The sequence below is a fragment of the Tachypleus tridentatus genome, chromosome 13, assembly GCF_004210375.1.
Source record: "Tachypleus tridentatus isolate NWPU-2018 chromosome 13, ASM421037v1, whole genome shotgun sequence".
Classification (NCBI taxonomy): domain Eukaryota; kingdom Metazoa; phylum Arthropoda; class Merostomata; order Xiphosura; family Limulidae; genus Tachypleus; species Tachypleus tridentatus.
In genome coordinates, this window is record NC_134837.1 from 175,440,703 (window position 1) to 175,493,719 (window position 53,017).

Sequence of the window (53,017 nt, forward strand, 5' to 3'; positions counted from 1 at the left end):
TCAACATAAAAACACGCACATGTGAGAAGGAATGTGTAAGGAAGACAGTAGAAGAACTGTTGAAACGAGCAAAGTTTTATTATATCCATACTGATAAAATAGATATGCAATTATCGAAAATAAACCTTTCAAGTGTAGAAAGTGGCGTTCTGAGATTGTGTGCCAGGCTTAAAACAAAATGTGTTATCTCATTGTCAAAAAAAAGAAAAACTCTGACAATGGGCAAAACTTTGTGCTTTGGTAAAAGATAATCAGCAACTGAAGGAATGGGTATTATAAAACAGATTGGCAGTATTAGAAGATACCTAAAATGAATGTGTATGTGTGTTTATGTGTAGGAGGGTTTTTTTGTTTTTTGGAATTACGCTCAAAACTACACGAGGACTATCTACGCTAGCAGTCCCTAATTTTGCAGTGTAAGACTAGAGGGAAAGCAGCTAGTCATCACCACCCACCGCCAACTGTTGGGCTACTCTTTTACTAACGAAGAGTGGGATTGACTGTAACATTATAACGATCCCACGGCTGAAAGAACGAGCATGTTTGGTACGACGGGGATTCGAACCCGCGACCATCAGATTACGAGTCGAACGCCTTAACCACCTGGCCATACTGGGCCTTGTGGGAGGGGAAAGAAAAAACACTGAATGCATTATCCAGCCTTTACTGAGGCCTGACATGAGTGGTTAGGGCGCTCGACTCGCAATCTGATGGTCGAGCGTTCGACTCTCACTAACCGAATACTTTCCCTTTCAGCCGTGGGAGTGGTGTTGTAATGTTACAGCCACTCACACTATTCATTTGTAAAAGAGTATCTATAAAATTGGCGGTGGATTGTTTTGACCAGCTGCTTTTCCTCTAGTTTATTACTGCTAAATTAGAAACGATGAGAGCAGATAACCCTTGTGTAGCTTCGCGCGACATTAAAAAACCAGCCTTTTATATTTATGAAAACGAAAGCCACCTTACTCCAGAATTTTGAAAACCTCTGAATGCTTTCATATGACAAAATGTAAGTTGATTCACATATTGTATTTGATCTTACTTTAGTTACGGAGAGACGTTTCACTATGAACTGGAAGTTGTCTGCTTGGTTTTACTTTGATAGCACCAGCGGGAAGGACACTTTTTTTATGTGAGTCAAAGAAATGGAGAAAACAGGCTTTCCTGTTGTAGCTGTTGTATGTGGTTTATCTTGAACAGAAATCGCGGACTTCTACGTAAGACTGATATTTCTACAGACAATTCCAGCTTCTCTGATCCATCGAACATACACCTGTTGTTTGCTTTTTCTGACATTTCTCTTGTGACAAAGTTGTTACAAAGAAACTTATTGTTGATATTTTAAAACAGAATAAAGAAGAACTCAAATACAGCTCAAATTTCCTCGAAAGCATCTTGTTGTCGTGGGTGGCGGTAGACAAAATGCTGGTATGGCAAGTGAAATAGAGTCTATCAAGAAGGTTGACAATTTTATCATGCCGTAAACTTCAAAGAATGTTAATAAAACAAACCTGTTAAAAGTACGTATTGTATTCACCTAAAAATACGGAGTAAAACATCAAATGACGTGTACGAGATGGTCGAAAATAAGCGAGTAATAGGAAGAAAGGTAAGACTTTCTTTTGAGGATACTGTTTTAATATCAGTAGTTTCAAAAACCTATAATATCTGAAAAAATAGGGAATACGTTATATAATGACATCTAGAATTAACCAAGACTGTCTACAAAGAACTTTTTTTTCAGAAATTCTTGGATTTAAGCAACATCATGACCATCCACTTCCAACAGGCTAAAACTTCTCGTATAAAAATATTCAGAGACATTCTTCAGACGTATTTGTCCAGATGAAGTAGAACAGTGTTTAATGTCAGTGGAACTTTGTAACTAGGCTGCTATGAAAGAAGTACCATTTGAGTCTAATGCTGATTGTATCAAAGATGGTGACGTCTAAGCGCTATGGAAATTATTTTTAAAAGTATCACGCATGTTCCAAAACAAAATAATATACCATCCTTTTGATCAGTATAGATGGATTGTTAAATTGACAAAGGTGGGTTTCCTAATTCGACTCCTAAATGGATATAAACTGTGTATTCAAGAGGTTAAGACTTTATAGAATCATACATTGTTCTACAGAATAAAATTCAGTTTGTGGTCAAAATGACAGAGACATTATAGAAAAAGCATCCAGAATACCCATCAAAAGTAATAGGGTTTGTTCGTTTGTTTGGTTTTGAATTTCGCACAAAGCTACTCGAGGGCTATCTGCTCTAGCCGTTCCTAATTTTGCAGTGTAAGACTAGAGGGAAGGCAGCTAATAATCACCACCCACCGCCAATTCTTGGGCTACATTTTACCAACGAATAGTGAGATTGACCGTCACTTTATAACGCCCCCACGGCTGAAAGGGCGAGCATGTTTGGTGCGACGGCGATTCGAACGTGCGACCCTCGGATTACGAGTCGAACGCCTTAACTCACCTAGCCATGCCGGGCCAAAAGGTTTGTTCGTATTGGATGACTTGTACATATTCGACGTGTAAACAAAAACCTTAAAAAAAGTAAGAACAAAAAATGAAGAAATATGTTATTGAGTTTTGTTCTTGAAAGTCAACTTAAGAACATCCTAAAATACTTATTTGAATCAAATTTTCATTTTTATATGTTGCTTACAGCATCTAAAGCTTTATGAAACATGTAACTGCATAATAGCAACTGTAATTTCGTGGGTTATTTTCATCCGGTTTTACTTTTATTTCTGTAAAAGTATTAATATCAGCCTATCCACTTCAATGTTTGCGTGTCTTAATGGCTTTCAACACTTAGGACCAATGACATCAGGTACATTCTTAGAGACGATGTCACTGGTTTAACTAGTGACATCTTATTAAAGTGACTGACCTTACACGCAGCGCGAGTCTAAAGGTTTTAGTTAATACGTGTACTGTATATCATTAAGTAATAAGGGCAGGGACTTATTTATCTTACTTTTTTGATCCAAAAAATTCGACCCGTGCTTTATTATCCTGTATTAATTCACGGCTCGCATTTCTCCATTTGTCCTCAAACTTCTTATACACTTTTGGAGCTGGTGGACTAGGAATGGCTTGGGTGGTGCCCTTAACCACGTGACGTAGCCTCCAATCAAAGGGGACTAAAAAGGGCTCAGAAGGTCTTTCAGGCGTTATGGAGGCTAAGAAAAGGTTTTCAGGGTCGCTGAAGTCAAATGTAGCATCGAATTTTTTTAACTGTTGCTCCTCACTTGAAATTCCGGGGTCTTCATGTTTAAAAGCAGCACAAGCTCGCAGAATCAAACGTGATACACGTGTTCAGGTACTAGAGGTGGATGCCATAATGTGGTTTGTTTTCGAGTAACTGCATAAGTAACATGGGGGTCATTGATGCTCGATAAGTGCACTGAGATCTCTAAGTAAGGAGGGTGCCTTTGAATTCTACAGCGAATTGCGAGCATTTTATGCTAGGCACTGGGACGATCTGTTTTAACTTCTGTTATACCTGTGGTTTTAAGGCTGTTCAGTATTGTGAAATATGTGTTTAGTTTACAAATAAAAGATGAGGGAAACTATTAAAGAAGAACAATTTGTATAAAGGACGATGTTAGGTAATCTTCCTTCTTTCTTTTATTATTAAATCCCTAACAACCTCGTTAGATGCTAATTGCATACCCTGCTGTGTGAAAGGTAATAATTCTATACCCTGCTGTGTGAAAGGTAATAATTGCACACCCTGCTGTGTGAAATGTAATAATTGACTCATGTAACTGATTAAGTTCTTATGTCTTAAATATTAAGCCAGCAGTCTTACTTACAAGGCCCAGCATAGCCAGGTGGTTAGAACTCGACTCCTAATCTGAGGGTCGTGAGTTCGAATCCCCGTCACACCCCACATGTTCGCCCTTTCAGCAGTGGGGACATTATTATGTCATGTTCAATCCTTCTATCCGTTGGTGAAAGAGTATCCCACGAGTAGGCAGTGGGTGGTGATGACTAGCTGCCTTCCCTCTAGTCTTATACTGCTAAATTAGGGAGGGCTAGCCCGGATAACCCTCGTGTAACCTTGCGCGAAATTCAAAACAAACCAATCTTATTTATAAAATGTGGAAATGTACATATTTATTTAATCTCCATCTCAGGCAAAAATCCTGAAAAGAAATAGCTTCTGTTCATCGTCGAACAGTTTCCAGTTACCGTATGAAAAAATTACGGTAATCAAGACAACCAATACACATATTTTTATAATAAGATAATGTGTCTGTATAATCGGGGCGACTTCAATATTTAGATTTACTTAATACGCAATTAACATACGAGTATGTTACTTATGGAGCTCGCTGAGATCTCAAACTCAGAGAGTTTGTTTAAGTTTTTCAGGTGTTTGTTTTCGCATGAATGGATTAACGAGATTCCCACTGTCTCTATCTACTATTTAGCGAAACCACATCCAAGGGAACGGGCTTGGAGAAATCAGAATATTCTGATTTCATGTTCCCTGCATTCTGTTGCTTCTCACTTGAAATTCCGGGGTCTGCCCCGGACATTACTTAATGTCCAATTAAGTTTGCTTGGACAGTTTAACGGGTAAAAGATATACATTAGTAAGAAGTTCTATCATACGGCGTGAGTCAAAAAAAAAATAAAAATAAAAAAAATATCGTATGATATTGTCCTCTTTTTTTTTTTTCCACAAAATTTCCAGTAGATCCCAATGCAGTGAACACTAAACTTGCCTGGTTAAAGTTGTGGTCACTTTTGTTCTTTATTAAAATTATTGTTATGGTCACTTATATCTAGAAAACCGAGAACCTCATACTGTTTTATTTATAACAGTTTTGTGGGATGCTTCTATCGGGTCTTGTCAAAAACAAAGAGAAACAAGAGGGAAGCATTAGTAGCCGCGGTAGTTGAAGTTTTTTTTAAGCAGGATTAGAATAAATTAAGCTATGAAACGTTTTCTTCCTTTCATTAGCTATATTTTTGTGCGCAATCAGTACCAAGCGTGGAGCGTGCGTGTACGCAGTTGTAGTTTATTACTCGTCAGAATCACAACCAGCCTACCCTCAAATTGAAATTATCTTACGCAAAATTTGGGTAAATTAATCTATGAGACCTTGGCCGTGGTCAAATACATTAATCGAAATAATTTGATCCCCTGAGTCTAAAACTGTAATTAGATCTAAAATCAGTCAAGAGATGACGAAGCTACTAGCCAAAAGTTTTTACTCGAAAAAACAAACAAAGATATAAACACACAAAAAAACAAACTAACTCAGAGCTATTCTATGAGCCGATGTGCCACAGCTAAAAACAGGGATTTTACAGCACAGAAACATCAGTTGCGTGATGTTCGACCTTACAGCTTTGATTAAAAAAAAAGAAAAGTTCTAAGTTTACCCTGCTTTACCTCTTTTTGTTTTACTTTTCCAGCTGTGTATGAATATATATAACAGTAGAATACAGGGAACGTGAAATTGACCGAGTTGTTACCACTAAATTGTAGAGGTTTTGCAACACATGTTCCATGTAATACATCTGAACCAGTCACTTGTTGTTCTATTTCTTTTAACTCATTAGTAAAAACAAGCTTCCCTCGAGAACTTTTTATTTTGCTCACTCTAACACAGAAAAATACACGCTAGCAGGTTCATAAACTTATTTCTATATATCTATGAAGACTTCCAACACGTTTCGTATTGTAAACAGAAAACGTCACAGCTGCTTTTTTGTTTATTTTGTAACCCTAAAATGTTGTTTATTTTATAAAGGCATTTTTAAACATTAGTTACGACTTTGTTTCTTTCTCGATCCTCGTTAATTAACACGAATCACGTAATGCAATGTAAACACAAATATCACCGATGTCATAATTAATCCCAATATCTATTGCGCGTTTTCTATATATTTTATGTAGAAAATGAGTGATTTAACCCCATTTGTTTGGTCAGTTCCTTAAACTGAGTTGTGTAATAGCCGAAAACATAAACTTACTCAATATGACGCAATACGAGAATGGTGGTTAGAGCTCGTAATACAGGACAACAAAAAATTCTCTACTAGAGAAAACGTAAGTGATTCTGAGTAATTTGATGACGCTGATTTGAAAACTATTATCAGAATTTATCCACCAACTCTAGATTTTGTGTTATTATAATATCTTAATATTTTATCAGCACTATGTGAAATGTCATGTAATCAACTCAGTACAATAGATTTATGTTGTGAAATTAAGTTTGCTTGGACAGTTTAACGGGTAAAAGATATACATATTGTTGATAACTTCAAACGTTGACTGTAATGTTTTATTGTAAAAATCCAAATATTTCATAGCTTCACGTATACTGTTTGTTCTCGATATAGTTGTAACGAATTTCTCCACTTTTATTTCATTCCTATACTTACCTAATCTTCCCTGGAATCAAAAAATCGCACGTGCTCATTTTAATAGAGCAATAGAAAAGTTCATCGAGTGAACATAGAAAGAGAGGCCTCTTTCTCTTTCAGTTGCCTGTTACTCACTTAGTTGATCACTTCGTCTATCTCCTCTCACATTCCAAACATTGTCCAATCTTCTTCTTCGCGTCATACCCGCGATATAACCAAACTTTGTTTTTTATCTTTTAAACTCTAGTTTTGAAAGCATAAATTATTTTAAATTTCTTAGAAAATCGCCTCCAGTTCAAGTAAAATCCAAAAGTGCAAAAATCACCCAAACAGTTTTTGCTACATTTGTGGAAAATATATTTCAGTTTCATGAGGTAAAAGCATCACACATAAGGTAAAGGTCGCTTATTACCACCATTCTAAGTGTGAAAATTGTGACCAGAAAAATATTGGGCTCCTCAAGAGTGTTGTACTGTTTGCACGTCTGGCTTGACACGGTGGTTTAAAAAGAAGTTCTATCATACGGCGTGAGTCAAAAGATCATCTAACTTAATGTTATTTTTGCATAACTAATATTTCTGGATATTCAGGCTAAAATAAACAATATGTTAAATATCCAGATATTGCATCTGCAGTGAGACCAGTACCTCGTGTGTTTGGCTTTCCAGAGCCATATCCACCAACAAACTGGGAAATAGAAAAGTTACCTGAGAAAAGGTAATGAATCATCTTCATGCTCTTCATCAAGTAATTCTATTCACGTGACATCTCAACATAAACTGCTTCATCTGATCACATAGGAAAATATATTTGATCTGATTCATGACTTGTCTCTGTCAAATCAGCATGAGAAACTTATTGTATCTCTTTTACAGTAATGGAATTTATAAGTTCCAGGAACAAGAGTTCCAGTTTACCGAAGTGGCCGTCAAAGACTTGTTTCTCATACAGCACGCAAGATACATTGTGTTTCTATAGAAATGTTGCTACATTAATGGAACAATTAGGTGCTGAACAAGAATGGAGAATTTTATCAACTCATCTATAACTCGCCTGAAAGTTGTACTTTTGCACAATGGGAACATTAACCTGTTGATTCATGTTGCTCATGATCTGAACATGAAAGAAACTTATCAAAGCATGCAGGTTATACATTCTTAAATGAAATTTTTAATGAATAAATACTATTAAAGAAAATGTTATTTACACAATGCATAGGAATATTTTGAATAAATCTATCATAACTCGAAACCACACAGTGGCACAGCAGCATGTCTGCGGATTTACAATGCTTGAAACTGTTAGATACCCATGGTGGGCAGAGTTCAGATAGCCCTTTGTGTAGCTTTGTGTTTAATTACAACTAATCATAACTCGAAAAATAGAAGTGATCGGTAATTATCAAGATGATAGACTGAAAATTTATATATTTTAATACCTTGTATACTAGATATCCATCCAACAACCCACGAAGCCAAAATTTAGTGTTCAGTGATGTCGAGAAAACCCACTTGTAGAGAAATTTATATGCAAAAAACGGCTCGTTTGGGTTGAGAAAATATTTTACATAGAAGAGCGAACAACGTTTCGACCTTCTTCGGTCATCGCCAAAATTTAGTTTAAGCTCAAACATTACATTAATATAAATCTTAAATAAGATTTCTGGGAATCAGAAAAGTAGAATACGTGAATCCTCATCCTTGGTTTCTTATGATATAAATCAAATTTGGTTTTAATGTCTGTTCCTCTACTCACCACTAACCACTTACAATAATTTGGGTCTTCTACTCACTACTAATCATATATAATATTTTGGGTCTTCTACTCACTACTAATCATATATAATATTTTGGGTATTCTACTCACTACTAATCATATATAATATTTTGGGTATTCTACTCATCACTAACCACTACTCACATACAATATTTTGGGCGTTTTGATAATGTGTAACATACTATCACATCCAGTGGACTAATTTTTTTTTTCTCAAAGAAATAAGAATTTCAGCGAATTTACGTTTTGGTGAGGAACAGAAATGTATAAAGAATTAAAAATACTTGTTGACGTAAGTGGGGTAGGGAATGGCTTAATGGTTAACGTGCTAGACTATGCACGCAAAATCCATGGTTTGCGTCTCGTTTCCAAAAGTAAAGAAAAATGTGGTGAGTACTAGAAAGCGTTATCAAAATGATGACCAAATTTCACTATTATATTAGGGTATTATAAGAGCTTTTGGTGGGTTCTGTTGATTGGCTGCTTATCCTCTAATCTGTCAATTCAAAATTATGTAAACAGTCCTTATGAAACTAGGCGCTAATACTTAAACTATATCTTCAAGTAGGTAGTAAAAAGAAGGCTGTTTAGACTGTACTGATTTCCTAATGTAAGAAAAATGATTTTTACTTCTGTAAACTTTCCATACACAATCTACATCAGGGTTGGGGCTAGATACGCAGTTTATGGGTACACAATACTTTGTATTGGTATATATAAATAGAATGATGCAACTTGAATAGTACACAGGTGCTTTATTTTAGGTGCTTTATTTTGCTGTGTTTATATGATATCACATCAACCCAACATACACTGTAATTCTTATTGTTCAACTAGGCCTTTAAGAAGAAGCAACTCATACAGGGAAGTAAGAAGCATATCAGGATACTGCTAATAATACACACATTATCAAGTACGTTACACATGATTGGAAACTGTGTTACTTTTAAGAACAACAATGTATTAGAAAGAATTGGATGACACACTCGTTCAGAGCTCTGCTATGTGAAGTAAACTGGAGAAAGGATGTACCTGTATGAAGAGGAGAATAGTTTTCAGGTTATGTCTCATTCACCGTTGATCTGGCAAGCTTTAAAAAAAAAATAATTATCTGCAACTAAAGAATGAGATGGAAATTGCTTCAGCTAAATAGATATAAATTGAATTCATTTATTCATGCCTCTAACGTGAGAAAGAGTATATATAAATAGTTAAATTTAGGAAAGATGAAGAAAGGATTCTCTGGCCGTGGTCGCTAGGTGCTTGCGTTGCAAGCGTTTACTCCAGCGTTCGCTACTGCATTTGTCGTACTTATGTTTATGAATTTCTTTTCTTAAGGGCGGATAATGGCGAATCGGATCACTTTAAAAGCCATTTTAAAGGTACATTTGACATTTTTCACAATCAGAATTTGTAAATGCATGCACGTTAAACTTTATTCTTTACATTTATACTACTAACAAAAATAATGCTTATACCAATTGGTTTTTTATTGTTTAAAGTGATTTGTTTCTTTACATAAAAGCTCCCTAATGGTATAAGAGTATGTTTGTGGGCTCACACTGCTAGAAACTAGGTTTTGATACCCGTGGTGAGCAGAGCACAAATAGATCATTGTGTAGCTTTGTGTTTAATTACAAACAACCTTACATAACAGTTAACTTATTAATTAAAGTTACCAGAAGAGTTGTCAGGCAACATCAATTTTTTTCTTTTCATTTCATGTTTAAAAGGACCTCTGTACTGTTTGTTTTTTAATTTCACGCAAAGCTACTTGAGGGCTATCCGCGCTAACCATCTCTAATTTAACAGTGTAAGACTAGAGAGGAGGCAGCTAGTCATCACCACCCACCGCCAACTCTTGGGCTACTCTTTTACCAACGAATAGTGGGATTGACCGTCACTTTATAACGCCTATACGGCTGAAAGGGCGAGCATATTTGGTGCGACGGGGATTCGAACCAGCGATCATCAGATTACAAATTGAACGCCTTAACCCGCCTGGCCATGCTGAGCCAGCTCTGTACTAAATTACTGAACACAACTTTAATAAAGGGGTATTTTTTTTGTAAACAAACCTCTAACATTTTATCCTCAAAATCGATAAGAATTATACGAGTATTATAAAAATATTAATGCATCAGGACTTTTATTAAAACTATTTCTCTTCATATGTATTTTATTTTAACTTACTTCACTTGTTTCAAAATGTGAAAAATAATGTTTGAGTGTTTCACATTTTCAATCTTGAAGCTTGTAATGGTTTGTTTATATCACAGTGTCTCACGTCACCTCTTTGTTTGCACACACAAAGAAATTGATTGTTCAGAAGATCAGTTAATGAGAAATGTTCGCAATTCTTCATCTAAATATTGAAATACTTTAAGTGTAGAGAACAAGTCTGCTCCCGTGAACGCATATTTGCATATGATTTAAGTATTAATTTCAGATGTTAATCAGACCTGTCACGTGCGACGTTTATAGACTGATTAATGGAAACTTTGGCGTTTTATCTATTATCCAAGAAAGATATTCTCTCGAATCAGCGAAAAGATCTGGGTAATAAGAGACACCACGCAGCTGGATAAACAGACCCAAGTAGGCGGAGCGTCAGTTTTTTTTTAATAATGCAGTACTGATGACGTCAGTAATCTGGCTTATAAAGGTAGCTTGAAAAGTGCAAGAGTAGAGAAACAGAGAGCAAATTTAGAGGTCCAGACCGGCGAGTTCACATCAGGTAACTTGCAACTTCTTGTAAGTATCGCAACAATAAGTTAGAATTCCAGTCACACAAACTGCTTTCGTTATGTAATATTTCTTTATAGTAGACAACGATTCGGAGACTAATGCTTACACACTTTAACTCTCCTATTTCTTCTATAAACTTGTTGAACTTTTTACTCTCCGTTATCTTTTATAAACTAGTAGAAACCTTTGCTCTGCAATTTCTTCTACAAACTAGTAGAAAATTTTACTCTCCGATTTCTTCTATAAAGCAATAGAAATTTTTCACTGTCCTCAAGCACAATTTTTTACTCTCCGCTGTCTTCTATAAGCTAGTAGAAACTTTTGCTCTACGTTTTCTTCCACAAACTAGTACAACTTTTCACTCTCCGCTTTCTTTTATAAACTAGTAGAAACATTTACTCAGCTTTTTTCCTTTAGAACTAGCAAACTTTTGACTCTCCACCTTCTTCTTAGCTAGAAACTTTTACTCGCTTTCCTTTCCTTTTCTATTTCTTCAAACTAGCAGACTCTCCACATTCTTTTACTCTCCGATTTCATCTAGAAACTAACAAAACTTTTGACTCTCCACCTTCTTCTATAAACTACTAGAAACATTTACTCGCTTTCCTTTACAAACTACTAGAAACATTTACTCTGCGATTTCTTCTTCAAACTTGTAGAGCTTTTCATTCTCCGTAGAAATTTTTACTCTCCTCTGGTAAAATTTTTTACTCTCCACTATATTCTATAAGCTAGTAGAAACTTTCACTGTATATTTTCTTCTACAAACTATTACAACTTTCCGCTCTCCGCTTGCACAGACAAACTAGTATTCTAAAGATGCAGTAGAACTAAATTGCTGTACCTAATGTCTAAGACTCTTCATTATCGACATTTCAACCGTTCATTCCACAATAACGTTTTGAAACACATTAGTGCACAACTAATGTTCCAACATACTAAGATAAGACTGTGCAAACTTCAGTTATTGTTTCAGGCCCGTATTTTAGCTTCTAACCTAAGTTTAAATACAGAAAATAAGTCACGTTATTTTTAATTAATAAGGTATTCCACGAATTAAGATATAAAATGGTGTTTTTAATCTTTTGCCCTATATCACTAATATTTGCACACGTCAACCTTCTTTAAGTTAAATAATGACTTGTATACCATTATTGAAAGCCATTGTTAACCATGTGTTAATTAGGAACAATTTTCTTAATATTATTTGAAGTTCTGAAAGGTTAAAAAACTTTCTTATATAATCATGAACAAAAATTAAAATATTCATTGCGAACAAAGTGAGAATGGAGAGGTTTGTACTCTGTATCAACATCTGTGATCCAAATTCATTTTCATTGTATTTTCTCCTTCTTTCAGCCCGGACCGGCATGGTTAGATGGTTAAGGCATTCGACTGGTAATCCGACTGGTTCAAATCCAGGTCACACCAAATATATTCACCCTGTCAACCGTGAGAGCGTTATAATGTGATGGTCAATCTCCCTGTTCGTTGGTAAAAGAGTAGACCGAAATTTGGCGATAGGTAGTGATGACTAGCTGCCTTCCACTCCTAAATTAGGGACGGGTAGTGCAGATAGCACTCGTGTATCTTTGCGCGAAATTCAAATCATACCTTCTTTTAGTATATTCTGCGGAAAGTAAATAACCGTATTGTAATTTCTTCTATTGACCGTATTGTGTTGTAAAACATTTTCTTGAAAATGACATATTTCTGTTTTTCGTCAAAGCTACTGCTACACATACTTTAATCAAATCAGATTTTAATTGTTTATTTGAATTTTGCACAAATCTGCTCCAAAGCTATTTGCATTAGTCGCTCATAAGTTTGAATTAAGAGAGTAGCAGCTAGTCAACTCCGCACCTGTTGGGATACTCTTTAACGACAAAAAATGGAATTAGCCGTCACATTACAAAGAACCCATGGCTTGAAGGGTGACCTTCTTCGGTGTGTGGGAAAATACGAACACGTGGACTGTGAGTTCAGCGTTCTAACCATTGGGCCACGGCAGGTCTCATTTTAAAATACGATTAGCGTTCACTTTTATTTGTGAAAAGTTTTATATATATATATATCACTAAGAGGATCGTATTTCAAATATCTTTTTCTATTAAGAAATGTTTGTTCTACTGTAGGTAGAAAAAACGTTAAGAAAAAAAATGTTCCGTATGATTTCCGTTGTTACCTTGGTGACTTTGGTTAGTCTCATAACCTTCCAGCCTTCGGAGACTTTTGGTCGAGAACAATTTCGGAGCTTGGCACTTGTAAAAAAACTTGCTTCCAGCTCACCGTATAACAGTGGTCTTCAGTTGATGTCATCAGATCCTTTGTATGGCTTCGATCATACCAGTCCTTTTGACTGGAGAGTAGCACGCAACCCATTCCACGACTCGCTCAACTATCTGGCTTATCTGGAACGTCTGGTGAAGAAGAAGGCAACAGAGACCGAAGACGAGAACCAGGAACCCGAGCAAGAACCTAAACGTGACGGAAACCGCAAGTTCCAAACCCAAGGTTGGAGGCGTTAGACGAACCAAATGGATCCAACTGTAAACTGGAGACGTTAAACGGATCAAGTGGATCCTTCGGAGAACTGTAAATTGCTTTACGTTGAAATGTACTCTTTAAAAATTTTATGGGCAATTCTTTCCCAACTTTGAAACAAAAGTAAATCTTCCAAATAATTGGTAATATAATTTTTTTAATAATTCTGTAAGAACTGCACTTTTTTTCTAAACGAATTCGTAACATAAAAAGCAAATGTAACAGCTATTTCTTTTACTTAATATTTCATAAGTTCGTTCTTGAACTAATGTTGGATAAAAATTGCCCAGATATTGTTGTGAGATACTGGTAACGTCAGTGCACTTCATCAATAACAAGTAGTTTTTAACTTTAGTATTGCAAATTAATTCGGAACATGAACTGATAAAATACAACAACAAAATTAAGCTTCTAAATGCAGAACAAATATTAAAGTGTGCTCCATTTTACTGTAATTTGTGTTTCGAAAATGTTTCATCTAATAAAGTTTGATGTTTACAACTCAGATAATTCAGACCTTAAGCTTTTTGTAATGTTTCATGTCTGATTAAATTAGGCTCGGCATGGCCAGGTGGGTTAAGGCGTTCGACTCGTAATTCGAGGGTCGCGGGTTCAAATCCCTGTCGCACCAAACATGCTCGCCCTTTCAGCCGTGGGGGCGTTATAATGTGACGGTCAATCCCACTATTCGTTGGTAAAAGAGTAGCCCAAGAGTTGGCGGTGGGTGGTGATGACTAGCTGCCTCCCCTCTAGTCTTACACTGTTAAATTAGAGATGGTTAGCGCGGATAGCCCTCAAGTAGCTTTGCGTGAAATTAAAAAACAAACAAACAAACAGTACAGAGCTCCTTTTAAACATGAAATGAAAAGAAAAAAAATTGATATTGCCTGACAACTCTTTTGGTACCTTTAACTAATAAGTTAAATGTTATGTAAGGTTGTTTGTAAAACAGTAAAACAGTAGCCCAAGAGTTGGCGGTGGGTGGTGATGACTAGCTGCCTTCCCTCTAGTCTTACACTGCTGAATTAGGGACAGCTGGTGCAGATAGTCCTCGTGTAGCTTTGCTCGAAATTCAAAAACCAAACCAACGCCGATTAAATTAAATCAAATTATTCCTAGAAACGCCATCTAACAAATTCGTATTTTTCAAAGAAAATGGCTCCAGACCATCGCCCTTTCGGGCGATGTATATCTTGATGGGTTGATTCACCACAATGATGAAACTAGAAAGCTTTTTAATATATCTCTCTGAAAAACGGTTCTTGATTATAAATATATATTTGGTAATGAATACGTAGATTCTTTGTAGGTCATTGCACAATATATTATTTATCTGGACCTCTTTTTCATTATTAGAAAAACTTAAAGTACGTCGAACTAACACTTAGCACCACAATTTCAAACTAAAAATCCAATATTTAATTATGATAAATTTAATAGTTTTGAACCTAAGACATTCTATAGCATTTGATGTCTGATTTAAGTTCAATCAAGAAAGACTCCTCTTTTAGTTTTATAAAGTTATCAAAGAAACACTTCTAATTTTATAGTATCTATAGTGGAGAGGCGTCAAAGTCATTACTACATCTTTAGTGGAGACGCGTCAGTGCCATTACTATATTTATAGTGGAGAAATGTCAAAGCCATTACAACATCTATAGTGGAGAGGCGTCAGTGCCATTATTATATCTATAGTGGAGAAATGCCAAAGCCATTACTACATCTATAGTGGAGAGGCGCCAATGCCATTACTATGTCTATGGTGGAGAAATGTCAAAGCTATTACTATTTCTATAGTGGAAAGACATCAGTGCCATTAGTGTATCCATAGTGGAGAGGCGTCAATGCCATTACTACATTTACAGTGGAAAGGTATCAGTGCAATTACTACATCTGTAGTGGAGAGGCGTCAGTGCCATTACTATATCTATAGTGTAGAGACGTCAAAACCATTACTCTGTTACATGAAAAGTGGAAACATGAGTAAACAAATTTGGCGTCGAATATCTTCTTAACTTCACAGGAAGAGGACTGTTTATCCTAGATTTTTAGCTTCGAAATAATTGTTGTCTTTAGAAAAACAACTAGTGAACGCAACTCATGATGACAAGAAACCCACGTTAATAATTTTTCCACCTTCTGTATCATTGTCCTAGTTTGTTTTTTTTAAATAAATATAGTTTATAAATAGTATAACTAATCTGTCTCTCACTTGGACAGCGGTAAGTCTACGGATTTACAACGCTAAAATCAGGGGTTCGATTCCTCTCAGTGTACACAGCAGATAGCCCTATGTGGCTTTTCTATAAGGAAAATGCACAAAAATAGCGAATCTTGAATAAACATTTATTTAGAGGCTCTTGGAAAATCAATAAAACGTCAAATACAATTAAGAAATATAAAGAGAAAATAAAATATTGCCACTTACCCTAACAAGATATTCAGACACATATTTATTTGATTAGATAACAAAACGCTTTCCCCTCCCACTAACACAACGGTATTTCTGCGGATTTATATCGCTAGAATCCAGATTTCTGTACCCGTGGTGGTGAAAGCACAGTTAGCCCATTGTGTTGCTTTAGAGCTTAGCGAAGAACAAACAAAAGATAACAAAACGTTGAGATTCGTAACTATGGTCTATGTATTCATCTAAACACGAAAGTGATGAAGTGTGTGTGTTTTCTTATAACAAAGCCACATCGGGCTATGTGCGGAGTCCATCGAGGGGAATCGAACCCTGATTTTAGCGTTCTAAATCCATAGACTTACCGCTGTACTAGCGGGGAGGGCGTGATGAAGTAAACGATTGCCAGTGATGATACATCTGAACGACTTTATTTTCTGTTGTATAGTAAATGCTTTTGAAAATCCTTAAAGTAACGCAAAGGTCAAGAACTTTCTACTGCTCGAGATATCAATGAGAAATAATGACCACTTTATAATACTTCGTTCAATGGACGAGAGAGCTAATGAACCGTGTACGTAAATCTTAAGAAATCCTTGGGTAAACCACACTCAAACACCAGCTGGTAAGTAATGTTTTCAATTCGCTTTTGCGCTTTGTCGTTGCTTTTGTAGTTAGTTGGCTTACTTATACGTAATTATTATTTGATAATCTGTAATTACCAATACCCCCTCGAAAGACAAGTTTAAGAGTTTGAATGCATCCATGTAGGCTTAGCTCTGGGTCATTTCTGAATCAAATCTCAAATGCTACATCAGACTAGTAAGACATTCGGCGACGTTTTTTTTTGAGTGCGATGCTAGTTTTTCTTTGTTGTTGTTGTTTTTTTGTCTCGACGAAAAATAGTCACCAAAACTGGATTCGTAGTAAATGCGTAGACGTTTTGACTTATATATACCCGTTTACGATATATACGACACGTATTTTATCTCTCATCAGCACTGGTCACAATAATTTTAATCTGCAGTGTTTTTAACAACGTATTGTTATATATGTTTGGGCAAACTTGTTTTACACCAGTTTCTCTTCTTTCTTTGCCCTTCTCGTCTCCGTTGCAATGAGGTGACCTTTCCTAGAAGAAAACGTTGACAAGAATTACTTTCTTATAAAGTATCAACTATATATTATTCACCTTCATGAAAAGTAATAAAAAGAAATTAATGTTTAGTATATCAAAAAACAACTCCTAGGAACTAAAAAATAATAAATATATATATATATATACATGTCCTACGTCAGTTCCCAGGGCTCGTGACTAAGCTGTTATTCGGTAATAATAGCACCATTGCACACAACTCCAATTCAGAATGGATAAGAATGTATAGTAAGTATTACGTCAAGAGAATTGGTTACACTAGGTCACGTGGTTGGTTGCTTCAGTTCTTAGTATATCATGGCTTTGATAGTGACTGGACAGTTTTTATCATGTACCATGTACTGTACGTATATTTTTCACGATACAACGTACAGAAAGCTTCTGGTACGCTTACAGTTCTTTAACCTCACACACTGGAAGTTAGGAGAGTTTATACGTGAAACAAATACGACTTCAAATATTTAACTGTACTCAGATAATGACTATAATTTACTAAAGTAATATGTTACAATAACATTTTGTAGATTGTACAAGTTGACGATTCCAGGTGTTTTCGTAGAAATCATTTTGTAAATGAAAAACTTATGAAATAAAGGCACAATATTTTACAGGAAACATTAGCGCTGGAAGCGACTTTTCAAAATTTTTCTGTCCTTCACCAAATATTTTTAAGCATTTTCTTATGTGAAACTCTCCCTGGTGACCCAGCGAGCAATTAGAGAGCCCATGAAGATAAAAATTAGAGCTCAATCCGCAGCACAGATAAAACATGGCGCAAATCTGCGATTAAACTAAAAACAAAACAATAAAAATTTTATGAAATTCTAAATACGATATTTCATAATTTATTGCATAGAGGTTTTAATTGAACCAGTTTTAATTTTTGAAAAATAGCCGGTTTCTGAATATATGCCATTTCTAACTTGTTTTGGTATTGCATAAAAGTTACTTAGCCGGTTATTACTGGTGCAAGTTGTTGGTTGGCAAACCTGCGTGGTGCTGGCTCACTGTCAGTGTTGCTGTGTAATTAGTAGAAGTATAGGTTATAACGTTGCCCCATTACGAAACCAACTCATGGAATTATTTAACTCAACTTGCCCTTAGTTTCTCAGAAGTGTAAACTTTGTCGCCACTTACACTCAACTGCTACGCTCGAGAATACATCCGGGACTTACTTCGGGAGGTGCGAGTGAATCGATCGTCTGCAGTGATGGCTGAAATTAAGGAACATCAGTTTTCAAAGCCAATACAAAAAACCAAATTGGAAAGTCTTCGAGATTTCATATGGAATTCCGAAACTGGGGAAGTTTTAGGAAGAACACTGGGAAGTTGGGGTAAGCCAGATCAGAATTTATAACGATCAATTTATTACCTTCATTACTCTTTACATGGATAATGGCATATTCAGAACTTTTCTTTTTTTGATCACAGGTCTGATGTCACTTACCGAGATTTACTTTAGTAAATTGTAAGTTTTTTTTCTGAGAAAAAAAACCCATTCAACTTCACTTATATAGTTAAGACGACCCACTGAATAACTGATTATCGTGTATCAATATATATATATATATATATATTTGGTAAGATATTTTAAATATGTAAAAAAATTTAACCCTCGAAGTAACCAAACAGTTTGTTTTTGAATTGTTGTCATACTTATTTACTTCACAAGTATTGGAACACCAGTAAGTCTAAAATCAGTTCGTTAGTATAAGTGATAAAACACTTCGCTGTTATCAGATATTCAGATGAATTCACATCAGACTATAAATGCTCATGCACGTTGTTGTTGGGTTCTCCTGAGCAAGAATAAATTAGCACTGCAACTTTCCTTCAACAGTTCGTTTCAAACATTGAAACATATTCTTTGCACGTATAAAGTATTGATAAAAACAACAACAACAAAAACACTATATAATTGAAAAATACCGCACTTCGGTCCAGAGCTAACGATAGCTTAACCGGGCCTCGAGCTATGTTCTCCCTACCCACACTGGAGTCTCCGAGAGTTTGAAATCCTTGGCAGGAACCTCTGTTTTTATCCTTATGCCAAATTTGTCTCAGTTTTTGCAGTCTATAGTTAACACTCGGTCAGTGACGACTCGCCGTAGTGAAAGGTAATGAAAAATGTATTTTTAAAAATTTTCACTTGTAAGAGAGTCCACAAATGTTAGGGGGCACACGTAGCAAAAGTTATGATTTTCTTAGGTATGAGTGATCAGACTCATGAAATGATAGACATAAAGAAACAACTTTTACATGAGTTTAAAACACTCGTTATAATAGTAATAACTATGATAGAAAGTATGATTTTACAAATGTAATTTGAAACACAATTAAATATTACGTGTTGATCCATATGGTTGTAGGTTATGCTTTTCATAACTTGTAAGACAGAGTTTTTAATGTCTCGTGATGATCGCATGGCTTAGTAACTAGACTTTTTTTTAAAAGAAAGCTCTGGAAACTGCGATATAAAACCAATGATAGGCGTGGCTGTGTTAAATCTTTTATTCATTATTGAGTGAGTTAGTTCAATCATTTAAATTTATGAAGTAACAGAGATAAGAGAAAAACGGAACATTCAAGGAAATTAATGAGTTAATGGAATTTATATTGAGTGTGTGTGTTTTTCTTATAGCAAAGTCACATCGGGCTATCTGCTCAGCACACTGAGGGGAATCGAACCGCTGATTTTAGCGTTGTAAATCCGGAGACATACCGCTGTACTAGCGGGGGGTATCTATATTGAGACGTTATTTGTTTGTGAACGTAGGCCTACAGTTAGTTACGAGGAATTTGTAGGGCATGTAGTCAAAAAATAAAATGCTTTTATCATCACTAGGTAACCGATCTTTGCATTTTTGTTTGTTTTTTAATTTTGCGCAAAGCTTCACGAGGGCAAAATGTGCTAGCTGTTCCTAATTTTGCAGTGTAAGACTAGAGGGAAGGCAGCTAGTCATCACCACCCACCGCCAACTCTTAGGCTACTCTTTTACCAACGAATAGTGGGATTGACCGTAACATTATAACGCCCTCACGGCTGAAAGGGCGAGCAGGTTTGGTGCGACTGAGATTTGAACTCGAGACTCTCAGATTACGAGTCGAACGCTTTAACCACCTGGCCATGTTGGGCCCTCGTTTCATGTGAAGCACAAAGTTACACGATAGGTTATCTGTGCTCTGCCCACGACGAGTATCGAAACCTGGTTTGTAGCGTTGTAAGTCTCCAGACACACCGCTGTGCCACTGGGAGAGGGAGGTGATGAATAAGTGTAGAGGAATACAAATGTAAATTCAAAAACAATTTGAGTCAATCAGTCATAAGATAAAATGTAAAATCATCATCGTTTGAAACTAGCCAATCTGGAAGTAAAATGTATAAAAAGTTATCAACATGTTTCGTGTAAGTTTCGTTTGTTTTGAATTTCGTGTAAAGCTACAAGAGCGCCATCTGCGCTAGCCGTCCCTAATTTAGCAGTACAAGTCTAGAAGTAAAGCAGCTAGTCATCACCACCTATCGCCAAGTTTTGTGGCTATGTTTTACGAAGGCATAGTGAGATTTACTGCCATGTTATAACGCCCCCATGGCTGAAAGGGCGATCATGTTTGGTGTGACGGGAATTCTAACCCGCGATCCTCAGATTGCAAGTCAAGTGCCCTCACCACCTGATCATTCGTATAATTAGTTAGTGTTAATAAAATTAAATCTTCCTATAACTCTCTTATATTAAGAAGGCCTTTTCTCATTCAGTTGCTGAAGCTTTGTAGAAAGTAGTGTTAACGATGTCGAATTTAAACTTACAAATTAGTGTGTGAATGTATTTATTCAAAACAAAAGAAAGAATATGCTTCTTTTTCTTAAAGCTCTATCTCTTCAGATCTTTAACGTTTGGACACTTAAATGAAAGGAAGAAAACATATTAATATAACTATTAGATTTGCTTTCGTGTCGCTGAATGGCGCTGATGGTGTATGTAAGAAAGCCTTCAGTTAGACGATTTTTTTATAATTGCAAAGAAGTTTGGAAGAACACTTCTCAAATTTTTTCTTTCTTTTTTGTATAAATTGAGAAGAATATCTAATCGATTTGTGTTAAAATTAAACCATTACTGGTTTTTGTATAGAAACCAGTTGGTAGCTGTAATATACACAAGACTGTACATGAAAGATAGGAAACTGTCGAATCATGACGTAATCTTAAACACTAAAAACGTTGAAATACAGCTACACCAAAGTCAAGAATTTCAATTGAAACTTTATTTTATCTCATGGTCATGCTCCCCCACTAGTACAGCGGTAAGTCGACGGACTTACAACGCTAAAATCAGCGGTTCGATTCCCCTCGGTGAGCTCAGCAGATAGCCCCGTGTGGCTTTGCTATAAGAAAAACACACACACACTTATGGTCGTTTTATTATTTCATTTTTACAGTTATTTAGAAGAGTGGTGAATTAAGAAACTGTACACCACCTCTGACGAAAAATTTTTACCCATTGTAGCAAAAATAATAAAATTGTTTCAAAGCTGAAAGAAGCAGAAAGAAGAAAATGTCATTTTTTTATTTTTCTAAGAATTATTCGAAATATTTCGAAAGTATATTTTCATGGCTTTGTGCGTTTGTTGTTCAACGAAAAGATACACAATGAGTTACCTATGTTCTGCCTACATTGGGCATCGGAACTTGATTTTGCGTTATAAGTTCTCAAACTTAACGCTGGACCACCAGGGGGCGTATTCATGCTACTTCATGGATTTTTAACAGTGAAATATTAGGTAAGAGATTGACAATAGGTTACACACTTGAATACCTCACTGAAATATTTTATTTTTAATTTCAAATATAATCTATGGATTTAGAATGGTAAAATCGGAGTTTGATTTCTTACAATGGGCACGGCGGATATCCAGATGTGGTCTTACTCTAAAATAAACAATCAAACACACAAACAACTTCAAATATGGACGAATCACATTTACTATTCATTCCCATAAAGAATTACGTTTACCTTCTTGTTCGTCAGAAACCTTCTGAACATGTTAATTTGGAACAGTTATCTTCCAAATTATGACGCCCCACATGTCAATGTTTCTTTTAAAATATTATATTGTATTTTGCTTTCCATACGTGTAAACTTCCAAATATTTATTTCATAAATACTTTATGCCAAACATAACAAAAAACATCCAACAGTTTCGCACTGTTTGATTGCGATAAAAAGAAAGACCACAGGATGCACCCCTTATAAATACGAACTGGAAAGTTTGAATGCCTGGTAAGCTATGGTTTCTGTTCAGATATTTTCGTGAAAACCTTATCACTTTGACAATAACTAACTTATTGAAGCATATTGTAATTAGCTCCATATGATAAGAAATTTCACTAGTTGTAGATCTGGTCACATTTCAACCCATCTCCATGTTTCTATAAGGCCTTCTCTTTGAAGGCCAAAGAAACTGTCGAGTACAGATATGGTCGAAAAATACACACAGTGGCCATTTGCTCATTTTGTGTATCTTAGAAATTATGTATATGCTAAAAATAATATGTGATAGTGAAATGTACTTTATAAAAACCATTTTCCAGGTCCCATGATTTCTGATAAGTACCTCTCCCATCGCTGTCTCTTTAAGATTGATGCCCTGTTTATATACCACTGTCTAACATCGAAGTTTCTGTTGTAACAAGCTTATACAGAAGACGGTGAGATCCATAATCACTCTACTATAAGTGCACATACGTTTCCAACACCAAGTTCAAGTAAACAAAAACGAAAAAAATCAATTCGAGTTGCACCGGAGAACAAAAATATGGTCAAATAAGATTGCATGATTCTATTTCCTTCGGCTTTCTTTCTTTGGGTAACAGTTACTGACTCCAAGATGTCTCTGGAAACTTGTGAAACTTTAACTTTAAAACCTTTGCCTAGTTCAAACCCTTGTTTATTATCTCAATGGAATGTGCCCAGTTGCATCTAAGCAATAGAGCCTGGCATGGCCAAATGATTAATCGTAATCAGAGGGTCGCGGGTTTGAACCCCCGTCGCACTAAATATGCTTGCCCTTTCAACCGTGGGGGTGTGCTATAACGTGACGGTCAATCCTACTATTCGTTGGTAAAAGAGTAGCCCAAGAGTTAGTGGTAGGTGGTGATGACTAGTTGCCTTCCCTCTAGTCTTACACTGCTAAATTAGGGACGGCTAACGTAGATAGCCCTCGTGTAGCTTTGCGCGAAATTTAAAAACAAACAATCTAAGTAGAAGTTTATAACAGAGGACTCTATTTTCTCACCATATTTTTCACTTTAAAGACGATGGTGTTACATCACGTATGGTTGTATCAGGATTTTGAAAAGTTACTCTCAGTTTTTTCGCTTCCATTATCAAATGATAATTTATTATCCTAATAACAACAACTTAAAACATGCCCAGTTTCATCAAAGCAACATTTTGGATCGAGGATTCTTTTCTGAACATTGCTTCACTTTGAAGATGAGTGTGTTACGTCAAGTTAACTTGGATCAGTTATGGAACCCACTCATGACCTAACTCTAAGTTGTTTTTTTTATTGCCACGAAGAACACTGAACACTCCTTTCTAAGAAATATTGTGCCCTTTGGCTCTACATTGTTAATTAGTCCTGCTGAATAAATATTTCTCATCTGAAGTTTTTTTTTAATATCACTTCAGCCATAAATCTAACATAGCATATGTACTGTATAGTAAGGGGAAACTTTCTATGAACAAAATACATAGGATTCAGTACCTTATATTAAAATGATTTTCCTTTATACTAAATGGCATTGGGAAAAATTGAATATGTATCATCTTAAAAAACAGAACCATCCAGAAAGAGACCTGTAGAAAGTGGTACCACATTTGTGGTAAGCAAAGTGGTCTACTCTTTACCAACGAATAGTGGAATTGACTGAAACATTATAATATCTCATATCTGAAAGGGAGAGCATGTTTGGTTTTACGAGGATTCGAACCACGACCCTCAGGTTACGAGTCGAGCGCCTTAACCATCTGATTATAGTGGGCCCTACGGTATTTTAGAACATGTATTGGATTATGTGCAATGGCGATTTCGTACACTTTTCAAACCTTTTATTTCTGTAGAATTATGGATATAAACTATATTTTATTTTTTACACAAACCCATTCATTAATTTTAGTTATACAATTATATAACAATGTGGATGCTGAGCACCGAAAGCTGGTGGAAATATTGGAAAATCAATAGTCTCAATACCCGTGATGAATATCGTGTTTTTCGTGTTCTACAGATTTCAAATAAGAATCACTGATGAACTTACAGTGGTAAAATCTAGGGTAGACAAAACACGAATAGATGATCGCGTAGTTTTGGGCTAAAATGCCAACCGTGTGTGTGTGTGTGTGTGTTTTTTTTATACCAAAGCCACATCAGGCTATCTCCTGAAACCACCGAGGGGAATCAAACCCCTGATTTTAGCGTTGTAAATCCGTAGACTTACCACTGTACCAACGGGGGACATAACGCAAACAACAACCCATGTAAAAATACCATTTTTGATTCATTTTTTGTTTGCCACAAGTCGAATGAAAAAAAATATAAAGGAAAAACTGCAGTTTGCGCGAAGAATTGCTATGATTATGTGAAATTTGTAATTTTAAAGTATGTGCTTGAATTACTAGATGTTGTCGATTTTTTCTAGCTTTTATTGACAAATTTAAAAAGCGTAATAGCGTAAACCAATAGAATAATTAAAAATAAGCAGAAAATATAACATATTTTGTATATTAAATTAGTATTGTGTTAAAGAATTTATGCATCTGGAAAATTATAAATTAAACAGCTTTTTTCTATATGATGCTCTTTAGATTAGGTGAGTCAGTCAAGTCAAACAGGTCTTTCTGTTCGTGATGTCTGATGCTGGTAGATACGCAATTTAGTATATAGATATGTATATATCAAGATGTTTAAAACTTAAGTATTGTTCATTACATGTATTGGTGTTAATAAATTTATTTTCATAATGCAGTGTACTCGTCTTATAGCATTATTTTAATTGAAATTATTTTCAACTGTTACAAATTAACAGTATGAACAGTATGTAACTATGACATACAAAGTATTAAAAGACTGACAGGTTGTGTTGCTGTAAACCAAATATTATCCATACACAAGATATTTACATGTGAGAAAGGTTAAGTTTTGGACCACCCTGTATATTCATAGAACCATTATGAAAAGACTTTGTAAAATTTTAAGATGATCTGATTAGTGACAAGTTGTTGTGCAGCAATAAAGAGAAACATCTAGAAATAAAAAACAATATTCCAGTTTCACACGGTTTATGTAGTCTGGGACAATCAATATTATGGAACACAGTACTAGAGAGATACATGCAAACTGATAGAACAGGCATCATACTGTCCACCCCGTCGATTGTAAAAGTAAACACATATAAGGTCTAACTGTTCAAAAGCTGAAAAATTGCTCGGTTTGAAAAACAAAAAACAAACAACTGTTAGTCGAGGACAATAAACTCGACTACAAAGATGCGTTTTATTTATTATCAGATTTAAAATATTTAACAAAATGCTGACATTAGGGTTAGAAAGTGCATGTTTCAAAACATATTAAACATCGAAGTGTATGCTTTGAATCTATAATATCACAAATATGTTACGTTTTGGTTAGTTTGTTTTAAAACGTTTGCTCAAAGGTAAATGAAGGGGTATACTATATGCTGTCCCTATATGCCAACTCTTGAGCCACTCCTGACCAAATAGTGGGATTTTACCATCACTATGGTAGCATACGTACGGACACGCAAAGCATAAATCATTAGATCCACAGTCCGAATACGGGAACCAATAGGCCATGTTCGATTTTTGGTTTGAATTAATAAATTGAAATATCATGAGATTGTGACATGTGTAACTGTCACTTGGGTGTTCCATTACAGCCTTCTGACTGAAGCAAGTGTTGAGAACTTGATCATAAACCATTCTATGTTAATATTACTAAAAGCTGTGTGACAGCTAAAGTTTCTTATAAAAGTAGAGCAGTTTTTTTTTACAATATTTTCGATAAAATCTAATCATTTAATAAAATCCAAATGTTGATCAGTTGATTACATTGTGATTGATTGTGATAATATAACATATAGATATAGTAAGATCTCAATTACCATGCGTTGGATTCCCCACTCAGTATGGAAATTCCGTTTATGTATCAAAACGTGGCTTGTTTTAAATTAATGTTATCTGAGGCTTTGGTCGTTTGTTGTTGTTGTTGTTTTTTGTAATATACCCTATTGTGAACATTATATTTTAATTGGTAAACGACAGTTTTAAACAGTTTGTAGGCCCAGCATTGCCAGGTGGGTTAAGGCGTTCGGTTCGTAATCTGAGGGTCGCGGGTTCGAATCCCCGTTACGCCAAACATGCCCGCCATTTCAGCCGTGAGGGCGTTATAGGATGACGGTCAATCCCACTATTCGTTGGTAAAAAGTAACTCAAGAGTTGGCGGTGAGTGGTGATGACTAGCTGCGTTCCCTCTAGTCTTACACTGCTAAATTAGGGACGGCTAGCGCAAATAGCCCTCGTGTAGCTTTGCGCGTAATTCAAAAACAAACAAAAAATAAATAGTTTGTTTAACAAAGCTACAGAATGGGCTATCTATGCTTATCACATAATCTGTTACAAGAGTGGATCTAAGGGGGTAAATGAGAACTTTGTTAATGCTGACTTCTATTGGTCAGGCAGAAATTCTCTGCAAAAGATGCCTACTAATTGGTCAGCCGTGAGATTGCTGACTTTTAATGTTAAAAGTCGTGGTTCGATATCCGCGCTGTGCACAACATAAGTAATGCATTCTGTACGTAAACTTGAATGTATCATCCAGTTTATGGTCTGTTTGTAAGTTAGAGTCATAAGAAATAAATAGTATATGAAATTAATACTTTAGTGTCTTTGAAATGAAAACGTATTTAATATATACATGTTTGTAAGATGGATTTGTAATATCTTTCAGTGAAGATCGTTATATTCTACATTATTTACTACTCTTTGCTGGCCGCCTTTTGGACAGGCATGCTTATGGTGTTCTATCAGACAGTAGACGACACTAAGCCTACTTGGAAGCTCACTTCTAGTCTAATTGGAAACAGTCCTGGTAAGTGAAGTGTTTTAAGTATTTACAATCTAGTGGTGATTTACAAAATGTTACAGCTATATTTTCAGTTTCCTTGTAAATCGTTATTTCTATTACTGTGAAAATACACTATTCGAAAGAAAAAAATAATACTGATAGATTTAAGTAAACAAAATCAAAAGGAAGGACTGCGTTATATATAAACAGTAAATCAAACTTCTGACTAATTATGTTAGTTTGTTATGACTAAAAACAAGCCAAAAAAACAAACAAAACTGCCACACTAATTGAAATGATCCCAAGTCACATTATAGATTGTATTCAAAAGTACATTCTTACCTATACACTAAAATACCCCTCAGAATCAGCTCATTTTACGATAACATGTTATTAATTCATATATTTCCAAAAAGCTTGTTCAAGTCGATCTCAGATTCATTCTCTCAGATTGTCTAAAATAACAGTAGCCACATTTATCTCCAGTAACGACATGGGCAGAAATGAAGGAAATATTCTCTAATGTTCTTCTTTATCTGACAAATTTAAAGGATGTGCAGCAAGGACTGTTCCACATCTTAAATGTCTGGCATCTCATCAATAAGGACAGCAACGCATAGTGTCCCATTAGTTCACATTACTAATTCATTTCTAATAAACATCTATAGCTGCTCATAAAGTTTTGCTTATTCTGGAGCATTGTACACTGATTATTCCTTTTAATATATCTTTACATAAAAAGACATCCATCCAAAACATAAGCGGATTTAAATATTTATATATGTAAGTATGTGTCTCAAATCACTCTAATGACTCAAATAGAAATTTAATCTAAAATATAAAAACTATTTGCCATGTTGGACAGAATACGACTTATTCCTGTTGGTTATCAAAAAAGATACGAAAAGATAATGAAGAAAAGAATTACAAGCCCTTGCTAAAAACAAACTATGTTATTCAAGTTCATACAAATAACCAATATACCTTGTTCTGACACAAGATCATGAACCCTGGTAAGTGACCACGTGAAACAAACACTCATCTCAACTTCTTGGACCATTCTCCGACGAAGTTGCTGTTAAAAACTCTACTGTTGTGATTGGCACACTGCCTTAGGATGGATCAGGGACAGATTATAACTAGAGTTCTCTCTTCGACACCATTACTCTTGTAAAAAGAACACAACATGGCCTTCTAGTGCATCTTACAGTCTCAAAGTTACAAATTTAGCTCTTATTTTGGATCAGGATGGATCAGGGACAGATTATAACTAGAGTTCTCTCTTCGACACCATTACTCTTGTAAAAAGAACACAACATGGCCTTATAGTGCATCTTACAGTCTCAAAGTAACAAATTTAGCTCTTATTTTTCTTATTTTGGTCTAGTATTCTTATCAAACAGTTATATGAATCACTTTGTGTCCCATAGTCACGGGAGGGATTTAACCCCCGAAACCCCCTCGATAAGCCACTGTCTTATTGTATGCATGACAACCTTCAACGGACCGGGTGTGACCTCTAACTAGCGTGTAGGTTTGTGCATCTGAAGATGCATGGTTCATGTCCCGTTGCCATGAAAACTTCTTCTGTCCTTTGAAACTGTGAGTGTATTTTGGCTAATTTCCCACAATTCGACTACAGTAACCTCAACTGTGACAGTGATTGCTGTTACTTTTTCATTTAGTCTAACAACTCAAAATTAAAGATAGGTAACACAGATAACTCTTCTTTTCCTTTGCTGGAATTTCTGAAACAAACAAGCAAACAAAGTATCAGTATTTAGCGAAAGTTGTACATACATTTGCTAATTATGGACATATTCAATTCTAGGCATGGGATTCCGTCCTCGCCCACCAAAAGAAAACGCAGCAACTAGTCTTATTTGGATTACTCATAACAAAAAGGAAAGTTGGAAATACTGGGTTAAATCGCTTGATGAATTCCTTGAAGGTGAGTATTTAGTGTTACATGTTTTTAGTATTGAACCTTCAGAATGAGGACCGCTAGCTATCTTGTACTGATGGCAGTACGCGTTCAAGTGAAAGATTAATTTTGTTCTCTTATCGTTCTTGAAAGTATATATATGTGCTAACAAATCTAACTTGTGATTTCTAGATATGTTTCACACAAATTGTTAAATATTGGATCACACTTTGGGAACATCACTTTCACTATATTAAAAACTTACTTCGAACGCAATTTAATTGAGGAACTAACATTTTTCTCTCTGGTAGGCGATTATAGATCAGAAGAAAGATTCCCCGAAGTTTCCTTTATAATATTTCTAACAGGACCCCGTTACAATTGACGTAGAAATAAGATAACATTGCAAAAGCTGCGACAAGTGAAATTCATATCCCGTTGTATATGCTACTGATCATAAAAAGATTATCTTCTATTTGTTAAATTTAACGTATATGATAGTTTCAAGCAGTTTTGTGACAACACTTGATAATCATTTAGTAATTTTTTGTTATTATAGTAACTTCTTTCTATTACAGCTTATCAAGAGAAGCACCAGGACGAACATCTGTCTAGCACTTGTAGTTTTGACCAAGGTCCTGGTAAAGGGAAGTCCTGTCGTTACCCTATAAATCTCATTCCCGTTAACTGCACCTCTGCTCAGTCATATGGTTATGAAACTGGACATCCATGTATTCTTATCAAGCTCAACAAGGTAAAATGAACAAAAATATCGAACCTAACGTAAAATAACATTTCGATCACAGTTTAATGTTGCATTAAATGTTGAAACGAGCCGTGAGTGGCCTAGTGTTAGTGTTCCCCACTACGGATCTGACGGCCGGTGGCTGACACACAGAAGCTGTAAAAAATAATTCGTACTTCTTTAACTGACAAATTTAAACGATGTGTAGCAAGGACTGTTCCACATCTTAGATGTCTAGCATCTCGTTAATATGGACAGCAACGCACAGAATCCCAATAGTTCACTTCATTAATTCATTTCTAATAAACATCTATAGCTGCTCATAAAGTTTAGCGTAGTGAAGTCGTGTATCGTTGCTGAGTTTAGCCTACTTTCGCTCTATTCTATCGGTTCAGAATTATGGACGACTAGAGGAGATAGTCCTTATGTAACTTTCGTGAATATCCGAAGTAAACTAATATCGCACATAAATTAGCAGTATCAATTTTGAAAGCCATGCTTGTTATGCACAACATGACCGAAACTGTTATACACTTCCAAATTTACTATCATATAGAAATATAAATTGTAACAAAAGCACATTATTTACAAAAAACAAACAAATATATAAAATGCAATTTTAGGTTCAATTTATCAAATGCTGAGATCTTATAGGGTGAAAGGCTTTAATTGACCTTTGTGTTCTCATTAAAGCATTGTGTACTATAAAATATTATAGATATAAATAAATTTAAGGCAGAGTTCTGATGATATGGTGCTGTACGTTGGTAGATCTACGACTGGGTACCGAAGCCCTTCGACAATGATTCTCTTCCAGAAGACATGCCAGAAGATTTGAAGCAGAACTATGACCCACGTTTTGTGTACATCTCGTGTGCAGGAGAAGTGAGTAGAATTCAGAATTAAACTTTCTTTATATTCTTAAAACGTGTACCTGCAATCTTCGTACTTACAGTGTGTACCTAGCTACTTAGCACTAAATTGTACGAGGATTTCAAATCTCAATGAATAATCCTATCATGAACTTAATAATTACTAGAATGCACCTAAAGCGAACGGGATGATGTTACATCTATTTATTGTCCTGGATATCATGTTTAAAAGGAAATCAATAAATTTAGTTATACGGACATACAGAATAAGAAACTGCCCTTATTGTTTGACGAGTTATTTATTTCATTTACCATTAATCATCTTTAGAGAAATGGAATTTATACTTTTATCTTGTTAAGAGTAAACTATATTTTTTTATCTTTCCAGAACCCAGCAGACAGGGAGAATCTTGGCCCAATAAGCTATTATCCAACCCAGGGTATTCCAAATTACTATTTCCCGTTCACTAATTTACCTTCTTATCAGTCACCATTTGTTTTCATTCACCTAGAAATGCCTGTAAAAGGGGTCCTCATCAATGTGGAATGTAAAGGATGGGCTGCAAATATGATCTATAATCGAAAGGACAGACTTGGCAGCGTCCATTTTGAAATTCTTGTAGATTGAGGCCAAAAAGTGCGTTAGAAGTGTAGATTTTTTTTCTTCTCATCTTTGCTATTAGAAATTTTCAGTACGTTAAAGTACGGGAATTTTTCGAGTCCTTTAAACGGAACGATTAATGATTGAGGCTATATTAATTAACATTGCTAGTTATATCGAAAAAAAGGTGATATAAAATTTTTCGTGACAATTGTTTACAAAGAAAGAGGTTACATTATTAAAACATTCTTAAATTCTCACACATGCTTTACCTAGGTTTATCCTTATACTAAATGTTTTCAGCTTAAACGTTATATATTCTATATTGTAAAAACGTTCTCGTTTATCATTCACGTTATTCACTACAACGAACAATTTATAGTCATGTGTGATTTGTTACAAGTGTTTACATTTTGAATGTGCAGTCAGTAAACTATGCAAAAGAAATTTGTTTCTAGCCATTAAACGTTTCGAAGTTTATTTGTTTTCACACAAGTAGCTGACGTCGTGTTTTATAAACTGTTGATCACCTTTAAAGTACTCACCATACGTTAAACTTTAGGTGCTCTAATGGTGGCGCTAAAACATTACCATGTTGGAGGATTCAATGACTCAATATAATTCCCTGTATCAGTCTACAATGACACGAGCAATTACTGAATTCGGTTTTAAACGTGGTTCTCATTATGTTTCTACTTAACAATACACAAACATTACCATTTTATTTTTTTCCAATAACTTGAGTTTTGATGAATCACTGTGAAAAAAATGTTGCATTCTATCGACTTGTTATTTGAAATAAATATGCATGCATTTTACGTATTAGAACTTAGGTTTATATATAAAATGTAATTTAATCTTAAGTTGCACAAAGAAATCGGAAAAAATTATTTTCATAAAACTGTGTCAGGAATTTATTTCTAACACTGTAAAATAGTGTGCAAGTTGCCTGTTGTTTTATAAATGTTCACCTAATTTTAATTACTTACTAAGTGCTTTGCTCTAATTAAACAGAGAAACATACGATCGTTTTACCTTTTTCTGTTCATCAAAAAGTATGGGTTCGATTTCCCTCGGCGGACTAAGCAGCTAGCCCGATGTTGCTTTGCTATAAGAAAACACACACACAAACGCTCATAGAAAAGTAAAAGTGATTTCTGCAAACAAGCGGCCACTAACCAGCTATTATGTTCATGAAGCAGCTATAAGTTAAGTGTTCATTACGTATCGCAACACAGCTTAAAATATGGATTAAGTTAAAGAAAAAGAATTAATATGCGTGTGTGATGTATCGCAGTAAACGGTCTCTCTTGAATTTTTACGTCTAAGTTACTTTACATGTATTTACCATCCTCTCTTTTTAAGTGTACACAAATACGAAGCTACTGATCAGAGAACTTGTTTGTTTGTTTTTTGAATTTTGCACAAAGCTACTCGAGGGCTATCTGTGCTAGCCGTCCCTAATTTTGCAGTGTAAGACTAGAGGAAGGCAGCTAGTCATCACCACTCACCGCCAACTCTTGGGCTACTCTTTTACCAACGAATAGTGGGATTGACCGTCACATTATAACGCCCCCACGGCTGAAAGGGCGAGTATGTTTGGCGCGATGGGGATGCGAACCCGCGACCCTCAGATTACAAGTCGCACGCCTTAACACGCTTGGCCATGCCGGGCCCTTCTTATAGCAAAGCCACATCGGGCTATTTGCTGAGTCCATCGAGGAGAATCGAACCCTGATTGTAGTGTTGTAAATTCGTAGACTTACCGCTGTACTATCGGGGGACTATCAGAGAACTTGGACGAAGAATAAACATGCTTAAAACGTTATTACACTCTTGATAATAAACAAACATAATGATCAGCTTAGACAGCGAGTTTTAGAATTACTAGTAGTGTAAATAAATTGTTGCCTTGTTTAACAGTTAAGTCGAATAACGATCTATATAATAGTAATAAATTCTTGGGAGCTCATGCATTCTCAAAACGTTGTTCTATTAAAAATCAAGCAAAAGACAACAATAGAGAACGAGAAAAACAACTTTAATTTTAAGCTTTGCAATACAAGGAATTGAACATTATGTTTTAATGGACACACACAACAACAGTACTTGATTATCATAGTGTTATTGACACACACAACAACACTATTTGATTATCATAGTGTTATCGATATAAACAACGACAGTATTTGATTATCGTAGTATTGTTGATAAACCAAAAGATAATACGTACTTATTGTAGTGTTGTTGATACACAGAACAACAGTACTTGATTATCACACAGCTGTTGATACACACAACAACAAGATATTACCAAGCCTAGGTAAGAAGGAACTTATGAGTAAGAATAAGGAAAATTATTTTTTTTTAATGACTTCTTAGAAGCTCCAAATTTCTTGTTAACTCAAATATATATATATCTTATGCCATTATATCAAAGGTGCCAGTCTGTCAAGTGGCACATTTAGTGTTAAAAACATTAAAGATAAAATAATGCTATGAACATTTTAAAAGTGTTCATTCAATTTAAATTTTAATCATGTACAAAACTTACTTCTTATCTTGTCTTAAGATTGTTTATCATGTTGTTTTTTTTACAATGAATTAAGAATTAAGCAGTAAGGTTAGAAAACGTTTGATAAAAAATGATTTTCTTTAGGTTCCAAACATGGCGCTTATTCAAATTCAAACTAATTGAGAAAAGTACGTGTTTTAAATAAAAGGTAAAGTATTTAAAGAATTGTTTATTTGTTTTCTTTGAATTTCGCGCAAAGCTACACGAGGGCTATCTGCACTAGCCATCTCTAATTTTGCAGTGTAAGACTAGAGGGAAGACAGCTAGTCATCATCACCCACCGTAAACTCTTGGGCTACTCTTTTACCAACGAATAGTGGGATTGACCGTCACATTATAACGCCCCCACGGCTGCAATGGCAAGCATGTTTGGTGTGAAGGGGATTCGAACCCGGGACCCTCAGATTACGAGTTGAGTGCCTTAAGCACCTGGACTTGTCGCGCCAAATCTAAAGAAACTGGCCAAATAGAAAGACATGCTTTTACTCAGACATGCCCTGATTTGTTATGGAATTTCACAATTGTTTCCTTTGAAGTTCTTACGACAAATATTCTATATATGAACAAAGGTGTTGGTCATTGTTTCAATGAGAAGTTAAGATAATAGTTTATATTGCCTCACTGCCTTTAACATCATTCTCTATCAATTGTCTACAACGTTACATTCTCATTGTGTCTTTTGACTAAGTTACAATTATACCATTATGTGTGAACTTGTGTATTACACATATGAGCTCAAATTTTTATGTATTTTTCTGTATTAATAAATAGATACAGAGTGAAATACTAATACTTGTAGACATTGTGAAAAGAAAACAACGTATTTTGTAGGTGAAACATGGCGGGTCAATTTAAACAATTAGAAGTTTTATGCCTCTAAAAAGCGTTTGAGTTTTATATTTGTTGGAAAGTAATTTCAGACTAAAACTGAACCATGAATAAAGTCTCATAAAGTAATTTAAAAAAAAAAGAAACAAAGTGTCAAATGTTTCTGAAGTTTCCTTATATTTCTTACCTGATTGAACTAAATACGCGGTGACTATGTTACATTGTTTCACAGTTTAGTAAATGATTTTCACTGTTTCTCAAATAGTTCTGACCTAACGGAAATGTCCCCAGCTGGTACAGCAGTAAGTCTACGGAGTTACAACGATAAAATCAGGGGTTCGATTTACATCGGTGGACTCAGCAGATAGCCCGATGTGGCTTTGCCATATGAAAACACACACACACCGTAACGGAAATACACGAAGTATACAACTTAATTTCAGAGTTCATAACTAAGTTTCGTTGTTCCACAGACAGTTGTGACCTGACGGATACATACATCAATAGTCTGTTTTATTTCAGAGTTTGTAACTGAGTTTCATTATACTTTTCCACAAATAGTTCTGATCTGATGGAAAAACACAGCAATAGTCTATTTTATTTCAGAGTTTAAAAACCACTTTCTTTAAACATAGTTTAAGGTATTCTAGAAATAACACATAACGAAACAACAGACAACAATAATTTTGCCGTGTTTCAATCCCTTGTACGTATTCGCCACATTGTATTAGAGGTAATATTAGTGTAAATAAATCACTATGCTAGATAGCTTCAGTTGTCAATCTAATTAATCAAAAATATCACTACAGCGTGACAAAAATCACGTTAGCTCCCCCTTTAATTTTTATGTTTTCACAAAGTCTCAATGAAAACAATTGGTCAGAAAGATCACCAATTTCCCTTACAGCAATTATTATTTTCTCTTCCAATCTGATAGAACTTGGTGCTATCTGTAACATCAGATTGATGTTAGCTTTGACAAAATGTGTTATGTTTAATATTTGAATCATCGAAAATAATTATTGTCTATATTGTTGTTGGGAAATAGAATATCATAATAATCTCGTGCTCCAAATGAACGAAACATAACTTGCGAAGGCGAATAATGATTTTGTGCCTTTCGAAATCACTAAGTATTTTTTTAGTGGGAAATACAGAGTGCGACCTGACTAAATGTGAAAATTGCTATACATGGTACGTTTGTCTGTATGAATTAATGTTAATTACTGACACCAGTGTTTGTTCTTGTGGAACTATCCATAAGTCTCACAAATAAAATGATAATTTATATCGTATGTATACGTTTTGTTTTATCTTGTGAAAACATCGATTCACTTGCTTCGTTAAAAAGAAAAGCTGTATATCTGTAAACATGGAAATAATAAAGAATTAATAATTATTACGTCATAATTGTGTTTTAACTATTCTTTGATATTCTATAGATTATACATTATGACTCTAAACTACAAAATAAATTACAATCTGGCTAACTAGAATAAAACGTTTAAACCAGACTAAATTCGTTTGCATAAAGAGTGGGTGTGTTTGCTACTGAATTTATGAGCATACCACCTTTTCGTCCACATATTACTCCAGATAAAGACGGATAAATGAGATCGCTTTAAAACATCTTCAACATAATATTCCTTACGTTTTAATAAAACAACAACAATGTGAGTAAATTATTATACTTGTAACCTTGTTTGTGCGAAAGGTCCTTTAAAACTTGAGGAACAACACGAATTCGCATTCGTTACGTTAAGCATACAAATTATGTGACAAAGTAAGCGATGGCAAAATTTTATTTTTTAAAATTTAATGGTAATTTTCCCGTGTATTGTAACATATTTGTAATATAATGTTTTTAATGAGTTTCACCTGGCAGTAACAACTACAACTTCTTTTGGACACCATAAAAATTATTTTGATAGTTTACAGTCTTACTTTCAATATCCTCGAGGTTTTCAAAACACTTTGGCAGTTTTGGAATTGTAAAGAATAAATAAATAAATGTGCTGGAATGATAACCTGCTTGTCAGATGATAAAGAGTAACTGTCGTTAGTTGTTCAATAAAATTACAAAAAAAGTCTTAATTATAATAACTACAACTATCGTTGCTTTTCCAATAAAACCACAAAAAGTACTGACTGTGATAACTGATTTATAATTATCGTTGTTTTTACAATAAAACCACAAAAAGCCTCAATTATAGCAGCTGAACTATAACTATCGTTGCCTTTTCAATAAAACCACACAAAGTCTTAATTATGGCAAATGAACTATAACTATCGTTGTTTTTCCAATAAAACTGCAAAAAATCCTAATTGTGATAACTGATTTATAACTATCGTTATTTTTCCAGTAAAACCACAAAAAGCCTTAATTATGGCAACTGAACTATAACTGTCGTTGCTTTTTCAATAAAACCACAAATAGTGCTAATTGTGACAAATGAACTATAACTACCTTTGTTTGTCCAATAAAACCACAAAAAGCCTTAATTATGACAACTGAATTATAACTATCGTTGCTTTTCCAATAAAACTACAAAAAAATTTAACTGTGATAACTGATTTATAACTATTGTTGTTTTTCCAATAAAACTACAAAAAATCTAACTATGATAACTGATCTATAACTATCGTTGTTTTTCCAATAAAACCACAAAAAGTCTTAATTACCACAACTGAACTATGACCATCGTTGTTCTTATACACAACTATAAAAGTCTCTAATTGCAATTTTTGAGTCGTCGAGACAGTGGTAAGTCTTTGGATTTACACTTCTGAAATTAGATATTCGATTCCCCTTGGTGAATAATGCAAATAGCCTGATGTGGCTTTGCTATACGAAAGAAGCAAACAAACTCAGAGTATTTGAAAAAGCTGTTTTAATTAGCACAATTAGCACACTAACGTTATGGAGAGTCTGGAAGCATCACCCTCCTCCAGAAAATGTATATAGAATAGGTGCTATGAGATTAAACCTGGAAGGAAGTTTGCATGAAATATAGCTTCAACAATTGTATGACGTGTTGACATAAAATCCAAACATCCAATGAAAAGTCAACAAATCATTTTGTTGTGACACAGCGTGAGGAAATAGACCTAAGATAGGTATATTTTTTCATAGGAAAGTACTGTATTATCTACATGTAGAGTATTCATTAATTGTTAAATTATATTACTAATTAGCTAAAATAGTTCACTGAATTTACGTTATGTAAATTCAATTAATGAAAGGTTATCTTAGGGCATGAAAAGTTGCTTCCCTTATATGTAATTGTAAGAAAAAATGCTCATAAAAACTGCAAAACACAAAACTGAAATTTTGTATGAATTTCCCAATGAACCTCCATACCAACTTTGATGAAAATGCATTCTCACCCTACGAAGTGGTTACACGAAGACATAACACACAACATCCGATACTATTTATATATATTTAAACAACCCTGTGCAACAATATTTGTTTTGTTTGTTTGGTTTTGAATTTCGCACAAAGCTACTCGAGGGCTATCTGTGCTAGCCGTCCTTAATTTTGCAGTGTAAGACTAGAGGGAAGGCAGCTAGTCAACTCTTGAGCTACTCTTTTACCAACGAATAGTGGGATTGACCGTTACATTATAATGCCCTCACAGCTGAAAGGGCGAGCATGTTTGGCGCGACGGGGATGCGAACCCGCGACCATCGGATTACGAGCCGCACGCCTTAACGCGCTTGACCATGCCGGGCCTGCAACAATATTATATTAGCTATTTTAATAATTTGCTGTCAAATACATAACATGTAAATAAGAATTTATGATAGTATGAATGTTTATTACTGACTTAATACTTACAGTTTTTATCTGAGAATACTCATGTCTTTATTGTTACATTTATAAAAACATAATTATGTAAAGAGGTATAAAAGTAAAGCAAAAAATATATTTATTCACACTATGTAACAATAGCAACTGTGAACTGAAATGTTTGAAATAATACATTAACAATTGAAAAAAAAGCGTTTTATTTATTTTGTTTTATTTTTGGTTTATTAATAGACAAGCTTTGTTGGCTTTGTTTGTTGATATCGAAAATTTTCAATGTTTTTGCCTTCAAAGGATTTACACTGCAAAAAAAAAAAAAATTAGAAAATTAATAATCCAAAAATAAGATTTGCCCAGTTTTTATTGTTGTTTCTTTAAATACGTAATAAGTTACACTATGAAAGCTTTAACAATTGAAAAATGACAGATCCGTTACACGTGCCATTCAAATTATTGGAATTACAAAAGTAGTAAAAAAGAAAAGTTTGTTTGTTGATTACCGTCATAACTCGCCATCTTTATTGCTAAGCCATTTAACATAACATTATGTTTAGGGACAACAAGTGACCTACTGGTCCATCTCGTCTGTTTCATCCTCTAAACTAAATTAAGACTATTAAATAATGAACTTTCAAAAATCTTAAAGTCAGCCCTTATCAGTGATATAGTTATCAAACTTTCTCTTAAACTTACTTAAATTTACTGCCTACACAACATTCAAAGGCAACTCATTCAAAAGGCCAACTACTCTGTTAGAAAAATAATGCTGTTTTAGCTAAAGATGTGAGTGCGCGATAAGAGTGACGTTCAAACCCTCTAAATTAGGGACAGCAGCGAATAACGTTATTAGCTTTGACATGAACAGAACAAAATACATTCTTAAAATATATCATAAATACAGGCCAAGTTAACGGTTTAAGTCATATAAACGCAATTTTTAAGACAGAGCCAACTGGCAATAGTGGGAACGGAAAATAACAGAGAATCTTAGCACAGGATCGTTAGATTTCGCAACAAAAATAAACCCATAAGATCTAGAAACAAGTCACTCTTTAACCAATCAACGTTATGCAATGCAATTGTATCATAAAAAAAAGCATAATAAGACAAAATCAGAGCCGTAACAACTAGATAGTTTAGCACCTAGTACAGACCATTATACTGTACTCCCACACGACAGACCATTAAATTGTACTCCCACACGACAGACCATTATACTGTACTCCCACACGACAGACCATTAAATTGTACTCCCACACGACAGACCATTATACTGTACTCCCACACGACAGACCATTAAATTGTACTCCCACACGACAGACCATTATACTGTACTCCCACACGACAGACCATTAAATTGTACTCCCACACACATTCAATTCGTCATTTTATACATAATTATAGCCCTGCACAAAATAACAGCAGATATTAAATCGATTAAAAATAGCGAAAATTTCAGATTTTTTGCATTTCTGTTAGTTCGACTAACGATAGAATTTTCTTTCGTAATATGACTGAGCATTAATGTAGACATTCAGGGTTATTGACAATATTAATGAAGCTAATTTGAAAGTTAACATGAAGCACCTCAGTACAGTTATAGCCTGCAGTAACAATACTAGGAAGCCAATAGACATGTTTGAAATAATACTTTACTACAGATATAAATGAAACTGAAACCCTGTAACCCGAGCGCTTTCGAAAGGTGGACTTTTCTTATTCAGGGGCAAACTGAATATAGTCAGTTGTGATGTAATTTCTTTCGTGTTTTTATATTTAATTAATATAACAGAACATAAGTTTACCTAATCACATATGTCAAAGGGGGTAACGTAAGCATTACACAGCGCTTTTGAGGGGAGAATGATAATGGAGAATATTTCTAGTGCGCTATCATGCAGATGTAACGCCACAGTCAGTGCTGGCACAGCAGCTGTTAATGTTACTTTCACAGGAGTGAAAAGTTTCGTAATGATCATTAACTCTGATCAAAGCAAGCTACCTGCATAGGTTAGAAATAACACTTAATAAATAATCTAATACACCAGTCTAACCAAGTGTGTACATTATTTTGAAACAAGTAGTTAGAGTTTATTTATTTATCACTTGAGTACTCTTGTCGTTTTCGATAACTTTAGCCACAATACACATAATAATAAGGTGGAAAGATGCACATCAATAATATTATACAACCAACACATTGTGCAATACTTCTACCCCAAGATTACACATTGAATCAAACAGTTGATGTCTTGTATTTCATCAGATATAACACAACTATCAAACAGAGCTTCCAGTTTACTCATGAAATGCTGTCTCTGTTTTTAATATTTTTTTCACACTATTGTGTCATCTTACAACCAAATCCATCACGGTATTGGAGCAACCATAAAACTTTACAGGCTAGTTTCGACCTAGTCTTTACCTTTACTGGAGTTTCCATCACAGAAACCTGTCACATAGCATTAGAACTTTACATCAAAGACCCTAACCCATTGATATACATTCATAACAGCCACCTAGCTCGGCATGACCAAGTGTGTTAAGGCGTTCGTCTCGTAATTTGAGGGTCGCGGGTTCAATTCCCTGTCGCACCAAACATCTGAGGGTGTTATGATGTTACGGTCAATCCCACTATTCGCTGGTAAAAGAGTAGCCCAAGAGTTAGCGGTGGGTGGTGATGACTAGCTGCCTTCCCTCTAGTCTTACCCTACTAAATTAGGGACGGCTAATGCAGATAGCTCTCGAGTAGCTTTGCGCGAAATTAACAAAAAACAGCCATCTAGCGACCCTTTCAAAAACCAATTTATGTTCCACGATCAAAACTACATATAATTAAATGCTTTAAGTATGGGCAATCTGGTGTCACCAATTCCAGCTAATAATTTTATAACGCAGATTGAATCTCAAGCCATCAGTTCAACTTTATACCCACAGGTATTTAAACGATACATTTGCCGCATTCACACCTACAGAACACGCACGTAACGTTTTCTGTCACATTAACTCCACACACCCAGCTTTTTAATTTCACCAGTAAATACAAAACACACAAACAACTAACATTTCTGAACCTCGATATCACAAGAACTGATATGTTGCTCAAAATAAAAAATCCACGAGAAAAGTCACTCACACCAGATTGTACATTTAGTAAGACTCGGTACGAGAAACAAAACAAAAATTCAGCTCACTGGAAGAAAAACCAATAAACACAGCCACAAGAGTTTGCTCATCCAGCAATCTTAATGACATAGTCAATCGACTAAAACGCTACTCTATCAACGTGAATAAACGCCCTCACAAAAGCCGTCAAAATAATTATATACAGTAACAGTAATCAAGAACACAGTAGATAGTCAACCAACAGTCCGAGAGTGAATGAAACAGTTAATAACAAAACTGCTGCATTCCTTGTATTCCAGATATCAACGCCAAAATAACTAACATTTAGAAAAAACTTATAACCAAATATAATATTCTAGTGAACATCAAATTCATCCAAAAACAAGATAGCATATTGAAATGTATAACATGTAAACACTTATCTGACAAACATAATACTAACATCATTTATCAAATAGACTGCAATAACTACCGTTATTTCTATATCGGATAAACAAGGCGAAATATTGAATTAGGTTCAATGAATACAAAAATCACTGTTTTTAAACATTGCGTTTCAAATAAACACAACATAAACAGAGAAAACACTAACATAAAGAAACAAATGTAAAAAAATGAAATATTAAAGAAGCTCTTCTATTAGGAGGACTTAAACCTACATTAAATCAACACCAAGAAATACTTCTATAGCTATATTAATTACTTTATTAAACATTGGGCCCCGGCATGGCCAGATGGTTAAGGCACTCGACTCGTAATCCGAAGGTCGCGGACTCGAATCCCCGTCACACTAAACATGTTCCTCCTTTCGGCCATGGGGCGTAATATTATGACGGTCAATCCCACTATTTTTTTGGTAAAAGAGTAGTCCAAGAGTTGGCTGTGGGAAGTGATGACTAGACTAAATTAGAAACGGCTAGCGCAGATAGCCTTCGTGTAGCTTCTCATGAAATTTAAACAATCATTAAGCATTAACTACCATTTATAATAAATACACTGCTGGCCAAAATCTTAAGACCAATGAGCATAAAGAAAAAATATGCATTTTGCGTTGTTAGACCCAACCAATTATTTGAGTAGAGCTTCGAAAGATGAAAATAAAAAAAATAAAAATAAAAAACCTTTCTAGCATTTAATAGGGAAAATGTGAACACTGTGAAATTAGCCTAAATACTAGCTGGTCAAAAGTTTAAGACCATACCAAAAAGAAGTCCTAAACAAGGTAGGAAATGCCCAACAAGAGGTGTCAGTTGTGTGTTGCACGGCCGTCAGTGCGAAAAACTTCAAACATTTGTTTGGTATGGTCAATATAAGTGTTTGCAGAAGGCTGGCTGAAATATTATTCCAAATGGTGGAGATGGCTTCACGAAGATCATGTACTGTTTGGAATTGACATCCATTTCTATAGACATCCCTTGTCATCCACCCCCAAACATTTCCAATGAGGTTTAGTTCGGGCGAACAAGCTGGATGGTCTAAAAGAATCACGTTATTCGCCATGAAAAAGTCCTTTGTCCTGCGGGCATTGTGGATTGCAGCGTTGTCCTGCTGAAAGATCCAGTCATTTCCATACAAGCGAGGGCCTTCAGTCAATAAGGATGTTCTCTCCAACATGCCAGTGTAGCCAGCTGCTGTTTGACGCTCCTGTATAACCTGAATCTCCATTGTTCCATGAAAGGAAAAAGCACCCCACATCATGATGGAACCTTCTCCACTGTGTCGTATAAAAAATGTCTCCGGTGAGATATCCTTATCGTGCCAGTGACGTTGGAAGCCATCTGGACCATCCAGATTAAATTTTTTCTCATCAGAGAACAAAACCTTCTTCCACTTTTCTACGTCCCATGTTTGGTGCTTCTCAGCAAAGTTTAATCGAGCTGTTTCGTGGTGTGGAAGGAGGCGTGGCCTTTGACGACATTTACGGTTTTTAAAGCCTTTCTCTCGTAGATACCGTCTTATTGTTCTTGAGCTGCATTCTGCATCCGTAGGGCCTTAATTTGGTTCGACGATCGACTGGTGTCTTACTGGATAACCCGTCGAATCCTCCTGCTCAACGCTGGCAAAATTTTCTTGGGCCGACCACTTGAAATTCTCGTTCCGTATCCCTCAGGGTCTTTTAATAAATTTGCAAGAGAAGTTTTACTACGCCCAATCTCACCAGCGATGGCACGTTGAGAGTGACCTTGCTTTTGCAGCTCGACAATTCTGCCACTTTTGAACTCTGTCAACTTTTTAGACTTTGCCATGTTTTTACTCAATGTAACACAGGAGATGTCAGTGGGAGATGTTGACAACGCTAATGCTTGAACATAAATGGCTACATTTCGTTACGTGTTCACCGATTAACGCTTCGTTTCAGTATGGTCTTAAACTTTTGACCATCTAGTATTTAGGCTAATTTCATAGTGTTCACATTTTCCCTATTAAATGCTACAAAAGGTTTTTTATTTTTATTTTCTCTTTTCTTATTTTCATCTTTCGAAGCTCTACTCAAATAAGTAGTTGAGTCTGACAACGCAAAATGCATATTTTTTCTTTATGGTCATTGGCCTTAAGACTTTGGTCAGCAGTGTATATACAACGCCTCCTGCGAAACTGTCATCTCCATAACACGTGATCAAAATTGGCCACTTTTCACATATAATTCTTAACCTGGTTATGAAGTGAAGAGTTCAGAATGCTGTTACTTATTTTGTATTTTAAATATAACTTCTTAACACTCATATAAGGTGCACCTACTCTATAGTTATTTATTTCAATTTGGTTCTTTGTCACCATGAATTATATTTATCTTTATAACACATTAGTTCACATTACTTACTTGGTCGCCCTAAGAACTTTGTTTCGCCTTTTCTTTCGTAAGTCATTTAATGTAATTCGTTATTTGCAAATTTATTAATGAAAGCTTTTTCCAAAAACTAAAGCCTAAACGAAGGTACATTTACGATCAATGGTTGATTGATTTAACTTTTCAAAACAAATTCAGTAAAAGAAACATTAAAGTAACCACCCACAATAACTTTTTTCTCCGTCTTGTCCGTTCAAACAAATAGCTCATTGTCTGGTATTTAAACAAGTTCCAACCTTGCGGCACAACGTGGCTCCTGTTTCAGCCTTGTTTGCAATAATTCAACAGAAACCTACAGAGATGTTGCGTCTGTAATTCCTCATTAGTGTATGTACCAAGTCACGTGTTTCGTTTATCTGGTTATGATTTTGTTTTTAAGATCGATTTTCAAATAAGATTTTTGACATTGATATGAACATTTCAATGATTTAATGTCATTCATTAGTCAGTAGTAGCACAAAGCAAGTAGTAGTTAATTTAGTGAAAAGCTACAAAGTAGGATATCTACACTCTGTTCATCATGGGGAAATATAGTAAGTGCAACAACATTGTGTGAAATATTGCGTTACTACCTTTTATTGTATTCCTACAAATAGTAGAAATAAAATAGAACTGTTGGTTATCCATTTACTATGAGTCCACTGGTGGGTCAGCGACAAGTTGACGGACTTAAAACTCTAAAATCAGGTGTTCGTGGACTCGGATTTTCCTGTTAAATTGAGATACGAAACTAAGTTACATATTAATAAAACTATGAATAAAACTTACAAGATGTTGTAAATAAAACTGAAGTTAAAACTATGATTAATGTTTTATACCGTGTAATAAGGAAAGCTAAATTTAAAACAATGATTAATTTTTATAAGATGTAATAAGGAAAGCTAAATTTAAAACAATGATTAATTTTTATAAAATGTAATAAGGAAAGCTGAATTTAAAACTATGATTAATGTTTTATAAGATGTAGTAAGGTAAGCTAAGTTTAAAATTATGATTAATGTTTTATAAAATGTAATAAGGAAAGCTGAATTTAAAACTATGATTAATGTTTTATAACATGAGTAAATATATTTCAAAAGCTAAAGCTAGGTTTATATCAAACAAGAATTCTTATCCATAGCCACAAATAAATATGCAAAATCATGTATAAATATTAACTCTTGCTGTAAGAATCAAATGATTTCTTTTCACTTGTTTTTTGTTATACAAATAACTTTTGATAAAGTTCAAACTAAAACGTAAATTACAACTTAAATTATATATGAATGCAAAAAATAAGACCAATCAGAAGTAGGTAATCTCATAAATCAACATACAAGAAAACTGAAACTTGTAATGGTGTTCACTGAAAACATCCGATTAATATGTGGACTATGTCGAATTGATATTTGTTTATTCAACGATAATAGCTAGAATATGTCAAGAAATATTTATTTACTGCATGGTAAAAGATAGAACTTGTTTATGCGTACATATTTATTCTACGATAACAGCAGGAATATGTCCAGGAGATGTTTATTTATTGTTAATTAATAGTTGAGAAATGTCTAGGAGTACTGTTTTATTCCATGCATGGAAATATCTGGTATATGTCTAGATTCTAGGGTGTTCCAGTATTGGGGTCTTATATCTCTCTCTGACTGATTGTTTGTTGTTAAATCCAAAACTAAACCACAGGCATCCATGCTCTGCCCATTGCAAGTATCAAACCCCGCTTTTCAGCTTTATAAGTCCTTATGCTCACCGCTGAGATACCGAGGTGAGATGGGGAACCACCCTAAGCTTTCATTTTATAACTGTCTCTCTTTTTTTTTTTTGCAATTTTGGTTATTGTAAGTTTTTTGTAGGATTATACTCGAACTTTTTTCTGTATGTTTTTTTTTCTATTTGTGAGCTTTCGTCTTCTGTACGAAAACCAAAGGTTCGAAAATAAAAGTATTTTAACATATACTTTAATTCTATGTATTAATTTACCTACATTATTAGTCTTAACAAAACAATTATTGTAAGTTTTGTCAATTTTGATATATTTCAGTGTTTTCTCACTACCATTGTTGTCCAGGCCAGACAGGGGCGGGCCCACTGCTTTTCAACAGCAACAGTAACGTATTACTTCATTAAAGATGGCTCGATTGTGATAAAGTGCCGACCTCATAGTTGTGCTATCTTTAAAATACAGTTTAAAAATATGCCATTTTGATATTGATTTCTCGATTCCCTTTTAATAATTCGAATCCCTGTCGCACCAAACATGCTTGCCCTTTCAGTCGTGGTGGCGTTATAATGTTACGATCAATCCCACTATTCGTTGGTAAAAGAGTAGCCCAAGAGTTGGCGGTGGGTGATGATGACTAGCTGCCTTCCCTCTAGTCTTACACTGCTAAATTAGGGACGGCTAGCGCAGATAGTCTCGTGTAGCTTTGCGTGAAATTCAAAAACAAACAACTCTTTTAATAAATTTGAAATACAGAACAACAATTAGTAGAAAACTAGAATCGATTTTTCTCTTTTGGGGGGGAGGTGTATAGACAAATTTCATCCAGTGAGTTTCACAGACATTAGTTGTATAAATCTTCACCAGACTTTCGTTAAAGTTTTCTTTGAAAAATTACATATTTCGCTTATTGCTGAAACCATAACCCATACACTTCACAAAATTTTGTGCGAATTGTATTATAAAGATGTAGCAGTAACTATAAAATAACATTATGTGGTGTTTTACTGAGTTACTTTAATTTAGCAGTAACTATAAAATAACATTATGTAGTGTTTTACGGAGTTACTTTAATTTAGCAGTAACTATAGCATAACATTATGTAGTGTTTTACTGAGTTACTCTAATTTAGCAGTAACTATAAAATAACATTATGTAGTGTTTTACTGAATTACTTTAATTTAGCAGTAACTATAGCATAACATTATGTGGTGTTTTACTGAGTTACTCTAATTTAGCAGTAACTACAAAATAACCTTATGTAGTGTTTTACTGAGTTACTTTAATTTAGCAGTAACTATAAAATAACATTATGTAGTGTTTCACTGAGTTACTTTAATTTATTCTCCTTCTTTCTGTCTCCAATTACATGAGCACAACTTTTACAGAATGAAATTATTTGTGTTGTAAGTTGAATTACGTGTGTTTGTGTTTTTCTTATAGCAAAGCTACATCGGGCTATCTGCTGAGCCCAACGAGAGGAATCGAACCGCTGATTATAGCGCTGTAAATCCGTAGACATACCGCTGTATTAGCGGAGGACAAGTTTAATTACGTTAATTTACAGCAAATATTTCTCTCAGTCAGTACTGCCTGCCATCTATTTTTTGTAAAACGAAGTAGTGAAAATAAATTTATTTTAGAGGTGGCTCAATAAAACAGAAAGTTACAGACTGGTAAGTTAAATATTTTGATATAACAACGAGCATACTTTAATAACTACAAATAATTGACACCTTCTGGTCTTTAGCAGAAGCAAATGCAATGGCTTAATTTATGAGTTTAGGTTAAGCCATTAATATTTAGCCTGTATATATATATATATATATTTATACCTCATTTACTATCAATATAGGGAAGACATATAAAAATTCTACGCTTTCCTTAAAAAAAAAAAAACGTTTACTGAATTATTAATTATTGTTCCTTGAAGGTGTTACATTTTGTAATTGTCTTCAGGTGCAAAAATGTGTTTAATGTAATTATAACACTAAATTATTTTGTGTAAAACTAAGAAATCGTTGTATGTAAGAATGTTTATATCTTCTTTGAGCTACCACGTAGGTAAAACGAATTTTTTTCTTTCATCTTCTGAACTTGAATTTGAAGAATGCTTCGAGCTATTAGAGTTTTTATAGATTTGCTTCTCTTGAAATATTCGTCGCGAAAGACGTACTTATTTCTTTGAACTGCTTCATGCATCAGGGATTTTTAGCAATAGTACCCGCTTCAAAATCACATAACTATGTACTTACGTCCAAGAACATGCATCATTATAGAAAAAAAAATTGAACAGGTACACGTCAGTTAGGGACCTGTAAAAAGTAGTTTTACTGTATTTTGAAAAAAAAAAGACATTCCTGGTGTTCACTCGAGTCTCAATAATAAAAGGAATTTAACAATATTCTTCGTACTGTATGCTGTTTTATTACAATAGCTTGATGTAACTGTTCCACTGGATAATAGAGTTTATCTATTCTAATAGTTATCTCTACTCGAAATAGATAACTCAGTGGATTTGAGAGCACTGCTCAGTTTCTTTAGCTCTCTTAGATTCATTTGTGATTTTTTTTCTCTAATCTTAAAAATATTATAGAGATAATGGTACAAAGCCGATTAAAAAATTGTGAAACATAAGCAATGTTTAAAAGGTCCAAATTAAGACTTATTTGACAGTTTTTGTTTCTATGTCAAAAAATATGTAAATTTCGGAAATGCATTTTGAATCACCTTTATTTTATGAAATGCATGTGTTATTTTATTTAAAATTTAATATTTCTTCACACTTTCTACTATATTTATATTGTTTTCAAACAATGGTGTTTGCATACCGTATTATATTGACTAATTTTATACTTTTTCAGAGTGATAGCATTCACTGAAAAGACTGAGCAAAATATTTCTATATAAATTACATAGAGGGCGTTAAAAGTAACTTCTGGGATTAATTACAATGTTAATGATATTTTCGTTTACTATTTTTATGTGGTTCGTGTTAGTAGGGAACTCAGTAACTAACAAACTAAAGAAAAACTAATAGGATTCATTCTGACCTACATCTGTAATTCTAGGGTTAAAGTTAAAGTTAAAGTAATATATGTCGTATGTAATTTATTTTATTTTCAATTTTGTTTTGGCAAGGCATGGCCTGGTGGGTTAAGGCGTTCCACTCGTAATCTGGCCATGCCGGGCCTCTCTTATTTTCAGATGACTTCTTCCCCGCCTCGAATAGTTCAGTAGTAAGATTGAAGAATTGTACTATTAAAAACTAGATTTCAATACACGTAACGGGTTACCCATTATGTAGCTTTATGCTTAAGAAACAGACAAACAATTCAAATTGACTAGAAGTCCATGTCATTTTCAGTTCTTTGGGTAATTAGACATTCAATTTGTTCAGCACAGTTCACCCAAGCAAACGTTTTTATTAACTTGCATGTGAATTCGACTTATTATTATACTACACTCTGAATTTCAAGCAAGAATTAATTAATTTTTACCAAAGTACAATTCCATGAATCTTTAACTTTACGGAATTTTAAATTGATAGAAAATTTTACTGCTACATCAATACAGTATATTAGAGCGTTACAATCGGGATATCACCCCTGTTCCAAAATTAAAATAAATGTCATTTCTCAACTGCATGTCAAACAAAACAGTTTCCCCAGAAACCTATATCTAGCTGGGTATCATCTTTGATCTTAAATCCAGATACATATCAGCTCTTATTCCTATGTCACTTGGAGCATGTTCACCTGAACACAATGTCAAGCGGGGTATCATATGTAATTCCAAGTCAAAATAGGTAAAAATAAAAATATCTTCCCTTGACCCCAGGTTACTTTATCTTGAAACGAAGTCCAAAGACGTATTTCTCACTGAACCGTGTTCTGTTCTTTTTGCTACAGGTCCAAAGACGTATCTCTTACTATCGGCCCGGCATGGCTAGGTGGGTTAAGGCGTGCGACTCGTAATCTGAGGGTCGCGGGTTCGCATCCCCGTCGCACCAAACATGTTCGCCTTTTAGCTGTGGGGGCGTTATAATGTTACGGTCAATCCCACTACTTGTTGGTAAAAGAGTAGCCCAAGAGTTGGCGGTGGGTGGTGATGACGAGCTGCCTTCCCTCTAGTCTTACACTGCTAAATTAGGGACTGCTAGCGCAGATAGCCCTCGTGTAGCTTTGCGCGAAATTGGAAAGAAAGAAAGAAAAGTATCTTTCACTGAACTATACTGTCTTCCCTTTACCCCATTTCTAAAGAGATATATTTTACTAAACCATGTTATCTTTCCTTGACCACAAGTCCAAAGAGGTATCTTTCACTGAACCATGTTGTCTTCCCTTGACTCCAAGTCTAAAGAGGTATCTTTCACTGAACGTGTTGTCTTCCCTTGGCCCCAAGTCAAAATAGATTTGTCTCAATGAACCATGTTGTCCTCCCTTGACCTCAAATTCAAAGAGGTACCTTTCACTGAACGATGTTATCTCACTTGAAGTCCAGACCGAAATGTATATCTCCCTCAGAAGCTAGGGAATACCAACATATATATATAAATGAATGAACAATAACAGTAGTTTCTTCTAATATCTTATATCACTTTTCTTCACACTATTTTATAACTGTGATAACTTTTGTAACACAGAATGTGGACGACTTCCGGATATGAAGTTTCCGCTTAGTTTCCTTTAGACAAGCATATACATATCCGCCTTTTTCCTTTCTTTTATTTTGTTATTGCTGTTAAGGGATAACTGAATTTGAACTTCTGAACCACCTATACCAATGGGAAAAACACGTGCTGCAGTTTTGATCAATAATAATGAAACGCATTAACAACTGAAACGACTAGATATGTAGATTCTTATTTAACTCTAATTAAACATGCATCCCACCCCAATCACCCCAGTGACTCGTTTGTTAGCTTAGGGACTATAACACGAGCTTTTTGTAGTCTACCTGTTAAGACTATTTATTACTAGTTTTAAATGTTAGTAAAGAATTTTAACAACTCTCCTTTTAAAAGTTACTGCATAATAATGCCAACATTGGAGATTGATCCCTACGGTGGGCACTGCGCAGATAGCCTATTGAGATAATTGAATCTGAAAAAGCCATAAGACACGATTTTAATCAACAACATATTAAGGTTCTACTTCTATACACTGCTTATGTGTATATATTTAACTTATGTTTTATCTTTGCATCAAGGTATAATAAATATACGATTGCAGTAATATGTTTTGTAAGAACTCTTGTATCGCCTGATGATTCAAAAACAGATTTTACTTTATTTTAAATTTCGAATGGAATTGTGGGAGTAGCGTTTAGTTCCTTATGATGCAGGTCCGGTATGGCCAGGTCGTTAGGGTGCTCGACTCGTAATCTGAGGGTCGCGGGTTCGAATCCCGGTCGCACCAAATATACTCGTTCTTTCAGCCGTGGGTGCGTTAAAATATTACGGACAATCTCACTATTTGTTGATAAAAGAGTAATTCAAGAGTAGGCGGTGGGTGGTGACAACTAGCTTCCTTTCCTCTAGTATTACACTGCTGAATTATGGACGCCTAACGCAGATAGCCCTTGTGTAGCTTTGCACGAAATTCAAAACAAACAAACAAACCTTATGGAGCAATTATCTCTCATGACTTGCAAAAATTCTAGTTTCTAAATAAAAAAAAACTGTTAAAGAGCACGATTTTCATTAGGGAGTGTCTAATAAAAATGAAAAGAGCAAAGTGATAAACTTCAAGGGATAATACTTTCAGTTACGAATAACTTGTGAATGTCAACAACGAAAGAGAGGTCAATCATGAATATGAAATAATACATATACTATTTATGCATATATTTATTTGAATACATACGTACATACGTCCACGTATATACATGTATGTGTGTTTAAGTCACACAGAAACTGTGTACATAACTGTAACTATGATAATAATCATAACGAAAGCTTTTTCTTTTTAGAAATAAAATTCAGTAAGTTGTTAAAATAAACTACTTAAAAATAAAACCCGGCATGGCCAGGTGGCTAAAGCACTCGACTCGTAATCTGAAGTTCGCGGGTTCGAATTTCCTTCACATCAAACATGCTCGCTCTTACAGCCGTGAGAACATTATAATGTGATGGTCAATCCCACTATTCGTTGGTAAAAGAGTAGCTTAAGAGTAGTTGGCGGTTGGTGGTGATGGCTAGCTGCCTTCCCTATAATCTTACACTGCTAAATTAAGGACGGCTAGCGCAGTTAACCCTCGTGTAGCTTTGTGCGAAATTCAAAACAAACAAACAAAACGTAAAAATGAAATAGGTAAGATTTTAAGATTTAATTAATATATAGCCAAATCAACAACTTGGTATACTTTAGAAACATTATTTATTGAGTAATAATGTTACCACTTATAAATCGTTTAAAATTAATTCATTTGAATTCACGATCTCTAGATTGACGAGGCACGAACATCAAAACAACGTTGCCCTAAGCCAAACATTCATCTCTGGCTCTGTTAGTCATTGATAGAGAATTGGCATCGAACAACAATATTCAACAATGTTTCACTAAGCCGAACATTCATCTCTGGCTCTGTTAGTCACTGATAGAGAGTTGGCATCGAACAACAATATTCAACAATGTTGTACTAAGCCGAACATCCATCTCTGGCTCTGTTAGTCACTGATAGAGAGTTGGCATCAAACAACAATATTCAACCAATGTTGTACTAAGCCGAACATCCATCTCTGGCTCTGTTAAAGAGCATTTCTTTGGGCTCTTTAAATCGTGCTATTCACTGTAC

The 53,017-nt window shown here is 34.8% G+C and overlaps 2 protein-coding genes and 2 long non-coding RNA genes across 6 annotated transcripts; 3 read left to right on the plus strand and 1 right to left on the minus strand.

The window, feature by feature from the left end:
- The first annotated feature begins 10,810 nt into the window (after positions 1 to 10,810).
- On the plus strand, positions 10,811 to 14,149 carry LOC143238780 (uncharacterized). The gene is made up of 2 exons (XM_076479324.1): positions 10,811 to 10,931; positions 13,061 to 14,149. Exon 2 carries the CDS (start codon positions 13,085 to 13,087, stop codon positions 13,451 to 13,453), a length of 369 nt encoding a protein of 122 aa, XP_076335439.1. The 5' UTR covers positions 10,811 to 10,931; positions 13,061 to 13,084; the 3' UTR covers positions 13,454 to 14,149.
- Positions 14,150 to 16,749: 2,600 nt separating this feature from the next.
- On the minus strand, positions 16,750 to 17,307 carry LOC143236966 (uncharacterized). The gene is made up of 2 exons (XR_013019822.1): positions 17,162 to 17,307; positions 16,750 to 17,008 (listed from the first exon to the last, which is right to left on the minus strand). It is a non-coding gene; the product is annotated as an uncharacterized LOC143236966 (long non-coding RNA).
- A 768-nt stretch (positions 17,308 to 18,075) lies between these two features.
- Positions 18,076 to 36,130, plus strand: LOC143236965 (sodium/potassium-transporting ATPase subunit beta-like). 3 transcript variants are annotated; one of them, XM_076475702.1, is made up of 7 exons: positions 18,076 to 18,366; positions 27,059 to 27,199; positions 29,007 to 29,126; positions 29,678 to 29,853; positions 30,616 to 30,729; positions 31,105 to 31,353; positions 33,977 to 36,130. In XM_076475702.1, the coding sequence occupies exons 1-6, from the start codon at positions 18,243 to 18,245 to the stop codon at positions 31,342 to 31,344; spliced, it is 915 nt and encodes a 304-aa protein (XP_076331817.1). In that variant the 5' UTR covers positions 18,076 to 18,242; the 3' UTR covers positions 31,345 to 31,353; positions 33,977 to 36,130. The 3 variants fall into 3 exon arrangements, with proteins under 3 accessions (XP_076331817.1, XP_076331818.1, XP_076331816.1); XM_076475703.1 differs by having other exon boundaries at positions 34,986 to 36,130; XM_076475701.1 differs by having other exon boundaries at positions 18,077 to 18,366; positions 31,105 to 36,130.
- Positions 36,131 to 44,931: 8,801 nt separating this feature from the next.
- On the plus strand, positions 44,932 to 47,880 carry LOC143238118 (uncharacterized). Its single transcript, XR_013020419.1, has 3 exons — positions 44,932 to 45,038; positions 46,103 to 46,264; positions 47,663 to 47,880. It is a non-coding gene; the product is annotated as an uncharacterized LOC143238118 (long non-coding RNA).
- Positions 47,881 to 53,017: the final 5,137 nt, after the last annotated feature.

What these genes read in the sequence shown, in the direction of transcription:
- LOC143238780 (XM_076479324.1), top strand. Translation starts at nt 13,085, where the DNA reads ATGTTCCGTATGATTTCCGTTGTTACCTTGGTGACTTTGGTTAGTCTC.
- LOC143236965 (XM_076475702.1), top strand. Translation starts at nt 18,243, where the DNA reads ATGGCTGAAATTAAGGAACATCAGTTTTCAAAGCCAATACAAAAAACC. An exon ending in TCTAATTGGAAACAGTCCTG is followed by an intron (nt 27,200 to 29,006) that starts GTAAGTGAAGTG and finishes ATTCAATTCTAG; the next exon opens with GCATGGGATTCCGTCCTCGC. An exon ending in TTCTTATCAAGCTCAACAAG is followed by an intron (nt 29,854 to 30,615) that starts GTAAAATGAACA and finishes GTACGTTGGTAG; the next exon opens with ATCTACGACTGGGTACCGAA.